General features: G+C 36.3%; 1 protein-coding gene across 1 annotated transcript; it reads right to left on the reverse strand.

The window, feature by feature from the left end:
- Window positions 1–16,448: 16,448 nt before the first annotated feature.
- On the reverse strand, window positions 16,449–44,758 carry LOC131062722 (uncharacterized). Its single transcript, XM_057996438.2, has 5 exons — window positions 43,593–44,758; window positions 42,622–42,704; window positions 42,289–42,501; window positions 41,433–41,536; window positions 16,449–16,973 (listed from the first exon to the last, which is right to left on the reverse strand). The coding sequence occupies exons 1-5, from the start codon at window positions 43,759–43,761 to the stop codon at window positions 16,775–16,777; spliced, it is 768 nt and encodes a 255-aa protein (XP_057852421.2). The 5' UTR covers window positions 43,762–44,758; the 3' UTR covers window positions 16,449–16,774.
- Between the last annotated feature and the right edge of the window lie 27,331 nt (window positions 44,759–72,089).

Here is a 72,089-nt window from a genome sequence, read left to right on the forward strand (position 1 = left end):
CTTATCACTCCCTGATTAGACACTTTACTTGGCAGCCAACAGGATCTAGTGAGTGTGATGGGTAAGGCTATACCCTCAGATCTCAAAGGCATAGAAATACATGCCTACATGTTCAATGATTTGATAAATATTTTGGATTGTTTTCTAAGAGGATAGAATGAGTATCTGAAGTCCCTGGAGACAACTTATGCAAACATTTTCAAATTTTTATAAGTCATTGTACATATTCTTCATAAGTTTTGGCGAATTCCTACCTTTGTCATTGATGTCAAAAGGAGAGAGAGTGCGGTGAAAAATGATGCATATTCTTAGGGAGTTTTGTAGTATTGAGTGTATAGTTTATTTTTCACAATATTGCCATCAATGCCAAAGGGGGAGATTATTGGCAAGAGACAATATACCGGTGGAATATTCATGCATAGAGATTGCTTAGGGGTTGTCATTGATAGCAACTTAGTCAATAAATCCTATCCGGTCTATGTAGATTTGACCAACCGGAAGTCATATTGTTCATAAGGCACCAAGAACTTGGTATGAGAGGTTACACTCATATCTGCTAAGCATAGAGTTCAAAAGAACCGGTGATAACAGTGACCTGTATCTGAAGAATGGAGCTGAAGGAAAACACCTAATTGATGAGATCTTTGTAGATGACATCATCTTTGGGGGAGATGATGAGATGAGCAGAATCTTTGCAGAACAAATGCAACAAGAATTTGAGATGTCTATGATTGGCGAGATAAAGACCTTTATTGTCCTGCAAGTCTCTCAATTAAAGAATGGCATCTTCATTAGTCAGACTAAGTACATAAGAGAAATTCTAAAAAACTTTTGGAATGGAAGATTGTAAACTTGTTGGAAATCCAATGGTTACAGGTTGCAAGCTATCTAAACATGATGAGGCTGAAGAAGTAAATGAGACACTTTACCGGTCCATGATCGGTAAGTTACAATATGCAGTACATAGCAGACTTGACATAGCACAAGCTATTGGCTTGGTTGCCAGATTTTCTGCAAACCCGAAAGAGACTCACATGATGGCACTCAAAAGAATATTCAAATAGCTAAAGGGGATTGATGAGTATGGTCTCTGGTATCCACACAAGGGAGACTTCAGTTTAAATATCTTCACTGATTCAGATTGGCCTAGAAACATCGATGATAGGAAGAGCACCAGTGGAGGTGCATTTTTTCTCGGAGACAGGATTCTATATTGGACAAGTAAGAAACAAAACTGCATATCTCAATCCACAAATGAGGTTGAGTATGTAGTTGCTGCAATCAACTGCACATAGATAGTTTGGATCAAGAAACTGCTGGAAGGAATACAAGAAAAAGTGGTTGGACTGGTAATGATTCATTGTGTCAACACTAGTGCCATTGACATATCCAAGAACCTGGTGATGCACTCCAAAATGAAGCATATAGCCATCAAATATCACTATCTAAAGGAACAAGTTCAAGAAAAGGAAGTGATGTTGGAGTACATACCAACAAAAGAGTAGGTGGCTAATATCTTCACCAAGCCACTACAGAAGGAAACCTTTGACTATCTCAAAGGTAAGTTGGGGGTTATGCCCCTCCATTCAGTAAAGTAAGCAAACAAGGTTCTACATCAATCTGGTATGATTTCAAGTTTTTTTTTTTTAAACAACTAGAAATTGATGAGTGTGGACTACTCCAGTTAGGGGGAGCAGTCCTGTAAGTGTTCAGAAAGGACTCTTTGGCATTTTTGTCAAAGGGGGAGATATGATTAGAGTGCTTGAGCATTGGCAGATAGTGATTGAGTTGAAGTTGTTGTATCAGAGTATGACCAGTGACAGGGGGAGATATTCACCACTTAGGGTAGAATGACTGGAATGGTATAGAAATGAAGAAACATTCATCTAATTAGCCAGAGTTTGAAGTGTTTGCCATCAATGCCAAAGGGGGAGATTGTTGGATTGTTGGCATTAACAAAACCGGTCAATCTATAAAATTGGTACATGTGCTAAGGTTTGTCATTGATGTCTAACGCTTACCGGTGAAGTGGTATAGGTAGAGTGGTGTTGCTTTTCAGTAAGCAAAAGTGATGACTTACAATACATGAAAACAATATTGGTATTGAATGATCAAAGGTTCAATCAACTCAAGGAAAGATAAACTAAGCCAACCGGTCTATCATTCAGGAAGATTGGTCACTTTGGTGATGGTGAAGTCACAAAAGATGACTCGGGAAAGAATACTTGTTTGTTTAAACAAACCGGTAACTCATTGATAAACAAGGGAAGAGACTTGGTGCTAGCACAACAAATCGGCAATCAAAGAACAAACCGGTAATATAGAATTCCAGTGACATACCGGTACACCGATATGATAGAAGGAAGACATGTGATCACCATAAATCTCAAAGTAGTGATCGGTTGTTCAATTGCGGTGGCAAAGGATGAATTGGTGAGCTTGTGTCTACGCCAGATCATTTGTTGGTAAGGTCAACTTTCAGTTATCATGAAGTCAAGCATGATTACATGCGGATTTTCTGGTTCACACTTATTTGGCTAAACACGACTCAGAAGTTTCTATCTTTGGGAGATGCGGTGGTAGAATTGGTTGAACACTTGGCGAAATTGTTGTAAGGCATGCAGAGAAAGAGTGGGAGATTTTGAATTTGAAATCTTCTAAAATCCATGATTGGTTTGATTGAGGGAATGTCTGAAGGTATCGGCAGAAAATGTATAAAGTGTTCTTGAAGTTCATTTAGGAAGTTTTGATCATGAAACTTGCAACAAGGAGAATTTTTTGAAGGCGATCCAAAGTGCACAGCAGAGAGAGAGGAAGTGCTGAAAGGTATTATCACAGTAGAGTGTGTTTGAGGTAGATCGACTAAGTGTAGAGTCGAGAGATAGTGAACCGACAGAGTGCAAAGCCGAAGATCAGAGGACCGATAGAATGCAGTGTCGAAGGTCAGGGGATTGATAGAGTGCAGAGCCGAAGGTCTGAGGATCGATAGAGTGCAGTGCCGAGAGATAGGTGACTAGCTAAGTGAAGAGACAAAGGTGTAAGAAGGAAACCGGTGTTGTGCAGAGAAGACACAACCGGTGTGTATTGAGTGTGATGCATATTGAGATCTGATCAAGCTATCAGTATCTAATTCAGCAGATCATCCATCTGTTGCTTTCTAACAACTGCAACATAAATCCCTTAACCGGGTGGACTTTATCATGTCCCTAGAATCAAAAAAAGCTTAACCGACTTAGGGAGAGATCCAAGATGATGCGTAAGGAGGGTCCTAAGTTCTCTAAGCAGAATTACACCTTATGGTGTGGAAGAATGAAACTCTATCTAAGATCCCTAGGTGAACACTATTGGAATTGTGTGATCACTGAGTACAATGAACCTTCAGGGACTCTTACTCCGGACCAGATCAAGGAAAGGCAAGATAATACTGTTGCTATGGATCTAATTGTTAGCACTCTTTTAGATAATGAATTTGCTAAGGTACAAGATTTGAAATCAGCTTTTCAGATATGGAATAAGCTGAAGACAGTCTATGGGGGAGATCCCCATGTTCAAAAGGCCAAAGTAGACAGCCTGAGAAGAAAATATGATGAGATGAGAATGCAGGAAAGTGAAAACATAGAGCAGTACAGTAAGAGGATAAATGATGTAGTAAACTCCATTAAAAGTGTAGGAGGAAAGCTCGAGGAGGATGATGTGGTTAGCAAAATCCTGGGAAATCTGCTACCACAATATGCTATAAGGGTCTCTGCTATCCAGGAACTCAGATCCTTGGGAACAGTCAATGTAACTCTTGACTCATTGATCGGTAAGTTGACTTCTTTTGAATTGAGCAATTATGACAACAGTGTACCAAAGATTGATGTTGCTTTCAAAGCATCCATGATGCATGCACCTTGCTATCTAGGAACTCAGATCCTTGGGAACAGTCAATGTAACTCTTGACTCACTGATCGGTAAGTTGACTGCTTTTGAATTGAGCAATTATGACAACAACGTACCAAAGATTGTTGTTGCTTTCAAAGCATCCATGATGCATGCACCTAAAAGGAGAAGGAAAGAAATCGGTAGTAGCTCTACCACTAGAACTGGTCATTCCCATGAGAGTGACAATCTGCTCTCTAAGGAACAGGAGCAAGATGAAATTGAAGCTCTATTGGCAAGAAGATTGCCAAGAGGTAAAGGAAAATACAAAGTTAAACTACCCTTAAAGTGCTTCTTCTGTAATAAGATAGGTCATATTGCTTCAAGATGCCCTACCAATGATAGAGACAAGAAGGATAATTTTAGAAGTTACAGGGATAAGAGCAAGAAGGAATGTTATCTTGTAGAAGGAGTCACTGTAACTTCTGAAATTATCCTTCTCGTCTCTATCATTGTCAGGGCATCTTGAAGCAATATGACCTATCTTATTACAGAAGAAGCACTTTAAGGGTAGTTTAACTTTGTATTTTCCTTTACCTCTTGGCAATCTTCTTGCCAATAGAGCTTCAATTTCATCTTGCTCTTGTTCCTCAAAGAGAAAATTGTCACTCTCATGGGAATGACTGGTTCTGGCAGTAGAGCTACTACCAATTTCTTTCCTTCTCCTTTTAGGTGCATGCATCATGGATGCTTTGAAAGCAACAACAATCTTTGGTAAGTTGTTGTCATAATTGCTCAATTCAAAAGCAGTCAACTTACCGATCAGTGAGTCAAGAGTTACATTGACTGTTCCTAAGGATCTGAGTTCCTGGATAGCAAGGTGCATGCATCATGGATGCTTTGAAAGCAACATCAATCTTTGGTACACTGTTGTCATAATTGCTCAATTCAAAAGAAGTCAACTTACTGATCAATGAGTCAAGAGTTACATTGACTGTTCCCAAGGATCTGAGTTCCTGGATAGCAGAGACCCTTATAGCATATTGTGGTAGCAGATTTCCCAGGATTTTGCTAACCACATCATCCTCCTCGAGCTTTCCTCCTACACTTTTAATGGAGTTTACTACATCATTTATCCTCTTACTGTACTGCTCTATGTTTTCACTTTCCTGCATTCTCATCTCATCATATTTTCTTCTCAAGCTGTCTACTTTGGCCTTTTGAACATGGGGATCTCCCCCATAGACTGTCTTCAGCTTATTCCATATCTGAAAAGCTGATTTCAAATCTTGTACCTTAGCAAATTCATTATCTGAAAGAGTGCTAACAATCAGATCCATAGCAACAGTATTATCTTGCCTTTCCTTGATCTGGTCCGGAGTAAGAGTCCCTGAAGGTTCATTGTACTCAGTGATCACACAATTCCAATAGTGTTCACCTAGGGATCTTAGATGGAGTTTCATTCTTCCACACCATAAGGTGTAATTCTGCTTAGAGAACTTAGGACCCTCCTTACGCATCATCTTGGATCTCTCCCTAAGTCGGTTAAGCTTTTTTTGATTCTAGGGACATGATAAAGTCCACTCGGTTAAGGGATTTATGTTGCAGTTGTTAGAAAGCAACAGATGGATGATCTGCTGAATTAGATACTGATAGCTTGATCAGATCTCAATATGCATCACACTCAATACACACCGGTTGTGTCTTCTCTGCACAACACTGGTTTCCTTCTTACACCTTCGTCTCTTCACTTAGCTAGTCACCTATCTCTCGGCACTGCACTCTATCGATCCTCAGACCTTCGGCTCTGCACTCTATCAATCCCCTGACCTTCGACACTGCACTCTATCGGTCCTCTGATCTTCGGCTTTGCACTCTGTCGGTTCACTATCTCTTGACTCTACACTTAGTCGATCTACCTCAAACACACTCTACTGTGATAATACCTTTTAGCACTTCCTCTCTCTCTGTTGTGCACTTTGGATCGCCTTCAAAAAATTCTCCTTGTTGCAAGTTTCACGATCAAAACTTCCTAAATGAACTTCAAGAACACTTTATACATTTTCTGCCGACACCTTCAGACATTCCCTCAATCAAACCAATCATGGATTTTAGAAGATTTCAAATTCAAAATCTCCCACTCTTTCTTTGCATGCCTTACAACAATTTCGCCAAGTGTTCAACCAATTCTACCACCGCATCTCCCAAAGATAGAAACTTCTGAGTCGTGTTTAGCCAAATTAAGTGTGAACCAGAAAATCCGCATGTAATCATGCTTGACTTCATGATAACTGAAAGTTGACCTTACCAACAAATGATCTGGCGTAGACACAAGCTCACCAATTCATCCTTTGCTACCGCAACTAAACAACCGATCACTACTTTGAGATTTATGGTGATCACATTTTTTCCTTCTATCATATCGGTGTACCGGTATGTCACTGGAATTCTATATTACCGGTTCGTCCTTTGATTGCCGATTTGTTGTGCTAGCACCAAGTCTCTTCCCTTGTTTATCAATGAGTTACCGGTTTGTTTAAACAAACAAGTATTCTTTCCCGAGTCATCTTTTGTGACTTCACCATCACCAAAGTGACCAATCTTCCTGAATGATAGACCGGTTGGCTTAGTTTATCTTTCCTTGAGTTGATTGAACCTTTGATCATTCAATACCAATATTGTTTCCATGTATTGTAAGTCATCACTTTTTCTTACTGAAAAGAAACACCACTCTACCTATACCACTTCACCGGTAAGTGTTGGACATCAATGACAAACCTTAGCACATATACCAGTTCTCTAGATTGACTGGTTTTGTCAATGCCAACAATCCAACAGAGATCATTGTGCATATCTTGATTTTAGTGATGTAATTTTAGTTGTGATGTTAAAGGCAGTTGACTCGTGATTCAAGGCAACTTACTTCGCATTTTTAGCCTCCGGTATTGATTAATGAGCGAGATCTAAGGTCTGGTATCTGGTGATTCTGTAAGAACAGAGCTATCTTTGGGTTTGATGGTGTAACGTGTGTTGCGGAATTGTTGGGATGATTTTGGTGATTGTTGGTGAGTTTGAGGAGTTTGTGTCGACATGTATGAATCTTGTTATCATATTGTTTAGGTCTGTATATGCATTTGTGGATAGATTGAGCCAACAAAACACTACACATTTCATACTTTGTAGTTTTGTGAAGCCGACTTGGTTGAGATCTATTTTGTTGGTGCGAATATACAATGTTGATCCAGATGATCATTTTAGGGATGGAATATGTGAATGTAGATGTGTTGTATGTGAAAGAGCATCAAAATGTAGAATTGGTGCTCAGGTAGATGATTGTGTTGCAGAACAGGGTAGAAAGGCAGAGTAGCATTTGACAGTTAGATTGTGCTTAACTGAATCTGACCTTTGGCATTTGTAGATGCTATATTCCAATTCAGACATTGTAATTACTCTTATATCTCATTTGTAGGACAGTGAGTCCTCCGAGGTTGTTGCCCTCTTATGTAATTGAGTAGTGAGCTCTAGGCAGTGTGTCTGAATGCAAGTGCATTCCATTTTGTAATATCATCATACTCCTGATCAAAGTATAATAATATTGTGGGTACTCGATCCCACCGTGGTTTTTCTCTTTCTGAGTTTCCACGTAAAATTCTAGTGTTATGGTTGTGTGGTTGATTTGTTTATGTTTATGTACTTTGCTTTCATTTATTTCTATCTTGTGGTTGAAGAATCAGTTTATTAAGTTTGTAAACTGCAGAACACTGATTCACCCCCCCGTCCACCCCTCTCAGTGCTCATTGATTCCAACAAAAGAAACCCTTGAACTAACTACAAAAGATAGACTGAAAAGGTACCTGATTTCCACGGCTAAACAGATTTACCTCCCTTTCACAGAAACAAGTGTTTAATCCAAACACACCCAATAACCAACGTTTGAACAAAACCCACGAAAAGCCTCAAGAAGGCCAAACACCATGAAAACAAAGAAGTATCCAAACAATGAAAACCCAAAATTAATTGTTGATGTCATGGAAATGGGAACGAGGCAACAACAAAGTTCAATGTTAAAAAAATAGTTTGAACCATAAAACCAAAACAAAGAACTAAAAGCCATTCCAAACATATCAAAAGAGATTTCAAAAAAGCATGAAAGAAGTTTAACAAAACAAAAGAAAGGAGAAGAGCCTCCCTAAAATGCTTCCATGATGCCTTTTGATGCTTCTCCCTTGTTTCTCCCTTGTTTCTCCAAGTCCCAAATGAGTGTAGCTCTCAGCTTTTAGCACTAGCCATGGATGCCATATAGAGATTCAAGATGGTTGGATGTGATAAACAAATGCTATGCAAGTGTAGATAGTGATGCTATGAAAAAGCTCTATGCTAATACCAGTATAGCAACAATACTCTAACGGTTCATTCTTTGCTTGAGGAGAAGGGTTCTATTTGTAGAAAAAATGGGGAAATGAAGTGTTAAGATTGAGTAATCTTAACAAGGGTTAGGATTGAAAGATATTCAATCCATGTGAGACTTTCAACCCAAACCCATGTTGACAAGTGTCACCATGAGGAGGCTTGAGAGGAGAGATAAGGAGCATTAAATGCTTGAGGGGACATGATGGTTACCCTAGGGGGTTGGGTTAGGGTTAGGTTAATGGACATTCCTTTTATCCAAGGGATAAATGAATATGCAAGGGTTAAATGGTTACCTTAGTCAAAGAAATAAATTTTTTGAAGAGACCCATGAGTCAAAAGGATGGTTAAGTTAGAGGACAGTCTCTAACCAAAGGTAAAAGGTGAGTTAACCATAAATGGTTATGTAAGAGCCTTTAATGGTTTGGAAGACTTTAGAGGTTAACCATTTGAAGACATAAAGCCTTTAATGGTTATTGAAGACTTTGAGGGGTTTTTGAGAAGTGACTTCCTTTTATTTAGGAATGTGACAATGATTAGGATAGGATTAGGCTAATTAAAAGGAGTTAGAAGAATCTAGAAGGGATTTAGGCATGCAAGAGGATTTTGTAGGAGAATGCAAGTGGGAGGAATTTTGGGACTTTTAATTGAAATAAAATCATTTATTTCAATTAAATGGTATAATTTGCATTTGGATAGATATTTAAATAAATGTGAATGTGAATTTTGGATTTTATTTAAATAAATCTTAATTTATTTACATGAGAAAAATAAAGATAAAGCATTAAATGCTTGAAGACTTTGAGGGAAACCATTAAAGGCTTGAGAAGACTCTAAAAGGAAGCCATTAAGTTTGAAGACTTTAAGAGAAACCATTAAAGGCTTGAAAAGACTCTAGAAAGAAGCCATTAAGTTTGAAGACTTTAAGGGAAACCATTAAAGGTTTCAAGTGGGTGAGGATAAATAGGATTTTAAATAAATAATTTATTTATTTAAAATAGTTGTGCAACTTGCATTTTAGTGGGTGGAGGATAAAGGTGATTTAAATAAATGTAAATGTTAATTTATTTAAATGTAAGAGATGGGATTTTGGGGGATTTAAATAAATATTAATTTATTTAAATGTGAGAGAAGATTTAATTAAACAAATATGATTTATTTATTTAATTAATGGTCTGGATTTGGTTAAGTGAATTAAATCAAATAAATTGAATAATTTATTTAATTAATAGGAGAAGAGGTTTAAGATAAATTAATTAAATATTAATTTAATTAATTATTGATTGATGGTTAAATAATCAAATAAATACTAAATATTCATTTAATTAAGTGGGCAGATTTATGTGACTACAATTGTGAACTACGAATGAATGCAAAGAATGTAAACCCAAAATTAATGATAGTATGGCATTCAAAATGATAGAAAAGACACACACGTTGCCCAAGTACACAAAACATCCCTCACAACAGCCAAGTTTTCAACCACATTTAAGGCAGGCTCCTTGCGTGACTGTCGAAGCCATCAATACAGGATGTGGTGGGTGATATATGACCTCACCACCATGTTCTTCTCGAAAAAAAGCAGAAGACGACATGGTTATAGTAGTCTTGTCATTGGGTATCAATCGGACGACGTGGCAGAATGTGTCTACTTATTGCCCAGGAAACAAGGATTCGTTGGAAACATGCCGAAAAACGCAACTCGCTGGAAGGCTTACACTTTGGGGAGCAAAAGCCCGCACTAAGGCTAGGTCCCCATGGAGGGGGGCTTCCTAAAAAATAGAGCGGGTGTTGTAGAGATTTTTTAGGAATTTTTTAAAGCGAGTGGTCCCAAGAAATTTGTAGCACACTTCTCTGCTTAAAAATTTAAGCTCTTAAATTTAAGGAAGTTGGTGGTCTCATAGATACATAGCTTTGTCTTCTATTCTTTTTCCAATGAGAAAAACAAGTTAAAATTTTTTATTTTCCTTCCAAAATTATTTTTTACAGCATTCTAAACTTAAATATGTGACAAGTGGCAGATATCATCCCTAAGCTGGTGGGACAATTTCTAGCCCCACCCCAATTTCACTTGCTGAAATATGCAATCCTAAAAAGTAGGGGCTATTACTTTTTAGGAATAGATTCTAAATAAACCTAAAAAAATTTGTTTCATGAGACCTCCAGTGCCTGAAAATAGAAGCTTAAGCCCTCACATAAGACCACACCCTAAGAACCTAATCGACTAATTAAAAAACAAATAATTTATTTTACCAAATTTCACACAAAATTTCTCATTTTAGAGTGTACAATTTTCATCATATGCGAATCCAACAAACTATCCCAATTTCGTTAGCCGGTCAATCCACGTTCTTCCCAATCCAAAATTCTTCAGTTTCCAAGAAAAATCGACCTTCTCGCATGAAAGAAATGTATTTTACATTATCACTTCCAAATTACACTGATCCATAAAAGGATTATTTTACTCAGGTACTTTTTTTTTATCTTTTAAAACAAACGTCCAGAATCCTTCTATGAAAGATTCTCCGTCTAAATCATGTGCAACCCAGTATTAAATATGACAACTGTAGAAGGTGTGGTTATCTGTTCCATCTTTGACTCGAGTGTTTTTACAGATATTAAATTTGGTAATATATTAGAGAAGTACCCATCTGATTTCTTATTTGTTGTATTTTTAAAAAAATTGAATTTTGGTGGTGCCGTATTGAAAAAAAATACGTTTTTTTCTTTAAATCAGATTGATATAGAATATAGAATCATCAACTTTCTTTAATTTAATGAAAAAATTTCTAAAAACATAAGCAATCTGTTTTGTTTTCAGTTTTCCTTTTAGAAAGATCATAAATCACTATCTAGATCAGATTGACAACATGCACCAGTTACTGGAGGAAGATAACAACTTCCTAGTCGAAACTAATAATTTTGACTAGTTTGAGATTCCACATCCAAAAGAATCTGAAAATAAATTAAATATATTTTCTTTCTGTCCCATAAAATATTAAATTTCATAAACATCATTTCCTGTCTCACACCACCCCAATTCACTGAAACAGTGTAGATGAATCCTTCAACAAATAAATCTTATCCTGAGTGTATGCATATACCAAGTTCATAGTATTGTACACCCCAATATAAGTTTTGGGGAAAAGAACAAACTATATAATATTCACAGGATGGAGGGAATCCTGGCTGGTCTGAAAATCAGCTCCTAGTTGTGCCATCACTCAACCGTCAACTCTTCGGACTCTTCCACTCAATTTTCGATTCTCTAAATTCAGCTCGCAGTCAACTTCCAGTTAATGCAAAAATCACATGGGACTACTCGCTCCTCTTAAAATCTTCCAAATTAATCTGTATTCCATTTTCGGAGTTGTTTTTTTAGTTATTCAAGACATGGTAAATATGATAATGGTTCTGCTAAATGCCAAGGATTGAAGAATATTTATTCAGTTTCAATGTAGATTATAAGTGCCCATCATTTCATAACTTGAATAGGTTCTTTGTGAACTAATTTTTTCCACCAGTGAAAGCTTGGTCAATCCATACGACCTTAAAAGCCATCAGAAAGAACTTGGCATGGAGAATCACCCTGACTTGCTTTGGAGGAAACTGCTTGCATTGATTTTTCTCTACATTATGCTCATGTTGCCTTGTGGGCAGGCCTTACATAGCCTAAAAAATGATTCCAATGTGAAGGATCGCAGCTTTAGCAAAGCCCAGATGAAAATGGATCCAAATGATCTCAGTTGTAGGGCAAGTAGAAGAAATTTGTATGACCAGAATCATCCATCTATCAGTTATGGGGCTTTAAAGTCAGACAATGTTCCGTGCGGTATAACTGGACAATCGTATTACTACTGCAATCATGCAGATGATCAAGCTAATCCTTACACAAGAGCTTGCACTTCAATAACTCGCTGTCATAGAGATATGAATTAAGCTTTGTTCAATCTCTTATATTTCCCTTGTATTGTTCCATATAATAAAAGTGCATGATAAAACTTTTTCTGATAAATATGGTTGGTGGTTGTGTCTGTTCACTGAAAATGTCAATATTTAGCTTGTTAAATTAGAATGGTCATCTGTTTCAATATTTATCTGGCTGAATCACGTTTTCTTAGAGAGCTTCATATCTTAATGCTATGGTATAGTAGAGAAGATTTAACATTACACACTTTCGAATGATCTTTCTCATTGATGGTGTAGGGGGTCTGAGTTCGGTATTTATCGATTCAACCCCTGGTGAGAATGCAGAAGCTGGCATTGGCATATATTTTATGGAATATATAGCTTACACGTATTTGCATGTAAGAGTGCATCCCTTATGATAGTCAAAATTTTGTGAAAATATAGAGAATGAACACTTGTGTCCATCGTCATCATCTTAGGTATCTAAAGAGTTTTCAAATTTCCGTTGACGGAAAGGCTTCCAATTGATGGGAAAATAGGAAAAATTTTGCTAGATTTCGCAGTAGTTGAACGAGCTTTCTTGTCTAACAAAAATGGAAAGACAAGGAACAACATGTAGAAGGCAAAGATAATAAAGAACCTTAAAGCGTGGATCAAAAAATAGTGGAAAAGAGATCTTGAGTGTTTTTTATCCAAACAAGGAAGCTTCATGGTGTAGGTTCATCGATGGATTCAAAAGGAGAAGGCCAATGTATCCATCAACTATAGGCTATAGTAGCAGTTTTAACTACATCAACATTGATTTGGCTAGGCATTTACATGTTCAATCAAAGAATATCAAACACACGAGCGAAATCATAAGAAAGCTCAGGTTTTTGAAAATTTAAAGCACAATACGGGCAAATATGAAATATGTTTTTCATTCTAATTTCTATGTTTAAGTCTATGGGTGGTTTCAATGCAGTTCTTATATATTCTTGGATAGAGACTTCGGTAGTTGAAACATTCATTTACAAAATAAGTTCTTAAAACTTTAGTAAAATATAAAGAAGAAACTTTGTATAAATTACGTAATAGTGGGGGGGTGAGGGAAATAAAGGTGATGAAAGACATTACTGAGAATAAGGAAGAATTAGAAAAGTTCAAGGATGAACTCGGGGAAGGGTCGAGGAGTAAGATGTTTGTGAAGGAATCTCAAACCTTTACTAACTGAAGGACCAAAAGCAACTCGGAATATAAAGTTGAAGGGGCAAAGGAAGAGGAATAAGAAAAGAAATCTACAAAGGTTGTGGCATGCCCGCATCGTAAATGGGAGGCAACAATCATGGAGGCACAATGTGGAACACCATGGAAGCAACAACTATGCTCAAAATCAAAGAAGTCACAAATATGGATATACAGCGTCTGAGGAAAATCAAGTAAAAGCATATGTGGGATAAAAGTAATGAAGTGGAATATGAGAACAGCTATGGAGCAGGGCACCATTAAGGACAATCAGCTCTTTTAAATATTCATTTAGATAATTAATGGTCAAGCATTGTGCCTAGTGCATACAGATTTAACAAGTCCCTGCCTTCAGATTTACTAGAGGGTACCTTGGTGAAGGAATTATCCGGAGGAAATTATCCCTTTAGATAAATCTCTAGAGAAGAAACAGAGAGTTACACTTGATTCTGATCATTAATGACCAAACTTTGATGAAGGTTTTAGTTTTGATACTGCTGAGTTTACCTGTTATCCTGCTATGAAAGTCCAAGTGAGCTTTGTGCCTACAGTATGGTGGAACTGGGAGGGTCCTCTCTTTAACCTTTCGCCCTGATTTTGGATGGTTTGGGGGAGCTTCGTGTGAGAAATCATCTATGTTATATGTGTCTGGCCCTTAGCTTGCTCCATCGTACTTCCCTTCTACCATTGAATAATCCTTGGCAGAAAAATATTCACTGGGTAAATTTTAAATAATATGGCCTGTATGTCTGGAGCTTGAGGAGATGTGCCAAAAGTGAGATGGGAGACTATGGTGGAATCAGGGTTAATCCAATTAAAGTCTATGAGGAAAAGAAACAAAAGATAAGAAGCTACTTGGGCTACTCAGACTTAAAGGAAAGGTGAAAAAGAATGAGCATACAAATGTCCAAGGTCCAAGGGTCATGTCCTCTAACAGACTTGCTAACAGTTTCCATAATGTTCTACAATAATTGATAAAAAATCCATATATAGGAAGCTGGCTAAGCACTACTGTTGATATTGGAAGATATCTTGACAGAGATGGGAGAGAGAAAAATTAAGCAATCACCAGAAACCTAGCTATAAACGATCCATGAACAACAAGAGGCAGGAGGCAAAAGGAATGTGCATGAGATTTCCACAGGCATATTCACTGCTACTTTGTTGGCTGAATCAGCAAGCTCCTAAGGATTACATAGAGACATTGATGAGTATGACAAACATATAAGCGAATAAAAATTGATTTCTCATCGTTGCAGGGCAGAAATTTGAGATCTAATAAATTATACACTTGTTACATAGAGACATTGATGAGTATGACAAACATATAGGAGAATAAAAATTGATTTCTCATTGTTGCAGGGCAAAAATTTGAGATCTAATAAATTATACACTTGTTACATAGAGACATTGATGAGTATGACAAACATATAGGAGAATAAAAATTGATTTCTCATTGTTGCAGGGCAGAAATTTGAGATCTAATAAACTATACACTTGTTACATAGAGACATTGATAGCTAGACAGATCATGGTTAAGCTCTCCAAATAGTTAATACAGCATTTTGCACCCTCAGTGAACCACCAAAATTAGAGGATCAGGGGAATGCAAGCAGATGATGTTGAAGATGTGGTTGTCTTTGATGCAGTCAACTACGATCAGCAGAACTAATCCTAGCTTTTGACATGCTGTTGTATTTTTTACTTTAAATTTGCCTAAAAGGGTTCGTATAATTTTTTCTTTTTATAGTGCTCGTTTCTTCTAGTGTTGGCAGCGATGTATAATAGGTGAAGCAACTTCTTACTTCATTTCAATGAAAAGATTGACTCCAAATTAATGCAACTGCTTCCTATAAAATGATGCTGCATGCATATAGTAGTCAAGGTGCTGACTGATTGTTGGTCATTTGCTCAATTTATTCGGGCACTTGTGGATTCAGTTTTTTGGAATAGCAATCTACACATAAATGTAGATTGCCTTAACCCATGTTTTTTGGGCATAAGCCTGGTTATGTTCCAGGTATATTCAACAAAAGTACATGGGCATAGTTCTGTTGTGAATCTTTTCCTTAGACAAGGGTTCATATCTTATTTTAAAGGATAGCATTGTTTTCTTACAAAAAAGTCTTCTACATAGAAGCAGGACTCAGCAGAGTATCCATTTGCAACTTGTATAGGCCAAAAAATGCAAGTGCTAGCTCACACCTCAGCTTAACTGTCAAAAATCACTAAAAAATTGGTCAAAATGATTGAAATACAATAACTTCATAAGTCTATAAGATGCTGAAGAAAATAACCTCCCTTCGGCTGATTTGTTTCAAAGAAAATCTTTTCAATTACTTATATTTTTCCCTTGCACTTAATACTCTAATTTCAACCACTCTGTGTTGATGGCAAATATGAATCTGGCTACTTTAGGTTGTTAAAAATATTGGCCATTGTGTAATCCTTGTTCTATAGGTGATAACGATTTTCTGAACTTTTCCTGCTAGTTATAACCTCCTCATATTCTCCATAAGTTCAAATCCAAATTATATTATTATCCTTAGGTTACTTCAGATTCTTGAAATACTCTTCTATGCTAAAGACAAAAATTGTTATGAACATTGCATCGGAAAAACAACAAAAATACAAAAACACAAAACTACATCAAAATCTTACGTAAAGTATGGCCAAATAAATAGCTTCGGTAATAGAAAAATCCAAATTTTTATATCAGCTAAAGCATAACATACTTTATCATAAATGACAGAATTTATAGTGTGTATATAGATCCTTCTGACTAAAGATCCACCACAAATCCAGGCATATTTCTTTACAACTTGTCTCAATAATCATAAACCGATTATTGTAACTGTAAGTTCATAGGAATATCATGTGTAACATATATTGCCTTCACATTAAACACAGAGCCATGTGCTGTAGTTGTGAGTCTCATAGCCTTTCTCAAATAGGAGGATGCACTAAACAACATCAATTCAAAGATCCAACTTACAAATATAATATCAAGACTCAATTCATGCCTAAGAATTGTTACGAATAAGATATTTATCATGTATATTGGTAGCTTCCATAACTAAATTCTCTTAAGAAACCAGTTACTAATCCATATACAGTTTTTGTCAGCTATAAAAAATAATATTTGCAGATACAAGTCTATGATACATGATATATTGATTCTCAAATAGCCCAAAATTCAAAACATTTAATACCATAACATTAAATGTTTGTCTCTCTTCCCAAAATCTATTTGCAAAAATTTCAGCACACAAGATATTCTTTACATTTTAATTTTATGAAAACTCTACAGACGCCAAGGAACACACATATTGGAACCAGATGATATAGGGTGAGAAATCGTTATTTTTGCTTGCTATCTTTGTCTCATAGTCCTTTCATCTGACATTTGTGATGGAGCGGTGGGAACTGGGACAATATTCATTTGTTTTTCCCTTTCTTTTTTCAATAATTCTTCTGCTTCTTTCACGGCTTTCTGCCTTCTAATTTCAGCTTCACTTGAGCAGGTTTTTATTTCTTCTGCAAAGATATACATAGCCTTTGCAGCCTTTTCCCTGACCAGAAAAAGAAAATAGTACCCATAAATTAGCTGCAAAGAAAACAGGTCTGTCATTTACAGCACGTGGTGGAATTTTTAAGATATAAATTAGAACACTTCTATTGCAAATTTTTGAATCATGGAGCATCGGGAAGATAAAAGAATTATTCTGCACATTGTTCAGGAAGAATCATGGAATGTGATCTGAAGCATTGATTCAAAATTTGCAGAGTTCTTCCAGAAGCATTCTAAATTATTGTCATGGACTGTATAATTATAATGTTGATAATTTTAAGCTAAACAATTGATGACTGTAACATAACCACTTCCTCAAACAAAATTACAACAGCTCTCTGATAATCTTAAATCAAAATCTCTGTGAAACTGGTATAAACAGTAAGGGTAGAAACTGATATTTTGGAGGATGTGCATATGTGACTTGCTACTGAATGCCTAACTCAGATAGATGGACTGATGCTAATAGCCAAGTTCTATCAGATCAGGCTCGTGAACCCATTTACAAAATGTAGGAAGATGCCATTCCCTTTTCACTCATATGACTAGTCAAATTCATCATTGCTTTGAGGGCAATTACTAATGTGAAGGTGATATAAAAAGTGAGCGTAGAAACAGATATTTTGAAGGCTGTGCAAATGTGAGTCACTATTGAACATCAAAGAACTCAGATAGATGGACTGATGCCTATAAGATTATAAAAATGTTCTATACGATCATGCTAATGCACATATTTACAAAATGTGGGAAAATGCCAGATCCTTTTTAGAACCAGCCATATAAGTAGTCAAGTTCATCATAAACATTAAGGGTAGAAACAGCTTCTTTGAAGGCTGTGCAGATGAGAATCTTTATTGATTGTCTAAGAGCTCGAATAGATGGAGTGATGGTTATAAACTTGTATGAGATCATGCTCATGCACATATTAAGAAAATGTAGGAAGATGACAGATCCTTTTACGTGTCAGTCATATGACTAGTCAAGTTCATCATCACTTCAAGTACCTACTAAACAGGGTGACTATTGTGAATACAAAATATCTCAAACAAAAGGTGTGTCGTTTTTTTCAAATTGATGTAAACCAGGTAAAAATTAAAAAACATAAAAGATAAAGAATACCTCAAAAGGGGACATTACACCTCTCCAACTAACTTGGGTCCACGGGCATCTTTCACCCAAGGACTATCTACATATCCACTTCCAAACAAGATCAAAGTCACATGTAGTTATAAAATTTCAACTATTTTTTTCACATTCATCAATAAGGCATAACTCTCTAAGAATCCTAGCCTTGATAGATGGCTTCCCTCAACAAGCCAAGGACTAGCATAACCAAGGAAGATCATGAAGATGATACAAAACACAACTATATATGATTTTTTTCAATGAACTGGTTCAATATGCTAATATGGCTAATTAATAAGAACGAGACTTGTAAACTAACTCTACATACAAGGGTTAGGACCATCAACCATCTTTATACATATTTAAGCATTACAATTTCCTCCATCTCAACAAGACGCCTTAAACAATAGTGCATTGTAAGGAGAGATGGTCAAATTGGAATACATACATGAAAATTATACATAACATCATAAATATAAGATAAATTTCATCATATTAGATAATAGGACATCAATTGCCAAAACATCTCCACAATGCAATAATAATGCAAGCCCCAATATGGTTCCATGTGATGTCTTACTATAATATAATTTAATGATATCAAGCATCATAAACTTATGACATCCCAATTAACCAGAACACATCATGCATCAACAAAGCCATATAAAAGCTATCCAAACTTCAAAAGACTAATGACTATAAAATAAACTCACATTAAGCATGAACAATATCTGAGTCGTGCCAAATACAATTGGCAACATTGAGTCCATCAGATCACTATATGAAGATATACATCGAATAATAATCTTGAACTTCTAATTTCATTTGCCTTATCTGCAATTCAATAATTCTTAAAATAGTCCAGTTCATGAACCAGATCGTATTTGCATGTGCCACTTATACTAAATAAGACATTAATGATCATCAGCTAGTGATTTCATATGGCACTAATATGTGTGTGTATTAACCCATATTCTCATATTTCAATGGTCATAAGATATAGAAACATCACACACTCACTGCACATCAATCAACATCAAACATCATGCAACTAGAAAGCAACTAGACACAACAATAATATAAATGCAATGTCTTTAAACTCAATAAACAGTACTTATAATTTAGTACCCAATAATGGTATGAAGTTTTCTTAGTTCAAGCATTTTAGAAGTATAAAGAACACAAGGTTTGTAGGCCGCAGATCAATCAACAATTCAGATTGGGTTAAATCCAAAACAAAGTTTCCCCAAATTCCCACAGTTACAAGTTACCCTATCAGCCCCTGTATAACACAGCTTATCACTCAGTGATTCATACACCTCTATCATGCCCCACAATTGTTATTACTGATATAACAACCTCTTTTCCAACTATAATGATATTAACAAGATTGATCTCAGGAAGTTCTATATAGAGAGTGAAAGGATATAAATTTTGTCACAATCCTTTTCAGACAAAATTGACCTTCATAATCCTAACCCTTCATGCGTAAGGTGGAAGTAGAATACTATAGAGGGAGAGAATAAGTCTAGTATCAAGGAATACCAAGTCAATCATGTATCCTAAATAGTAAATACATATAACTGGTCAATTTCACCAAAGTCAACCCTGGACAGGGTTTAGGAAACAAGACATAATCATTCCATATTTAATCCAATCAATTCAAATAGATAATGCTATTGTTATGTCTAACTCCTGTTTTCCTACAACTCACCTACACATGTAACTACATTACAACTCTGCAATGGAACAATAGCACAACTCAGCTAAACTCTGAGTTCTTTGACAAGACTACCTCTTGACCTCAAGCTCAAAACTCTCCCTATACATATATCAAGGATGATGGCAAAGCTATCAAGTTATAACAATTTCATGATCCTCATATGGTGTATGAATTTACGAATTCCACCTGTTAGTCCACCAATATTCATAAATTTACTGCTCAAAGCCTTATTTAGGGTTCTCAAAAAGATACACATTCATTTTGTCTCTTTCACATTCACACCATAGTAATAGTGCACCTAGAATAAAAATAAACAGTAATTCTAATTTACAACCATAGTATATTATGTACATAGTACTACGTACATCTGTCCAATTATTCTTAAATCACAGAGATCTATAATGGCCTATTAGTTGTTACCGTCCCCCATTTATAATGACTGCAACATTATTCACATGCAATCAGAACAAAGCTCTACTCATAATCCAAATGAAAGTCATGCAAATCTTGCATATTCATATAACTAGAATCAACTATCGTTAGCTCAATAATGCCATCCATAAATAACCATAACCTAAACTATTGCTCATAAAATGTGGAGACGTCATGAATCACATACTTGATACAAATTAAAAACAATGTAATGTCCACATTTTTGGCCCAGACATTCGGAGAAAATATAATTTAATTAATTAAATTAAGTAGTCTAATTTAATGTTTTCCAGCAACTTGCATTTTATTAAATTATATTTATAAATTGCATATTTTATTTTAATTAAATGACTTTGCCTGATGCCAAAATAAAATAAGATATTGTAAAGTCATTTTATGAGCAAAAATAAATTAATATTTAAAAAGTGAATTTATATCCTAGAAAGTTCCATTGGGTTATAAGGAGGCTGGGGAGAAGAAAGAAGATACATTCTGAAATTTGATTATTTCTCTTTCAAGATTTGTGCTAGTGGCCATATTTCTACCAGAGGGTCGAAAACCCCAATGGTTCCCTGATGGATGAAAACTTGGAAGGCAATGCGTTCCCAACCAAAAATCGACAAGTGTGCTAAAGATTTGGGATTTAGGGAAGAAAACCCTAAAATTTTGTTTGAGCGATTTCATCCAAAAGTCATCATTGTACTTGTTGGTGCCCCAAAATGGGGTTTACACTGCAAGCAAACAGAAACCAAGCCGGTTCTTAAGATTTATCAAAGGAGGAGCCATCTCCGACTATTTAAAATCTTCAAGGACTTGGACCAACATATGACAAGGATTTTGCTAATCCTTCTACACTTCGAGCTCTGCAAAACCATGGAGGGTGATCCTTTGATGAATTTATAATCTTTGTGCCATACTTATACTTTCATCAAATTTAAGCAGAAAATCTCAAACACATGCTCAACAACAGGGAGAATTCTCAAGGATGGCTAATCCTCTAGTGATCCTCAACCCAGATGGAACTTTGAGATGGACAAAACATACAACAATACATATAAGATATCATGCCTTTTTATTGTAATTAACTATGCAGCAAACATAGGTGAGCAGATCACATAAATGATTATAAGGATTTATAACAGACTATGATCAGTGCCTCCTTCCATTGGGCGATTGATTTCGGTATAGATAAATGAACTATAACAGAACTTAGTCTAATAGCATTTAGGTTTTGAGAAAACATTGCCTTACAACATTTTCCCTCGGCAACCCTGATTTAAACTACTTATCAAATCCACGCACAAGTTCTATTATTCTGTAATTTTGTTCGAGCATTTTAATTGATCCCTTAGATCAAAGCAAGAATAGAAAATACATACACCATAACAGTGCACTGAATGAAAGAAATCCTTGACCACATTTCATTCAAAAGACAATAAAATTGCACAATGGAGAGAACTAAATCATAATTATATTTCCTTTCAATTCGTTATGTTTTTTTTTCTGTCACAAAGATCATATACATATAATTCTTTCAAGCACCTGCAAGAATACACAGACCTAAGACTCTTATCTATTTTTGTCCGAAAATCCTTACACTTGTTCACTTTCTATTAATACTTGCTACAGGAACCACCTGACTTTGAAAGATTTAAAAAAAATACTAAGTACAGAGATCAAATTCGGAACCCTATCTCTTGGCCTTGAATTCCCTTTTATAGAAAATAAGGGAGCAAACAAGCTACAGGCCAAAGGGACATCTGCCATTCAGAAAATGACCGGTTACCTACAAACTTGTTACAAAAGATTCCATTTAAGGAATGCCATAACCAGGATCAAAATATCTGTAACTGATTCATCATATCACTTTAAGCTTCTCCTTTTGCTACTGCCGATGAAGATTTGAGGGGGGGGCACTTCTTCAGTTGCTCACGTCCCAAAAAGTAACCACTGCGTAGAGCCAAAACCATCTGCTAGGCTTCCACATCAAATAGTTAGTTAACTAACAAGTTGATGTCCTCATTCATTCCTTCAAGTACATGTTTCCCCACTCAGCATATTCTTCTTCTGACGGCCATTTGAAAAGCATGACCTCATCAACCTTGGTCCTGTAAGGAGTATATTTGACCGCCACTTGGTTTGCCTCCCTTTCAAAAGTTTCAAAAAATGATCCGACATGTATTATTTTATCCATGTTGTCTTCCAGCATGCCAGTATCTAAATCATCGCAGATCATATCCACCTGAGTTCTTTCTGGGCAGAAATGTCTCATTCATTTCACTGAAAGCTCTCATCAGCTCTCTTATCCTCTCTATATTATCTGGCAACATTTGGGCCTCTTACATTTACTTTACCAACAGGTAGCAGGGTTGAAGTGTTGGTGACTTCTCAGCATGGTATTTTGAGGCCATGGACATTATTCTGAGCTCATTTCCCCTCTGTAACCGCTTTGTGAATAACGGGATTGCTACCTCTTTGTCTCTATCAAAACTCTGAACATCATTAAATAATAAAGAATATAAAGAATGCACACTATTCAACCTTCTATTTACTTTCTCATTTAAGTGAATCAAAACAGAGCTAACTATTTCCCTCTGCTTACTGGCAAATTGATCCTCTGACTCCTTCAGCTTTTTCTCCAACTCATCAATCCTTTCTAAAATTTGAGCTCTAGTTGGGTCAGTAGATCGTATGGGTTCAGGCTCATCATCAACATAAGGAACTAGCGATATTATAGGAGCATCAGTCTCACTATCTAACTGAGCTGTTGTACCTATATGTGAGACTGGTGGGGACTTGGATTTTGATGGGACCGATGCAATGGCAAGGGCTAAAGAAGATGCTCCTGGCTGTCTCTGCTCAAGAAGTTGTTCTTTTGTCTGTAGTTCCACATATTTATGTTGAACTATATTATAATCATGAGAAATCTTTTCAAACTTATTCATTAACTCTTGCTTCTCCTTAGCCTCTCTCTTTGCAGTTTCATGAGCTATCTTGGCTGTATCAACAGCCAACTTTGTAGTTTCGACACTTGATGTACTAGAAGCTCTCTTTATGATGAGGCCTCCTATCAAATTTGGATTTATATCACTGACATCAGGCCTCCCATGCCCTTGTCGTAGTGACCATATTGCTAAAAGGTTGCATGATCGTCTATAAAGTCTGATCCCTTGAATGCTAACCTCGCTTCCTCTTCTGAGTTGAATTGTTGGCCTCTTTCTTTTCTGATTTTATCAAATGCCACTGCATCAGCTATATCTCATTCAGGCAGAATCAAGATACCGATTTGGTTTACAATCTTTCTGCCTTCATCTATCGCGATTGCCTTGAATTCTTCCATCATCTCAGTCTTGACCTCTTCCTAATTTTCATGGTCAGACCTATCCGGCCTCTAGGCCATTCTCTCGGCACTTTCACTTTCCACATCATTTGAAGGAAAGTCGGACTCTTAACAAAAGCTTCATCTTCAAGAAATTTCTCACATGCCTCCTTTCTAGCATCCCTGAATGCTCTTCCTTGAATGTCTAGAGGCGTGATGTCAAATTCTTGAGTAGGTGTTACAGGAGGGATACCAATCTGCATTTTTGCATTTGTAATTTCCACAGTGTCTACATCATGTGGTTCTTCAATTCGTTGATCTTCTCCTTGTTCTTCAAATTGTACCAAAGGTGAAAAGGGGATATGTGGTGGTGAGGGGCTTCTATCTGAACCCTCTAGATCAATGATCTGGATTCCTTTCAAAGGTCTAACCTACATCCATGAGGCCAGTTCTTCTCTCATTATTTCCTTTCCTTTCCTCCTCACCAACTTTCCACTGTCACTACCACTATCCTGTTCACTAATTTCCTCATCCCTCACTCTTTTTATTACGATACTTCCCTTTGGAGGAGGCTCATAACTAGGTCGAGTCTCCTCTAATCCATCGGTTCTGTGAGGTAAAGGAGGAGGGGGGCCAGGTTGTTTCATCCTCATTTGTTGAATCAAAGTTGTATCGTCAGGTGGAAAGGGTGTAAGTTGTTGTACACTCCTCTTCTCAATCTGTTTGCCATGAATTTCCTCAAGCTTTGTTCTCTTCTCTTTCAAAGCAAAAATTAACTCATCAAAATTATTCACAACAAAATCAACTTTAGCAGAGAAAGGGTTGAAGGCTCTCAATGGATCATAATTTTTTGTATAATCACCCATAGTTTCCTAAAAGCTATCCACTTCTCCTTCCAATCCTGAGTAGAAAAATCAAACTCGTTTCTGATTACATCTTCAAGGAAGTGGTGTTCATGGGGCAGTGCAGTTCCTTTTATTATTTGTGTAAAAAATGTTATAGAACCCCTCTGGGTCACTGTGCCTTGCTACACTAACTCCCAAGTAATATGGTGCGAAAAGTCTGTCAAAATGCACATGCCCTCCTTTCTGGATTCCAAAGTAGGGGATAGCAGTGTAATCAGTGAAGATAGTTCCTTTGCCCCTGCCCTTCAAATCCTTATCTTGGATACAACCAATTTGCCAAATTACTTCAGCAAATCTAAGTCTCAATGGGACATTGAATGGTAATACATGAGGCTGCCCTTGGAAGCCATAAACTCTAATGACAATGCTGACTAGGTAAGGAATGATATCACCCCAATTATGATCAATTCTCAAGATTGGCAGCCTTTCTTTTGGTCTCACGAAATCATGTAACTATGTAGGGATTCTAGGTGGATTAACTGTCAATCACTGCCTTAATTTGGAAGCAAAACCATTATCAAATCTTACAAAACTAGCTTCTAGCCTGTCCCATGACACGTCCATACTCCACAACCGTACCGATATCTCAACATTATTAATTGTCTTTCTAAGATCCATGGTACCTTCAAAATAATCTGAATTCTTGAATAAGAACATATGCATTAGCAATGAGTACCAATAAAAATTAGTGCTCAATTCATTGTTCTTAATATCCAATATTCCCTGATGAACCTTATCTTCAAGATAAGGAGCAAAATAAAAAATCACTGAAAAGTCTAGGTTTTTGAATCTGAATAGCCATAAACATGAAATCGGGTGGCATAATTGTGGAAGGATCAAAACCTAAAACCTGACACAGAGAGAAAAAGGTAGCCTGTAAATACTTAGCAAAAGCACCGATTGGAAAAGGCTCGACTGAATTTGGGCCGATATGGGAAGGTGTGCTTCCTGCTTTTGCCAAGTGGGCAGGGAGAAGATTTGATCTGACAAAACCCTTTGTTTTGTGATATTCCTCCTTTATTTCATTCAGACTGGAATCAGTGCAACAGAAGGTTCATACAGGTCAAAAACTTCACATAATTCCTCTCTTCGGATTGTCAATAAGACCTCCCCATCATTTCCCCTTATTACCCTAGAAACAAGGTCATATCTATCTACCACTGCCCTGAGAAGGTCGACATCCATGAAGACGTTAAGCACCACCAGCTTGCCTAGGTCATATTGGCCATGCACTCGAGAGTGGAGAATGCAAATTTCTCTGCCCATACCATAATTTAAACATATTTACCCCAGTCATAGGTACCCTAGCATTTGAAATTGCATATGCTTTATCAACTAACCCATCTCCTAGGGTTCTTCCTTGAATAAGTTTTATCCCCTTAAATTTGTCATTTGTTGATGGTTTCAACTGGTCTAGAAAATCATCATACAAATTTCTCTTCAAATATTCGGTCTGCCTAGAGTGGTTTCGTGAGAGAGCCATTTTATCAAACTAGGCCTTTCTCAACAATTGTCAACAAACGGGGAAAGGGAAACCAGAGTTTAACCAAGAACCGACAATTCCAATGTAAAATATGGAAAATTCACAAACTCCCTAAGCTAAGACTGCAAAACCTCACAACAATATTCAATTCCTTTACCAGAAAATTCACACAGCTTATACTATCCATCTTTAAAACACAGAGAGGAAGATAATCAACTTACGGATTTGAAAACACTAGAAAAAGCTTAATTTTGCACTGAGATAGCTCGCTCAAAACTCCTTCGGCTCTAAAATCACCGCCTTCTTTCTCTGGATTGCTTCATGAATCAAAAATGATTCTGAAAAGGCATTTATTTCTATTCTTGAATCAGGCGTCACCGTATCATTGACCATTATTGCTCGCGTGAATGGACAACGGCTCGAATTCATATTTGAACCAAGTTTGAAACTAGACTGTTGATTCCATCCATGGTGCCACATCACGCGATCTATATTAGTCGATCCGACATTGACCATCCCTCGTGGCAGATAGTGACATCAAAAGTATGACGCAACACTTCCATCTCATCATCCTTCTCATTTCTGTCAACTGCCCCACCATCTGGCTTCTCTTTGGCCCGCCCAAGACACGTGGTATCATCTCGCAATAACACGATCATTAACTTCCATGCATTTTCTATTGCAGGGTAGCGAGAACCATTAGATCTATCTGAACTTTATACTACTAACCCCAGTGTGCACTCCCTTCAGTCACTTAATGACCGAGCATGTTCCCTGATTATGATTAAAAGATCTTCACTAATTACAGCATGTGCGGACAATGGGAACATTAGTAACCTGGCAGTTAATACAAATATATCGGCTAGAACAAGAAAAAGGACCCACCTAGGAAAATAAAAACGAATACTTCAGGAAAAGTAAGACCCGCTCACTTAATAAACACCTAGGACATAGAAAAAAAGCCCCACCAATGTACTAAAACACTCAAGCTAAAACAAAAAGGTAATGCGAGTTTAAAACAAGTTTAGGGGATCTTATCAAGACTTTAGACAAAATCAAAATAAACCCTAAACCCAAAGTCTGAAACGCAAGGGAAAAAGAGCAAGATAAGACACAGAAAACCCACCTATCAGCTAAGGCACAAAATTTTGCTAGGTCATTTCTACTGACCATCAAAACTGAAGTTGATAATTGAAAAATTGATTTTTTATTGAGGAATTCATCTTCCTAGAAACAAAAGTTATTGTCTCTCCTAGTTTGAAGAGTTATCATATTAATGGTATTTCAGAAACCATTTTAGAAAATTGTCAAGGTATGAAGGTGAGACTTCCTTTATGAAGACTTGATTTGAAGGTTTAAAAAACCTTTGGAACATTTAGTGCAGCCTATGTACTCTTATTAAAATCTATTGTTGCTACATATGAAGGAATTCACAGCCTTACGAATTTTGTACCATTTTATTTGCAGTGTACAATTGTAATAAATAGCTGAAAGGAGTGGAATGTTGTTTTGAAAGTTTTGAAAGCCTTTTTCCAAGATCACGTGGCCTTCCAAGGGACCCACCAAGTTGGGCAATACCCCTTTACAACTTGCCATCCCATTTTCTATTCATCACAAGGTGATGCAATGAGTTAAGAAGAGGCCTGAATTTAATTGAATTGAAGGAATTTCAATGACGTCCATGAAATCCAGCGGTCTAAGTCATCAAGAGACATCAAATTAATCTATTCTCGAATTACTTTCCATGTTGGTTCTTTAGTTATAAATCTTGAATAAGAAACTCGCTGTTTTGTGAAGCCTTGCCTCCTCTAAAAGCTTATTCAAACTGTCCACCTTTAAGTTATTATCAAACTGAATACGGATATTCTTCATATACTGCACATTGCTTGATGAAATGCCATTCAGTTTCCACCACCCCCTTGCTGCAATATTGCAAGTCCTTTCTTCCCAATCTTCTTTAGGCACCGTCCATCTACCTGTTTCACATCTCAAATGATGAGAGCTAGTCTTCAACTATGCAATTAAAATTTTAGCCTTTCCCTTAATTGTAGATCTCGAATAAACTTTTTCATCGTGCTTTCACTTAATTGAGGCCATATCATAGTCCAACACAGCCACCAAGTCTAACAAGAGTCAACGCATCTCTTACAAGGTACTTTGAAAATTAAAAGGACTGCCATATATTTCTAAAATGCCTACCGTACATCTTTAGCTGGTATCGTACCATCTTATAGAGGTACCCCACCATCAAAGATGGCCAAACTCTTTGAGTGTTGATGCTCTACAAGTCAGCAAAGGAGCTTAATGTGCCATATGAATTGCTGATGAGGATTATTGACTTCTACAAGATCAGCAATTTATTTATTGATTTTGTAATATCAGAAATAGTGTTGGAATTTCTAAATATAACTTTGCATGTCAGCGGTCCATATAATTTGTTTTGGTGCAAGTATCATTCAGAAAATTTACGTTATGAGCATCTACATTAGAAAAGAATGACTATGTTTGACAAGATGTCAATGTTTGATTTGATGCATAATATTTGTTTGTAAAAATGTCTATGGACATTAATGATAACAGCAATTGTTCTTGAGCATAAAAAATCTCAGGTTCGATGTTTAGACTATTGTTCTACCAATAGTTTGACAAAACGCCTATGTATTAAATTTCCAAAATTTCAAGTTAGAACCAAAAATCTTGGTAGGGGTTCTTATAGTGGTATCAGAGCCTGTTTCCTGCCAGCCTGTTTGGGGTTGTGTGATTCAAAAAGTTTCAGAGTTATTCAACAGTGGTTCAGATTGGTAGACTTGCTTTTCTTAAGAAAAGCAAATTGAGAAGATTAAAACTCTCCAAAAATTCTTACAAAGATGAGGAGGTGGTAATGAAAAGAGAGGCCACTAAAATTGTTGTTGAGTACCAAGGATTACCAAATAATTTTAAGAATCAAGTGTCCTTTAATGATATTCTGGGAATACTTGAAAAAGGAAATCCAAGCAAGATGAAGCTATATAACTATATTAGAAAATTGAGAAAGGAAGAAAGAAAATCAGAAGTAATCAAAGAGATCATTGAGAAAGAAGAGTCAAAGGTACAAGAAGAATCACATGATGAATTTACAAGTGAACATGAAGATGATGAGTTAATTTTGAAATGTTTTGAAGTCGATGGAACACCTAAAGAACTCACCTATGAAGAAGAAAATGCCTTAATCAAAAGGTATGCATGACCAAGATCCAAAGTGATTTTATTGAAGGATTTGCAGCTATAAATGAGGGGATTGAGCTAGATGGTACTTTCATAACAGCAGACCTGGCTACAATTTCAGATCAATCCAATGAAATATATGAAACTAATGGCTAATATGATAACAACATTGGAAGATATGAGGAAATTTTTTATTTTAATTTGTCTAGCAGTAGCACTTCATTATTTATGGATAAGTCTTGCGTTCATGAGGAAGGAAAAGAATTGATCACATTACAGACAAGCACAGAAGATGTAGTGAGGAACCAAGAAATGTGTGATGAATGGCTAAGGAGGGCCAAGAAAGCCAAGTTGATAGCTACTCAAGCGAAACAACACCTACAAAAAATTAAGGAAAAAGTTGCTCACATGGGCCATGAAAAGAAAGTTTTTAGGCAACAAGATTCCAAACTTCAAGGGAAAGAAATTGTGATGATAGAGAGTGAAGGAAAATCAAAATGGCATGAAGTTGAGTATGTTGAAGTTTTTAAATCAGCATATAGTGAAGAATTCTTACATCACGTCAGTAATGATAAATCAGTTGTTGAGAAAGAGTTTCCAATGCCAAATTTATATCGGTTTGACTTGCAAACAGAACATATGGAGAAGAGCCTTCCTAATAGCTTCAGTTTATTTGATATAGAAAGTGATTTGTTTACGGAAACAACCATTCATGGGGAATAAAATGAACATAAATTTTCGAATCAAGGCCATTAGTGTTAGTTTTCGTGATCAGATTATCCACAATAAACAGAAAACTAAAGTTGCACAGTAAAGCATACAAATAGAGGATCACACAACACAAGACTACCCTAGGAAAACCTCCCTCTTGGAGGAAAAAACCAACAACAAATCAGATCTAGATCCTTTTATTAATTGTAGAATACAATGGCAATAAAGATCAGATTACTTATCTGATATAACTGTCAACCTAGGGAAGAATTAGAGTTACAGTCGTAACCCATCTAGGGCACAATGTAACAGCAGAAGATAACAGACTTATCAGCATACAACTTCCAGCTCTTCGTAGTTCTTCACTGAAGATTGCAGACCTAATGATGTTTGTGGACCTTCAAGAGGAACTCGCTATCCTCTTCAATGTATTCACTGTCCAAGATCGCATGTATGGCAAATGCTGATGGCAGAAGTAATTCGCTGATCTTCAGAGGTGGTTCACTTGCCTTCGATGAATATTCGCTAACCTCCAGATCTTGCAGAGCTAACTTCACTTTGATGATGATAAAACTGAAATGATGAATACATACAAATGAATCTCTATTTGTATGTGGCGTGGAGACCAATTCAAGTCGGCTTTACCTTAAGTTTTGTGCCAAGATTTAATTGCAATTATAAGGCTTACACGTTGCCTTAAGTCTTGCCCTATTTTGGCATCTTAATAATGATTAAGTTATATTGCAAGGGGAGCGCACCTATTTAGGACCACACGTTACATGAAGTGATATAGGGTTGGCCCTATAATATGATGAACATGTTTCATGTTGCTTGGCGTGTAGGAGATAAAGGGCCCAGCCCTATTCGAGTTTGTGCACATAGAGATAGGGCCCAGCCCTAGTTACATGCTTCCTTAATGGAGCAGGGCCCAGCCCATATAAGGATTCGGATGATGACTTAAGGCAATCTGAATCCTATTTATTTTCCTAACCTAGTTACAAAATCAACAATTAGTTCATAATACCATGTGATCCAAGGGTTTTGACACCAAAATACATTGAAGAGAAAGCTTCTGATGATTCTGCGAACTGTTTGATTCTGCCAACTGCTTACTTCGCTGTCATGGATTGTGGAAATCTAATAGAATTGATGCCTACGTATATTAAATTTGGAAAATTTCAAGTTAGAACCTAAAATCCTGGTAGGGGTTCTTACAAACAACATTATATATAAGGATATAGAGTATTTACTAGCTTAGAATGTATGTACTATACCAACATACCTTATGGACAATACCTAAAATCCAGTTTAAAGATCCAACACAAAATATTCACCTTCACTTAATGAGTGAAAAGTAATTTCTCAAATCAAACGTTTTCAATATCATTCTCAACAGCATACCATGGCCCTCCAATTAGATGTTGTCCTTAGCACTGCTCAATTGTGAAAAAACAGAATCCTTGCGTTTCCCAGGAAAACCTACCGCTCATGTCATATATACAAAACCAAATAGGAGAATGTGGCATGACTTCCTGCAATCCCTTCCTAGATTTTCTGCTATGCTGTCTTGTTTTCAAAGAAAAGACGATGGAGAGAAATATGACTTCACTGTGAAATTTGAACCCAAGCTGGAAGTGAATAGCAGGAAGAAGATGTGGACGAATAAATGGGTGACTTAAGCCATAAATGGATGATACAATTTCTATGTCGCGACAAACACATAAAAACTAATAAATTAACATCTCAAGTATGACTCTATATGACCCTAAACCTATCAGTCTCACAACCCCAAAGAACACACAATCTTTGTGAGAGCACAACCACACGCATTATACAAAGGACAGATGACATTGAGCTCATATCTTACCAACTTACAATTCGTTGCTGCTTGAGATCAATGGTCAAGCCCCCAAATACCCCTATTGCTGCAAACCATGAGCTACCACCTGAACTTTCACACATACCATTACAACAAATATTGCTACAGCACATGTAAGCCCCAGAGGAGTTGCCACAGCTCTGTGTGTTCTCGGACACCTCTCCTCACTTAGTCAAATGCCATCCTTAGTACCTACAATCCCATGCCCCAAAGAACTGAACCAACTTCTCATGTGATGAAATTCCTCATGCTTTGATGGATTTCCATACCCTACGCCTGCTTCCAGCAAACTCGTGTCAATCCAATTTAATGGTTAAGGTCTGCCTATACTTTGCTGCACATGGGTGCTATATTTCCTTAACTCTCCAGCTGCCTCTTTTAATTCTATGTACCCCTAAAACTTACCATCCAAAAATCTTGTTTGATTCATTGTACTTATTTCTGTATGCATATCTTAAGGATATAACATTTCTTAGCTTAGGAAAGTGAAATGCAATATTACTTTTGAGAGATTTCAGAAGATGTATATTGCATCAGTTAGTTCTTGCTATATAGAAAGTACGTTGTGTCTTGTAAAATTGGAAAGCCAAGCTTGCCCTTCTTATTTGGGTTGGAAGGGGAAGCAATGAGCTATAATTGCCCGTAGTAATTCATATTTTATCTGCAACATAAAGCAGTTTTCCTGTGAGATGAAATAGAAACTATTTCTCTCTGTTCTTGACATATGTTTCAAAGAAGATGCAAAGCTTATCCATAAGAAAAAACATTAGAATGGAACTCTTCAGCTATCTAGGATTCACGAACACTTTTGTAAGAAGCTTTATGGCTTTCTTAATTTTTGATTGAGATATTCTTGATAGAATTATTCAGTGAAGTATATGTCCAAACTCAAGACTGAAGAAAAATGTATGTTAGCCACAGCCCAATTAACCAAAATTTATTTTGGTAAAAAAAAGGACCTAATCTTCCCATGGCTCTGTCATATTCCCATGTAGACAGCAGGCAATGATTAGAAACATAAAACAATACATGTACAGAAATATATATATATTAAATACATAAATTATTTTTACCACTTAAAATACATTTTATCTTAAATAGTAATGAAAGGATGCATCCATTCCCAAGCCATCTCCGGAATAGACACCACGTTTCAAAGGGAATCGCGTGGTTTCAAAGAGGTATAAAACCGCACCCCAAGGAAACACAAGAGAGGGACTGACAAGGAGAGAAGGACAAGGAGAAGCATCCAACAGGTAACTTCGTTACTCAGTAATAATATTTATTTCAGTTTTCATAATTTATGATGCCTAGACAACCATGAAGATTGCTCGGGGAATGCATTAGTCAGCAGACGATGTAAAAGGGCTAGTTGCTGGTTCTTCCCAGCGATGAAGAACCCGCGCCTAGTAAGCATTCCTTCCCATCACCAGTAGCCTGGTACGTCCCCAAGCCAATCCGCTTAAATGTCGAAATGTTTAAGTATGTTTTGTGCCAGTTGTATTAAATCTGTTTTCATTCCTCAGATAACAATAATTAATATAATTTAACTAGTGACCCAGATTAATTGCTAAATCGGTTCCATGCCTAAAAATGTCTTACCAAATGAACTAAGCACATCTATAATGTACAAAAGGGTAAAATGAACTTAATCTTCACGCTAGGTAGGTAACCTACAATATCAGGTTTAGAATGTTGCATTAAAATACACTTTAGTGATAGACAAAAGAATAAAAATAATTCATTCATTCTCAGACACAACTAATATGTAGAGAAAAGGAATACTAATTAATGATAGTCATGTTTTTGCAACTAGGCACAAATATAATGAATTAGTCCCTACAAATTTATATATAATGGATATATGTTAACCAAGTAATATGGTAATGAATCTATGTTTTATGTATGCATTTGTTATCTTCCTGATATTCTCTGTTTGTTAGTACATTCAAGATAATGAGTGCAAGCCAGGGGTATGCTGGGCCCATCCTCAGGTGGCCCTATTAGCCCTAAGAGATGGGATGGGTTTGGATGGGTAGCCCAGCCAACCTGGAAAATCCTCAAAATCTAGAATGGGTCGTGTATGTATTTAGTGCTGCAATAATTATGCCACCGATCTAATATTACTGCTGACATAAAATAAAATATCTAAATGTTGCAGGAAACCATAATTTCCCAGTGTTCCACGGGGATGTGTCCCCCCCCTTTTTGGGTGCGTCCCCCCGTCAGAAACGTCTCGGGGACGGGGGGATGGGGACACGACGTCCCCCGCCGTCCCGCCACCGCCACCCAAGCGCCGCCGGGACGCGGAGACGTCCCCGCGTCTCCCAGGGAGACGGGGAGACGTGGAGACGTCTCCTTGGGAGACGTCTGGGCATCTCCCAGAGAGACATGGAGATGCCTCCACGTCTCCTTGGGAGACGTTTGGGCGTCTCCCCGTCCTTGGAGAGACGTGCAAACGTCTCTCCAAGGACGGGGAGACGCCCAGACGTCTCCTGTCGTCCCCACGTATATGCAATATTTAATATTAAAATTTTAAAAAAAAGTGACTTTTTAAGTTTTTTGAGGGTTAAGGGGTAACACTAATTGGACGTGGGCCAAAAGAAAAATAACACCCGACGCCTTTAGAAAATAATAAAAGTATTTTTGGCCTCGCGGGGCGCTGCCCCTCGACCCTGCCCTGTATCGCGACAGGGAACGCGCAAGGGGCGCTGCCCCTTGACCCCAACTTGGGGGCGCTGCCCCCAAACCCCCGTTGAAAAATATAGGGGGAAACCGCGCCGATAGAAGTAGGGAAAATCTAACCTCCGAGTCTGATTAGGCTCCATATAACAACACAACTTAGAAATCTTGGTATTTAGATTTAGTATTTCAAATTTCCTATAGTCTCATTTAAAATATAATTCTTACACTGTAATACTGTCATACATCTTTTCAAAACTAGTTTTTCAAGTACTATATGTATATGTATAACTATATCAGCACCACCACCCCGCCACCCCACCGCCGCCGTCCCCCCGCCGTCCCCAAACTTAGGCCCTTGGTCCCCCCGTCCCGGAAACGCGTCCCCGTGTGCCCGCGTCCCCCCGTCCCCAACGCCCGTGGAACACTGTAATTTCTTTTTGTGGCCCTAAATCCAACCTTCGGTGGATAGATCAGGCCCTAATTATCAGAAAGGCAAGGCAGGTACAACAAAGGTTCATTACAGTGGTATCAGAGCCTCCTTCCTGCCACCCTGTGGAAATAGTTAATGCAACAAAGCCAAAGATCCCGTAGGGCCTTAGAAAGAGAGAGAAAAAAAGGAGCCAACGACATGAGTGAACAAGCTAGTAATGAACTTAGGGCCTTCATGGAGCAAACCGCTCAAGCACTAAGGGAACAAACTGAAAGAACCATGTAGGCCTTCATTGAACAGAATGAGAGGAATAACCAACTAGTCCTTCAGGCCCTCCAAAACATAAGCAACCATAACACCAAAGAAGCCCAATCCAATCATTCTGAAAACCACCACCCCACCCCGTCAAAGGACACCAGCTCAAGGCCCACTCGACCTTCATTCCTACCTGAGGAAGCGCCAATAAGTGATGATAACCATGACATGCCCATGGGAAATGTAGATCAAATCCTTGCAGACTACCGCGGGTTGGATCCCGAACTACGAGATCTTGTAACCTTCAAAGACTATTGTGCTGCCAAACTAAAGACACTAGGCCAAAATGAAAGACATCCTCCAACCCACAAAGAGCTTCAAAACAAGCTCAATAAGGTGACTATCCCCAACTATGATGGGGAAGGCAAGGTATCAGCTAGGTCATGGGTCCAAAAATTGGATACCTATTTATCCCTCAGCCCCATGACTCAATCCAATGCCATTAAATTTGCTATACTTCATCTATCCGGAGTTGCCCATGAGTGGTGGCACCATGGCCTTATCACTCAAGGACATCAACTTATAAACACATATGAGGAGTTCACCCAAAAGCTCATAAAAAGATTTGACCAAAAGCATCCTGAGTGGTACTTTCGAGAGCTCACCCAACTAAGGCAGCAAGGGACTATTGAAAACTATGCCACAGAATTCCAGAAATTAGCAGTGATGGTACCGGGTCTAACACAAGAAAGGCTTACTTACCTATTCATAGAAGGCCTAAGGGGATCAATCAAAAGCACAGTGAGTGCCCATGAACCCCAAACATTAGATGAGGCTATACAGAAAGCTATGAAATTTGAAGAAAGCTCACCCAAGGACAAGACCAAGCCCTTTGGCAACTCCTCCAAACCTTCGCCCAAGGACAGTAAACACAATCAAGAAGGGATTGTAAGGTCTTGCACCTATTGCAAGGGAAAGAGAGAAAAGGGACATATGTGTTCAGCCTTGGAGGACCTTAAAAAGAAGGGACTTTGTTTCACGTCTAAAATCCTATGAAGGAAGGAGCCATAAATGTCAAGGTCGGGCTCACAAAATAGAAGCCTCACCATATGAGGATGAGAAAGAGCCACCTAGCAAAAGGATGAGACTGGGGGAGGAAGATCAGGCCATAGTTGCCACTAACACCCATGCTACTAAACACAATCTGTTTAGAATCAAGAGTTCGCTTAAAGGGAAGAAAGTAGTCACACTTGTGGACAGCGGAGCCTCCCATAACTTCATTGATGAAAGGGTTGTCAAGCAGCATAAATTACCCACACAAACTTTTAAGGGGTTCGAAGCAGCAACAGCCATAGGGGCAAGGGTCCAATGCACTAAGTTGGTACCTAAGTTGGAGTTCATAATAGGTAGCCATCCGGTAAGGGAAGATCTCTACGTGGTACCATTGGACACAGATATCATATTGGGGACTCCATGGATTTATTCACTGGGATGTTTTATGTTTGATCTCCCAAACCAAATAATCAGATTTCAGAATGAAGGGAAGGAAGTTACTCTCAAGGGCTTACCTAATGGTAGCCCTAAAGTGGTTTCTTGTAAGAAATTGGAGCAAATTTTTAGAAAAGGACGAGGAGAATGGGTGGCCCAATGCATGATACTAGATAAGAGCAATACTCATGAGAAATCCATGCATATGGACATCAAACCCATCATGGAGAAATATAAAGGGGTGTTTGGGGAAATTCCCCAAGGTTTGCCTCCCAAACGGGGGTTTGAACACACTATAGAATTGGAAGAGGGTGCAAAACCAGTCATCACTACCCCTTATCGCCACCCTCACAAATATAAGGAAGAAATTGAGAAAACCATTAAGGAACTACTTGCTATGGGACACATTCAACCTAGTTCCAGCCCTTTCGCATCATCGGTGGTACTTGTTAAAAAGAAAGATGGCACTCTAAGAATGTGTATTGACTACAGAGCACTGAATATGAAAACCATCAAAAATAGGTACCCAATCCCAAGGATAGATGAGCTGATTGATGAACTACACAGAGCCAGATATTTCTCCAAGATCGACCTTCGATCAGGATATCATCAAATCAGGATGAGGGAAGAGGACATCCACAAAACAGCTTTTCGATGTCACTATGGACATTTTGAATTCTTGGTTCTACCTTTCGGTCTAACCAATGCACCAGCAACATTTCAGTCATGTATGAATCATACTTTCCGCAAGTAGCTAAGGCAATTTCTACTAGTTTTTTTTGACGACATTTTGATCTATAGCAAAACTTGGGAGGAGCACCTCAAACACATTGAGGACACATTAAGGATCCTAGAGCAAGAGTCACTTTATGATAAGGCATCCAAATGTGAGTTTGGAATGGAGGAAATCCTATATGTAGGGCATAAGATTAATGCGGAGGGGGTTAGCGTGGACGAGGAAAAGATAGCCACTATCAGAGAATGGCCTAGACCTAAGTCCCTCACACAATTAAGGGGGTTCTTGGGGTTATGCAATTACTATAGAATGTTTGTACGGGGTTTCTCCAAAGTGGTAGCCCCTCTCACCGATCTAACTAAGAAAGGGGCTTTCACTTGGAGCGAAGCAGCCCAAAGAGCTTTTGAAAGTCTGAAGGAAGCTATGAGCTCATGCCCCGTCCTAGCTATCCCTGATTTTTCCCTTCCTTTTGAACTACAATGTGATGTCTTTGGAGAAGGGATTGGAGCTGTCCTCATGCAAAAGAAACACCCCATAGCCTTTGAAAGCCGTAAGCTGACAGAAACAGAAAAGCATTACCCCGTTTATGATAAAGAGATGTTAGCCATCATGCATGCCCTAGCCAAATTCCGCCAATACCTAGTTCGCACCAAATTCCATGTAAAGACAGACCATAACAGCCTAAGATTCTTTTTAAACCAAAGGGATCTAAATGATAGGCAACAAAAATGGGTCAGCAGGATACAAGCTTATGACCTTGATATTGAATACGTTAAAGGAACAACCAATGTGGTAGCGGATGCCTTATCAAGGAAGCAACAAATAAATACCATAACTTCTATAAATGCTGATTGGAAATATGATCTTTTGGCAGAATACGCCAAGGACACTTTTGCTAGCGAGATCTTGAGGGACCCATCAAGTCATGCAGAATACAAAGTTGTGGAGGAGCTTATCCTATATAAGGACAGGTTGTACTTGGTGCCCAACTCTAAACTCAAGGAAGTAATAGTTAAAGAGTACCATGATAATCCATTGGCAGGACACCCAGGGTTCTATAAGACATATAAACAAATCAGAGAACGGTATTCTTGGAAAGGACTTAAGAAAGAAGTCCAAAAATACGTACAAGAATGTACACAGTGCCAGAAGAACAAAGCAGAACTCAACCACCCAGCCGGGTTGCTACAACCATTGCCCATTCCCGACCAGAAGTGGGAAAGCATTTCGATGGATTTTATCACCGGTCTACCCAAGGCCAAAGGAAAAGATTGTATATATGTGGTTGTGGACCGTCTCACCAAATATGCACACTTCTTTGCTATAACAAACAAAATCCAAGCATCTCAAGTAGCAGAAATGTTTTTTAAGGGAGTTTTCAGACTTCATGGGCTTCCCCAAAATATCATAAGTGACCGAGACAGCCAGTTTATGGGGCAATTTTGGCAAGAAATCTTCAGGATGGCGGGGACTAGTCTCACTCCGAGTACTAGCTATCATCCCCAAACCGATGGACAAACTGAAATCGTCAACAAATGGATTGAAGGATATCTAAGAAATTATGTCACTGGGCAGCAAAAAGCTTGGATCAAATGGTTACATTTAGGAGAATACTATTATAACACTACACATCATATGTCTATCCAAATGAGCGCATTCAAAGCACTTTATGGTTATGAACCCACCTCTTTTGGATCACTAATTACTCCAGAAAGTCAAGTACCACGAGCCAAGGATTTTATTCAGGAAAGCATGGACATCCTAAGGGCTCTAAAAGATCACATACATCAAGCCTAAAATCAGCAAAAGATATACGCTGATCGTAATCGTATTGAAAGATCATTTGAGATAGGGGACTTAGTCTTCCTACGGTTGCAGCCTTACAAGCAGTCTTTGCTGAAATCTAGTGGGGCAGAGAAGCTGAAGCCACGGTTCTACGGACCCTACCCAATATCAAGGAAGGTAGGAGAGGTAGCAAATAACTTGAGCTTCCTCCAGGCAGCCGCATCCACAATGTATTCCATGTGTCTAGATTAAAAAGAGCATTAGGGCAGCAGATATCCCCATGCAAGGAGTTACCTCCAATAGATGACGAGGGAAAATTAACACTCGAGCCAGAAGCCCTTTTAGACGTAAGAGAAAGGAGAATAAAGAGTAAAAACATTGTAGAATACTTGATCTTATGGAAAGGGTTGCCGGAGGAGGATGCAACCTGGGAGGGTGAAGAGATCTTCAACCACCCAAATCTCCACATCGCTTGAGGACAAGCAATGTAAGGGGGGAGGACTGTCATATTCCCATGTAGACAACAGGCAATGATTAGAAACATTAAACAATACATGTACATAAATATATATATATTCAATACATAAATTATTTTTACCACTTAAAATACATTTTATCTTAAATAGTAATGAAAGGATGCGTCCATTCCCAAGCCATCTCTGGAATAGACACCATGTTTCAAAGGGAATCGCGTGGTTTCAAAGAGGTATAAAACCGCACCCCAAGGAAACACAAGAGAGGGACTGACAAGGAGAGAAGGACAAGGAGAAGCATCCAACAGGTAACTTCGTTACTCAGTAATAATATTTATTTCAGTTTTCATAATTTATCATGCCTAGACAACCATGAGGATTGCCCGGGGAATGCATCAGTCAGCAGACGATGTAAAAGGGCTAGTTGCTGGTTCTTCCCAGCGATGAAGAACCCACGCCTAGTAAGCATTCCTTCCCATCACCAGTAGCCTGGTACGTCCCTAGGCCAATCCACTTGAATGTCGAAATGTTGAAGTATGTTTTGTGCCAGTTGTATTAAATCTGTTTTCATTCCTCAGATAACAGTAATTAATATAATTTAACTAGTGACCTAGATTAATTGCTAAATCGGTTCCATTCCTAAAAATGTCTTACCAAATGAACTAAGCACATCTATAATGTACAAAAGGGTAAAATGAACTTAATCTTCACGCTAGATAGGTAACCTGCAATATCAGGTTTAGAATGCTGCATTAAAATACACTTTAGTGATAGACAAAAGAATAAAAATAATTCATTCATTCTCAGACACAACTAATATGTAGAGAAAAGGAATACTAATTAATGATAGTCATGTTTTTGCAACTAGGCACAAATATAATGAATTAGTCCCTACAAATTTATATATAATGGATAAATGTTAACCAAGTAATATAGTCATGAATCTATGTTTTATGTATGCATTTGTTATCTTCCTGATATTCTCTGTTTGTTAGTACATTCAAGATAATGAGTGCAAGCCAGGGGTATGCTCGGCCCATCCTCAGGTGGCCCTACTAGCCCTAAGAGACGGGATGGGTTTGGATGGGTAGCCCAGCCAACCTGGAAAATCCTCAAAATCTAGAATGGGTCGTGTATGTATTTTGTGCTGCAATAATTATGCCACCGATCTAATATTACTGCTGACATAAATAAAATATCTAAATGTTGCAGGAAACCGTAATTTCCTTTTGTGGCCCTAAATCCAACCTTCGGTGGATAGATCAGGCCCTAATTATCAGAAAGGCAAGGCAGGTACAACAAAGGTTCATTACAGGCTCAGATCCCAAGATATTTTCAAAAATATAAAATATATAAATGTTGGTTTCTCGGTTACCAGCCAGCCAGACACCAACTTAGTGTATGAGGAGGTTACCATTGTGGAAACCCACAAGAGGATAATTTTTCCAATCACCTATGTCCTTTAGGATTCTAATCTAAATGGTTTTTTACTTTTTAAGCTTTTAGACTTTTTAGAATAGACAGACTATAGAGCTAAAGGATTACAGGTTTTACTGAGGTGACATTGTGAACTAAATACACTGAGAAAGATTAATATGTTAGCAACATGAACTACAAAATAAATATAAGAATGGTTTTACAAAGAATGCACATTAGCAAAAGAGAATGTAAATGAAAACTATAAATATGTTGATGTTCTGAAGATGTAGACATTACATGCATTCATGTGCGCAACCTTAAATTTCTATGAAATTGAATAAAGCTTTAAATCGCAAAATCCATTATTGCAAACCTCAAGTTTATGCAATGAAAATTTTTGAACATTACCTGGGATCACTTTTACGATCAGTCACATGCACTGCAGCTGCAATTACTTGAGATGCACTATCCCTGAATGTCTTTTCTAAGGACTGCCAATGAGATCCATAGTTCTGACAAACACATCATAAATTTCCATAAGAACATTCCATAAATTACCAGAAAATATCTACAGATATATTTAGCACCTGGAATTTACTAGCAACAACATGACGTATTCTTTGAGCACTTAAGTTATTCTCTTGGTATTAGTTACTTGACATGCAGGTGAATTGGGGTAAATCAACCTATTTTGTTTGTCCAGAATGACGAAATATGTAACAAGGTTATCTTTTCAGAACTTCTTGTTGCAAGATATCATTTTGTTAGAAGATTTTAAGTGCTTGTTTTTAACAGATTCTCAAAAGCCCAAATCAAATATTATGAGTGCAAATCCTGATGACAATAGCTATTCATGATCTCTCAGCTGTGGATGAAACAACACATATTTTAAACTGACAATTCAAAGTTTTGACTTTTGAAAGGTTTTAATATTCACAATTGACTAAGCCAATATAAATCAAAATCTAAATAAACACAATTCTACATAATCGTTACAAACAATGACATGATTAGCACCTGAATGTATTAGTGAATAAACTAGCAGCAAGGTGGTGCACCTATTGCTATAATCAACCAGGTTTAACACACTGGACATAATGTGGCTTGTGTAAAATGATAGAGTTATCTTTATATAATTCAGCGTTCAAGAAAATATTTGAAGAGTTAGCTTCGTAGCTAAAGGAATATTGCATCAAAGTAGGCATGCTCTTAGATGAAACATTTAATCTTTCAGCCAACCTGAAATAAAGAAAAGTCTTACTACCTCAACAGTAAACAGGACTGCATAATAAATATCGTGAGCAATGGAATCCCTGTCAAAGTGGTCTTTTGAAACACGGGACTTGTTAAGAATATCTTGCATACTCTGATAAAATTTCCCTTTCTCAAAATCTCCATATTTCTTGCATTCATTGGACACTGAGTTTCCCAGCAGTGAAACCACGTCCAAAGGTGCAGTACTCTTCTCACTGTCTGTCTGCAAAAAGTTTCAAACAAAAGATTCCCCTCTTGAAACATTCAGGACCAACCATTATTTTCTGTTCTTGAAATATAAGGATGTTCAAAACATATAAGTACAAAAATTCAGATCACTTACCAGGCGCTTACCAGCCAACTGAGACGCAGCAACTAACTCATGCTTGTATCCAGCCAAGTACAAAAAGTATAATCTCTGGAGTGCTGTATGTAAACCAAAGTAGATATCTTGGTGATTAGCTATTTTACCAATAATGAGAAACAAGAAATGAAAGGGAAACATAAAAAATTATAGAACAGTAAAACCAAAGTTACACACAATATTTCCTAGATATTCAAGAATTATTATTGATACAGATCTATATATAGAAAGAATTCAACATTCGACAATTATAAAGATATATCATTATTCAGATTGATTGTTGGGCTAACAGAAAACAAACAGTGCTTTCACAGGACAATTACCTTAATTGGCAACACACTTTGAGTTGCCCCATATCCCTTTAGTCAAAACATTAAGTATAAAAATGTACAACAGAGAAATTAACACTCGAAGAGGAGACTAATTACACATTATTAAATATCAATGGAGATCTCTCAGGGTATCGGATCAAAAGGAAAAAATATTTTGGACAGACGTTGCAAATAGAGATGGTTGGTGAATAATGGAAAGAATTAGTTTTCTGATCACTTTTTAATGTTTTCTGCAAGTTTGCTTGACCATTTTTCTTAGGCCAAAACTGGCCTGAGAAATGCGGATTTCTCAAGAAAAAGGTTTCAGGATATGGAAACCCCTGGCAATTCTGTTTCTGCCGTTCTGGTCAAAGAAGTAATAAGAAATCATTTGTTTCCTCAACTCAAACAAATTTCTAAAGGCTTCTATAATATGCTCGAATAAATACAGTCCTGGTGTATGTTAACTTTTGGTTTTAACCATGGATATTTGCAATTGACGTTTCCGATCGCACTCAATAATGCAATTACTCCAACAGTTTAAGGCTCATGAATCAAAACTTCAACAATGATTAAAGAAGAGAATTGAGTGAACCTAATTTCAAAATTCTAATGTTAAAAAGGAATTGAACAGCCCACCTTGGAAAATAAGATCAGAAGGGCTGAGACCCTTTTGCCTAAGCTCTGCTAGCACAGAAACCTCGTGACTGCTTGCATACTCTTTCTTGGCTTTATTAAATCCACTAGAAAGAACTGCAAAGCTGCTCTTCAATAGTCCAACCCCTTTTTTGGCGGCTGCTGCACTCATTTTAACCGATGTTTAAATACTCGACTGCCCTAATTAACCCTTTAATTCAACTCTGGACCTTCAGATACTCTGATCAGCCGTTACAATCAGCTCTGATATTTCATTTGTACACCGTCTCTGATCAGCAACAATAGTCAAACCCAACAATTTGGCAGTGCAAATTCAGCCACCCAGAAGCTCTAATTAGCTCTAATGTCCAATTCAAAATTTTCAGATTACCAACTGATCTATGAGTCCTGTAATTCAAGACTGAAATTTCAGATGCCCAATACGACAGATCCAACAAATTGTGATAATTCAACCTCAAAATGCGTAGTCTTACTAGAACTTTCTTTCTGTTATTTATTTAAAATTAGCGCCCTTTGACTCAATTTATATAAAAACCTATTAAAAAGGTATCTCTGCTAGGCTTTTGACAGGTGTATATTGGATTTCCAGCTAACAGAAACTATACCCAACAATTTGACTGCAAACTCAGATACCCAGTAAATAATTTCATTAATGCTGGGGCATCCACGGTATTTTTCCAAAACAAATTATGATCAGATATGCATCTACTACCAGAATGTCTCACTGGGTATTTCTCAGTCAATATTCATCTGAATCAAGAAAATTTTCAACTCTAGATCTTCGTAACCTATCTTCCAATATCATAACAGACGCATGACAAACAAAACGACCTCTACAATTGTTTTTTTCTTCTTGTCGATTCCAGTTCCTCGAATTTGAGGCAAAAGATACAAAACAAAATGTTTGGTATTAAAAAATTCTAAACGAGCATTTCCTTTCTGTGTTTTAACGGTTTTTCTCCAAACAATTGCCTTTACGTTTGACCAGGAATAATAATTAACTATAAAATTCAGAAACTCTGGAACGCGGATATCTTTTTTTCTTTAACTAACTTGTTCAGTATGAAATTGTGGAACGCGGAAATCCTCCGTTTTTAACTAATTTGTTAAAGTATCGAGTTTATCTTGAATGGTGACATCAGACATGGGAAGAGTGGAAGTTGGTTTAAATTGCAGTTGAAAATTGGGGAAGGAAAAGAATGAAAGCGTAGATGGTCAGTTTCAAATAACTTTTTATTAATATAAGCTGTCGGAAAAAAAAAATGTTTAATTATTTTAAAAATAGATTGAGTATAAATCTTTAATACATCTATGTCAATATTTAACTCATTTTAATAAATTTAAATTTAATTTACATTAATAAATATGTTTATATATATAAATTTAATTTTCATTAATAATTTTTTTTGTTTTTTATAAATTATTAATTGCAAATTTAATTATATAATTATTTTTTAAAAACATTTATTTTTAATAAATTTATATGCTTTATTTTATTTGAACTATGAGAATGATATTTTCAATGTGTTTAAATCTGGATGTTAATTTAGTTAAATGTATTTAATATAAAAAATTAATATTAAATATATTAAATCTATTTTATGAGTAAATTACAAATCAAGATTAATCAAGTAAAAAAAATTACATTTTGTCAAAGAAAGATTAATAATAAGTTTTCAATTTTTAGATATTTAAAATGATATGTTTAAACATTATTTAAGAATTATTTTAACATTAGTATAAAAAAATCTTATTTTTTTTAATACATTCTTTGATTACTATTTTATATATTGAATACTATTTTAACAAGTGCCACATAATGGCTAGTACTTGCCTTGTTTTTAGTATAGTTTTGATAATAATTATAATTTAATTTATTAACCAGAAAAAATTTAAAAAATAAATTAAATTAATAAGGAAAAAGAATAAGTAACTCTTGAAATGAAATGTCTTTATATTTTTTAGATTTTTTTAAAGAATAAGTGATATATTTTTATATTTAATTTTTTCTAAAATAGTAATATAATAATAATAATTTTATACTAATTTTAAAATATTATAATAATAATAAAAATATGTGATATATTAAAAATAATTTAATATTAATAGAAATATAATATAAGATGGTATAATAATATTGTAATTTTAATTATTATATTATTTTTTTATTATTATATTATCTTACATAATGTAAATTTGTTATTATTTTGAAATAATTTATAATTTAAATTTTAAAAACAGTATTATAATTCTATTTAATATTTTTTTAAGGAATGCTCAATTTTAATTTTTGGGACAGAGGAAAGCATAATATATAAATTAAAATAAAAGATTATATATGATAAAATGTTTTAGATTCATGTGATAAAATTAAAAAATATTTTATTAATAATTTTTTTTTAAGAAAATAAAATAAAATAATTTTTAAGTCAGTAAAATAACTATAAATAATAGTAATTTTTTAGTAAACAATGTATATAAATTAAAAATATTTTTCGAATATTGTAAAGTAAAAAAATAAAATCGAAGTAAAGTAAAATATATCTATTCTATAATTAAATGAACTTTCAATGAATAAATAATGTTAATATGGACAAAGTTAGAATTTGGATTACATTTAGAATTACATTTTGAACCTTTGAATTCAAAATAACAGGGAAAAAAGTATTAGCCAATCGTTTACAAGAGAAATTTTTTTTTTTAATTATAAAGTTAACAAATATGCATGTATACTTTAAAATAAATTTAAAAATTTAAAAGAAAGAAAAATATTTGTTTATAATTGGTCAAAATAATTTTTTTTAATAACTATTTAAGCATAACAAAAAAAATTTCATTAGAAGAGTATTGCCTACGGCAAGTACTAATAATGAATATGATATATTACAATCTATAGTAGATTATTGCAAAACTCTGCAATAATTGAATATGATATATTTATGTGAACATATATTGTGTATTAAAATGTATTTAAAATTTTAAATAATATTTAATTTAATTTAAAATAAATTGGTTATTAAAAGAGAGAGTTATTAAACTTTTTTATGAAGATCATATATATTATTTATTATTTATTTTTTATTTGCATTCTTCTTCATATGTGAGTTTTTCAATTCTTTAATAGTTTTTGTTAAGACATTTATTATTTTTTATTTGTATTCTTTTTATATGTGAGCTCTTCAATTCTGTAATAGTTTTTGTTAAGACCTTCATGGTCCACCCTTGCTACCATTATAGTTAAAAATTATTCTTTTGAATTAAAATTATAATTTTATTTTATTTTATTTATTGAATTGCATAATCATTTAAATAATTTTACTTGTAATGTTTTTTTTGTTTTTTTTTGAAAAATATTAAATCTACTCACTTATATTATGTATTTAATATATTTAAAAGACCAATAAATTCATTTACTATTTTATTTAGTACTTAAAACTAATTTGTTTACTAGCATTAAATTTTGTTTGTTTTTAGGTTTTATATTCTATTTGATTTAATAATTATACAATTGAATTTTACTTAAAGTGTAGGATCATGTGCTACTCATAGATGCTCAACATTAAATATGTTGAAGATGATCTAGGATTACTAACAATTGTTCTCCCCTTAGGAAGAAACAAATGGCATTAGATTACGCAAAATACTTTCTAATTCTAAACAAAATTATGAGAGAACAAAACAAAATAAAAAATAATCATTAAAAATGCCTAGATGTTCCATGTTGATGCCAAAAGGTACCATAATCAAAGAAGGAGTATCATGCCTAACTAAAGAAAATGACCCCTCTCTCTCTCAAAATTAGATGTGGAGATGGATGAAGAACAAGTACCAAAGTTGTGGATGAACTCTCTAACTAATATTGAAGAGAATACAAGTCATTATTAAATATGACAAATATTGTTAAGAGAAATCAAGTACCATGTAAGGACTTGATACAAATGTTTTCACAATCAACATAAGATATATAAATCAATTGTGGTGATAGATTGAAATCTATTAATTCATGAAATACAAATTGTGTACAAGGATAGAAGAATGCATATATGGAGGGAGAACTTGAAGGTTTAAATGTACCATAACGGCTTCTAAAAAATATGATAAGTAGTTTTTAAGAATTATCATCAAAGAGAAATTGCAAGTCCTCATTGGTCTCATCAAGGTCAAAATATGGGATTTTACAAACAATAGATGTCTATATGATAAGTAGACATCCTGATGATCAAGAAGAAAAGAGTGATCATGTTGCACAAAATTGCTAGAAGCCCCCAAGAAAGTGAATCTAAAATCTATATAAGTAGCAAGTAGAGGTATAATGTTAGTGCATCATCAAACTATATTTTTCATTCTAGAATGTAATGTACACACTATATGCTAAGTATGAACAATAATAGAATCTACAATTCTAGAAGAGAATAATCTTTAGCCTCGATTTATTGAATTGGAGTAAGAAAATGAACCCTTTAAATTCTTTTAGCATTTGATAACATCAAAAAAAGGTCCAAGGGGTTGAGCTTAGTTGGTTAAAGCATTGAGTTCTCAATGTGGAGACCCAAGTTCAACTCCCATGAGGGACACCTTTGTGGAATTCTAAGTTGTGACTCTTGGTCTTCCATTGGTTGTATTTGTCACATTGTTTAAAGTGGATTTCTAAGTTGTGACCCTTGGTCTTCCAATTGTTGTTTCTAGTTTGGTGCTCGAAAGGAGCTAGTATTTGTAATAAGTTTGCTCGAAAGGAGTTGGTATTTGTAATAAGTTTGTAACGTGGATGCTTGAATGAGAAAAAAATGAACTTTGTGATTCTATGATACTTAATACAAAACATCAAAAAAAGTTACAATATCCAATTTTTCTACCAAATGTTAAACTCACTTGCAAAAACAACAATAAATACTCAATGATACATAATGATACTAGGGGATACTCAATGATACATAAATAAAAAATAATAATATGATCCATGAATTCAATGAAATGGAAAAGAAAATAACAAGAAAGAGGTGAGAGGATGAAAACTACATGAAATGAAAATAAATATAACAAGAAAAAGAGGAGAGGATGCACACCACCATGTGAGTTCATCCTTGAGAAACTTGTAAAATGAGAAGAGGAATAATTTTGGGGGTTGCAAAGGAGTTAACCTGAATAGTCAAGCCCTTGATTGTATTTTTCAACCTCAACAAATAGCTAGATGAAGAAAATGAGAAATAAAGTGTGTGCCCCTATCCTAAGCATGTATAACAATCCAAAGAGTAGTGACAATACAAATAGTATAAACTAGAATGTAAATGAGTGTGATAATAATATGGAGATGATATTCTGAAGTGCTATGGGAATTACAAAAGGATACTACATTAATAATAAAGTAGAAGAGGAAAGATTAAACAAATAATAATAATGTCACATCTAGAATCTTGATGAAGCAAAAAGATGACAAGGATACTATCAAATGCCAAAATAATTTCAAGATGATTCTTTAGTATTAATGGTTGTTATTTTTTGTCAAGAGTTCCTATAGATCTATCTCCCAAAACTATATGCCAAAATAGTAGGATAGGAGCGTTGGGTGCCTTATTTTAGATGTTTTTATCTATTCAAGATCTATTGCAGCCTATAATAGTCTATTTTGCACCCCTATACCACTTTTACTATCAGATTTATACCTATGGACATAAAAAATTGAGAAGAATGATTATGTTTGTTGCAAGGTGTTCACCCTTGGTCTCCTTGTGTTGTGTAATGCAACACTTGGGTTTGTGACATGGATTAACCACCTCCTGTGGATTCTATAATTCTATGTATTGGGCATTAACAAGTTGATCTTTTGGTACAACAACAACCATACTTCTAACCCCCTTGCTTGCGATGTGGGAGGGTTGTTGCAAGGTGTGCACCCTTGGTCTCCTTGTATTGTGTAGGGCAGTTCTTGAGTTTGTGACATGGCATAACTGCCTCCTATGGGTTCTATAAGTATAGTGGTTGTATTGGGCATTAACAGGTTGATCTTTTGGTGCAATGGAAACCGTACTTCTAACAATGTTGTGTAGGGGCTCACCTAAGTAAAACATTGTGTTGGTGTTCCCACCTTCATAGCAACTAATGATGATGAAAAAGAGTGTATGCCCTAGGGAGGATAGAGGAAAAATAGTAATGAATTGCTGAAATGAAATGATTATATGTTAGGTATGAAACCCTCTCATGGAATTTCACATAAAGGTGGTGATGCAATGCTCTTTAGACAAGTCATGCAAGTGTTAAATGCAATAACATGACAAACATAAATCACAAACATGATATCATACTTTAATATTGAATAATTTAGTTTGTCACTCAATATGTAGGTATCTCAAATCTATAGTGCTTTCTTGATAATACTAGACCAATTGAGTTTCTTTGTAGTTAGACCTTTTGAATGATAGAAAGTATACCTTATATAGGGATCACAAGGTATTTTTGAATGTAGGCCGACAACCAACAATCAAATTCAAATATTGAGATTGGAACACAAATGATGGAGGTCAACACTCAAACATTATGAATTTGAGCACTTTTTGGAGGGACTAAGGTGTTGGGTGCCTGAGTCCACTCAAAAAGGGACCATCAAAAGACAAATCAAGTGTTAGAGTCCAAAAATAGGACCTAATCTTGGAATTAACATTTGACAACAATCAATTTGCAAGTTTAACTATTAATGTATAGGGTAGGATACGAAACAAATAAGCTTAAAATGATCTAGGAGAAATCAAACTAAAGTAGGTATCAAATAGAGTGTAAAATTGTAAAGGGTATATAATTCATGACACTACATTTAGCTTTGAATTTTGTAGGAGTATGAACTTACGCTCATACTCATAGTAAAATAAAGAAAGCGGTCAATAGAAAGACGTACTAGGGATAAGATGTCACTAAGTTGATAAAAGCAATTCCCTAAGCTTAGGATCCTATCAACTCACAGAGGAACATACAAAATAGAATACATTAAAAAAATACGAGACACACGAAACAAAAAAAATCAAAGGAAACAAAGAAGAATAAAAGGACACCAAAAATGTTAGTACCAAAACAAAGGCTCCAATTCAACTAGTTGAAGAGATCTTGACATCAAGAAGTATCGTCCTCAAAATGCTAAATTGCAAAAGAACAAGCATAATTTTAGAAAGATACAAGAGTATACACCATTTAGAAGAGATGAAGAAGAGGATCCATGGTCCATCAACTAGCAAGTTGTGTTATTCTAGGGGTCCACAGAAAAGCCATGAATTTCACTAGCCAACAATTTGTGTTATGTTGGGTGATTAATGTATACGACATCATGGATTCCATTGGCCAACAAAGTTGTGTTATGTTGGGTGATCCATGTAATAAAGGGATTGTACTACCCAACAAGTTGTTTTATGTTTTTTTATTTATGTATTTGGAGAAAATAATTACACTAGCAAGCCACACAACACTAGGTAATCAATGGTTCATGGAGCATAAACAACAACAAAAATCAAACTAGTAAGGCTCTCTATACTAGATTATCAATGCCTTAGAGAGAATAAATATTTTCAACAAAGGATCAATCTAGCAAGTTGTGTTATTCTAGATGATCAAAACTGGCCATATGGATGTCATTAGTTAGGAAGATATGTTAGGTTGTGTGATCCATAGACCATCAATGACCAAGGAGTGCAAGTGAGGATCAATATAGCAAGTTGTGTTATGCTAAATGATGAAGGAAAATTTCATATACTAAGAAAGTTTCTAGAAATATATTGATAACATTGTCTTAGGGGGCATTATGCAACACAACAACACTACTTTAGGGGTACACTAATGAACACAAAAAGGAAAAAGGAGGCATCTAATCCCCCTTAAGATGTTAGCATATATCTATGTTGATATCTTAAGGATAAGAGATAGATCCCTATCAATGATACACACCTTCAACACCAAACAAATATCCTTAACAAAAATGCATGTGTCCAAGCTAGGAAGAGATCCTTGTAAAGGATACACACCTCCAAGTAAGGAAGAGGCCATTGTAAATAGATCATCTTGCAATAAAGCTAAAGGTATCCTTATCAAGGATAGATAGCTATTGAAAAGGCAAAGAGAGAGAGGGTATTTTTCTAAGGATATCTATAACCTCAATAAAGAAAGGAGATCCTCAAACAAAGATAAAATTCATATAGTACGATGGGAAGGGGATCTTTTTTAAGAATACTCAACTTCCCAAAAGCAAGGAAAGGGGATAATTGAAGAAGGATGTACACTTTAAACTCCAAGGAGAGATCATCATAAAAGATATACACTTGAAAGCAATGAAGAGGTCCTAAATAACATGGCACACCTCCAAGCAAGGGGGAAATCCTCATGAAGGACATAAAATTCTATGCAAGGAAGGAAATATTTATGAAAGATACATCTCCAACAAAAGGAAAAGGATCCTTTCTAAGAATACATGTTTCTAAATTACTCCCACCCCCCGATGTATAAGCAAGAGTAATTACACCATAGACTATTATGTTTCTACCAATATATGGTTTCCCATGAAATTGTATCACCATGAATGGAAATGAGCCCTCAAAAGGTAAGCTACAAATGTCACATAGTGAGGAACAACATAATAGCTAAAATACTATTCAATCACATGAGAAACCAAATAAAAGAGGAATTGAATGTCACTTGTTAAAGGGATAGTACTATTTTAAAGGATTTTTCTAACTTCTCTCTTAAAGGCTCTACAATCAGTAGTGGTATGACCATACATACGATGATAAGTCTAAAAGAAGATTTTTGTGTGGCCACCTTCTCAAGATTCATAATATTTAAAAGGTGGAAGAGTAATCAAGTGGTATTTTAAGAGTCTTAACAAGATTTAGTCTTCACTTGATAAAAGAAATGGTTTAGGTAGTGATGCAGCCACCAGCAAGGAGGGACCTCAAAGAGATATGTCTGACCAGCCAACAAGAGTAAACTCAACGGAAACATAGAGATGTGATGGAGGCAATGCAGAACTAATGGAATTATATCAATAATTGTCAATACAATCAACCGATAATCATCCAAGTTACATAGATCGGCACACAGGCCTGCAAGAACATACGGAATAGGTCACAACTAGGACCTTGAATCAAGAGATCTATCTTCTAAGTTCTATCTCCTATCTTCTACTATTCCCTATCTACTATCTCCTAATGCTCAATTACATTGATATATATACACAATCCAAGGAAAATAGGTCGGCCCAAAGGATCAAAGCCCAAAGAACAAGACCTAACGTGTACAACCAACAAGGTCAGCCTCCACCAAGAGATTCTTCTGGAAAATCCAAAGGATGAAGCATGGAAGGTCGGCCACATGCCAGAAATATCAAGATCAACGTCCAAGGCTCTGCAAGCTTCGGAATGGGTTCCGGTAGATCACTAGAATAGGTCTTAGCAACCAGTAACAAAGGAGCAACTGGTAGCAAGAAACTGTCATGGGAACCGGTAGCAATATCTTGCTAGAAAGTGATCCAAATGTGATGTGGTTTGGAAGCAAGAAAGATGATCAAGTCTTCGAGTAGAATCCAACTCCATAGGTTCCAGTGAGCCAAAACCGGTACACAGAAAGAAACACTGAAACTACAAACAAAAAGGAAAATGTTTTTGGTTGAAGCAAGATTGTCATGAACCTAGGATGCTCCTGGATCAGACATCTGGGGTTGTTGAAAAGTGAGACTCTCACTTTGTTGGGGTCAGAGGAAAACTAATGTGGTCTACCTCTTCCCGAGAAATCCAAGATGAATCTTCAACTGGTTTGCCTTTCCACTTTACCAATTACTCTTGATACTGGTTGCTTTGGGTACTACGCCCAATCCTACTATCCAAAATGTCTTCAATTTGATCTGGTTCCTTCTAGGGCAACTGTTTCTCCCAGTCTGCTACACTGTCTTCACTGAATTTTGGTTCATGATACTGATGAAGGTTTGCAATATTGAACACTGATGAAATACTCAAACTATCTAGTAACTCCACTTCATATGCATTTCCAGAACTAAATTTCCTTAAGATCTCACAAGGTTCAAACTTCTGCATTTGCAACTTATTATAGGTTCCAACTGGGAATCTCTCTTTTCTCAAGTATACCATCACCTCATCACCAACTTCAAATTATTTATGTCTCCTCTTCTCATCCACCTTTTCCTTATACTTACTATTCATGTCCTCCAAATGTTGTTTAACCTAACTATGTAAGGCTGCCATGTGATCTACAAAATCCTCTGCTTCTAAACTTCTCTGGTCATCATTGCTAATATCCCTTAATTTTGATATACCTCTAGGATGCATTCCAATAACTATCTCAAAAGGTGTTTTTTCGATAGTCCTACTCACTGAATTGTTATAGGCAAACTATGCTTAAGAAAGGATTAAATCCCAACTTCCGGTTTTGTCTCCCACTAAACATCTCAACAGGTTTCCTAAGCTCTGGTTAACTACTTCTGAGTGTCCATCTGTCTGTGGGTAAAAAGTAGAACTGAATTCCAAATTTGTCTTCATCTTCTTCCAAAGTGTTCTCCAAAAATAGCCAACAAACTTAGTGTCTCTATTTGAAACTATGTTTTTAGGTAATCCATGCAATCTCACTACTTCCTTGAAAAATAGGTCTGCTACATGAACTGCATCTGATGTCTTCTTACAAGGTATGAAATGAGCCATCTTAGAGAATCTATCCACCACCATAAATATTGAATCATTACCTCTTTGTGTCTTAGGCGATCCCAGTATGAAATCCATGATTATATCCTCCCAAGGTTTAACCAGTATTGTCAAAGGTTTGTACAATCCCGCATTCTAACTGCTACCTTTTGCAACTTGACAAACTCTACAACTTTGCACATATCTCTTACCATCCTTATGAATCTAGGACCAAAAGTACTGCTCACTCACCAAGGCTACTGTTTTGTCAATACCATAGTGTTCAGCTAAACCTCCATTATGTTTCTCCTTAATTAGATTCTCCCTCATAGAACTCTTAGGTATGCACAATTGAACTCCTCTGAACAACATTCCATCCTACATGAAATAGTCCAACCACTTACTCCTATCTACCATAACCGGTTCTCTACATGTTTTCCAAGGTTCTCCAAAATCCGGGTCATCATCATACAAGGTCTTCAATTCTTCAAAACCTAATACTGTCACTCTCATCTCTGTCAGCAAATTCCTTCTCCTACTTAATGCATCAGCAACTTTGTTAGATTTCCCATTTCTATGCTTCAACACAAAGGTGTAACTTTGCAAAAATTCTACCCATCTCATATGTCTCTGATTCAACTTACTCTGACTATTCAAATACTGCAAAGCTTGATGATATGTATACAACACAAACTCCTTAGGCAACAAGTAATGTCTCCACTTCTTCAAGGCTTGAATTATGGCATAAAATTCTTGATCATACACTGAATATCTTCTCCTAGAATCATTCAATTTCTCACTGAAATAGGCTACTGCTCTTTCTTCTTGGCTCAAGACTGCTCCTATTGTTGTTCCACTTGCATCACAATCAACTTGAAATACTTTGTTGAAATCCGGTAAAACCAACACAGGTTGCTCTGTCACTTTTTGCTTCAATAACTCAAAACTTTTGTTTGCTTCGATGGTCCATCTGAATTCCTTCTTGTCTCTTCTCATGGTCTCAGTCATAGGGTTACATACTGAACTGAAATTTCTAATGAATGTCTAGTAGAAACTAGCCAATCCATGAAATGATCTTACCTCTCCAATTCTTTTCGGTGTAGGCCACTCAACGATTGCTTTCACTTTCGCAGGGTCCATCTTCAATCCATCGATAGATATCACAAATCCCAAATAGACTAACTCTTCCTTCATGAAAGTACACTTCTTAAGGTTTATCAACAACTTTTCTTCTCTCAACCTCTGCAAAACTTGTCTCCAATGCAACAAATGTTCCTCTTTTGTCTTACTGAAAATCAGAATGTCATCCAAGTAAACAATAACAAACTTACCCAAGAATTCCTTGAATACCTCATTCATCAACCTCATGAAAGTACTAGGTGCATTAGTCAACCCAAAAGGCATCACCAACCATTCATACATACAGTCCTTCATTTGTCTTGAATGTTGTCTTCCACTCATCTCCTTCTCTGATCCTAATTTGATGATATCCACTCTTCAAATATATCTTTGTAAAGTATCTTGCTCCACTCAAACAGTCCATTATGTCATCCATTCTAGGTAAGGGAAACCAGTATTTCACTGTGATCTTGTTTATTGCTCTAGAATCAGTACACATTCTCCATTCTCCATTCTTCTTTGGTGCTAATACTACTGGTACTGCACAAGGACTCAAACTTTCTTTGATCAAACCTTTCTTCAACAGTTCTTGCACTTGTCGGTTCAACTCCTCATTCTCTGTCGGTGTCAACCGATGTGCAGATTTGTTAGGCAAACTAGCTCCAGGAATCAAATCCATGCAATGACTGATACTTCTTACCAGTGGTAATCCATTAGGCACATTATCTGAAATGATGTCTTCATACTCTGTCAACAAATATTTTATCTCCTCTGGTTGTTCTTCTTCTGGTTCCAGTCTCTTAGTCTTCCTAGGAATCATAGAAAAACACACATTCTCATGTCTCATTCCATCTAGGAACTTCCTTCCATCCACCAAACAAATCCTAGCATTCGTATAGACTTCACTCTTCAAAGGTTCCTCCAAAGGTAACAAGGTTTGCTTCATCCCATTTGCCACAATGGTGTATATGCTCTTCCTTCCATCATGTATTGTCTGTCTATCAAACTGCCAAGGTCTACCCAACAAAAGGTGACAAATATCCAGAGGCATAATATCACACAAGACTTCATCATGATAATTCCCAAATTTTAATTTCACCAAACGTTTCTCACTTACCAACAACTTGTGTTCATCCTGAATCGATGCTATCTGATAAGGCTTAGGGTGTTTCATTCTTTCTAAGTACAACTTATTCACCATCTCTTCTAAAACAAGATTGTCTGAACTACCACTATCAATGACAACTTTACAACACTTACCGGATACCTTACATCTGATCTTGAACAAATTTCTCCTCTGCAAGGGTTCCTCATCTTCTCTGGCATGACACAAAATTCTCCTCATCGTCAACAGTTCTCCATCTTTCGATTTGTTAGCTGATCTAGTGGGGATTTATTCCACCACTGTTGCTCTTCTGGTACTCCTTATCTTCTTACATTCAAATTCATGATGTCCTTCTCCTCCACACTTAAAACAAGTTCCTCTAAATGCTCTCTTATCTTGTCTTATATCATATTTTCCAAAATTCTCATTTCGATAGCCATCTGGTTCTCTTCCCTGGTAGAAATTTCTATCATCCTTCCGATATGAATTACCTTCCCTTCTTACTTCTTTGTCATCGCTCTGATCTATACAGGTACCTCTTCCTCTAGTATATCTTCTTGCTCCTTTAAATCTACCTCCGGTAAACCTTCCACCTCTAACTCTCTGCCTCTACTCATGTCTCTTATTTAACTTCTCTTATGCTTTTAAGGCATACTAGTAAGCTTCTTCAACACTCTCCAATTTGATCAAACTAAGTTCATCTTGTATAGACATCCACAATCCATTCAAATGTCTAGCAACTTGTTCAACTTCATCATCAACATGTCCAGATCTGATATTCAACTTATAAAATGCTTCGGTGTACCCTTCACACTAGATTCCTTCTGTCTCAAATTATGCAACTTTGGAAATAGGTTTACTTGATAATCAACCAGTATAAACTTTGATTTCAACTTCGCAACCATCCAATCCCAAGTCTTAATTTTCTCTTTACCTCTCCTTTGTCTATCAACTTGCAAATCCTCCCACTAAAGAGATGCATGACTTTTCAACCGGGTACAAGCATATTTCACCTTCCTTTCCTCTGCAGTGTTTTCAAAATCAAAATACTTCTCCATTTCTAATCTATCTAATCCATCAATTCGTCAGAATCCAGCTTTCCATAATATTCTGGTTGGGTAAAATGAGGTTTAGTATTATCCCTACTCAAAACCCTCAAAAACCTTTCCTCATCTGGATCAACCGCCGATGGGTTTGCTTGTTTCGTCGGGGCTTCTTCTGCCTCATCTTCACTTAGATCCTCAATATGTCGACCTCTTCTTTGTGTTGTCTCCACGGCTTCCAACCGGGCTGCTATACCTGGCAACATTTCCATCACTGCTGGGTCTGCATTCCCACACACTCCACCATTCCTAGTTCCTCTTCGCACCATCGATTCATGCTAGTCCTCTACAATTGCAGATTGGATCCACAATCCGCCACCCTACAACAAAATTCAGGACACGCAACCTCCAAGATGAAACTTCGCTCTGATACCACTTGATGCAACCATCGACAAGGAGGTACCTCAAAGAGATCTGTCCTACCAGCCAGTAAGAGTAAACACAACAGAAACACAGAGATATGATGGAGGCAATGCAGAACTAATGGAATTATATCATGAATTGTCAATACAATCAACCGGTAATCATCTGGGTTACATAGATTGGCACACAGGCCTACAAGAACATACAAAATAGCTCACAATCAAGAGATCTATCTTCTAAGTTCTATCTCCTATCTTCTACTATTCCCTATCTACTGTCTCTTAATGCTCAATTACACTAATATATATACACAATCCAAGGAAAATAGGTCGGCCCAAAGGATCAAAGCCTGAAGAACAAGACCTAACGTGTACAACCAACAAGGTGGGCTTCCACCAAGAGATTCTTCTGGAAAATCTAAAGGATGAAACATGGAAGGTCGGCCACACGCCAAAAAAATTGAGATCAACGTCCAAGGCTCCGCAAGCTTTGGAATGGGTCTGGTAGATCACCAAAATAGGTCTTAGGCAATCGGTAACAAAGGAGCAATCGGTAGCAAGAAACTGTCATGGGAACTGGTAGCAATATCTTGCCAGAAAGTGATCCAAATGCGATGCGGTTTGGAAGAAAGAAAGATGATCAAGTCTTCGAGTAGAATCCAACTCCATAGGTTCCAGTGAGCCAAAACCGATACATAGAAAGAAACACTCCAACTGCAAACAGAAAGCAAAACAACAAAGAAAAATGTTTTTGGTTGATGCAAGATTGCCATGAACCGAGGATGTTCCTGCATCAGGTAGGATTCCTATGTCATGTGGAGGAGAGTGTTTTTGAATGTTAGCAGGTAATGAAGGAAAAGGTGGAGGTAAAGGAGAAGTAGGTAATCCCATGCTTTTTTTGTAATAATAAGGTGTGAGATCTATATGGACCTTAATTCCTTGTTTCACACATATAATACCTTGTCCATTATATCCTTGTTTAGAAATCATTTTAAAATGAACATTATAATGTACATGCAACTCTAATGAGAAAGGGCTTTCATCATAAACCTCATTAAATTTAGTTGTATAGTCATATTTTCAAGCACTAAAAGAATGAATGGATGAATAAGGGTTGATCCTTTTTTAAGGATGGAAATCCTTATTGGCATCTTTCATGTATTGCTAGTAAGAGAGTCCTCTTTCATTGAGTACAAGTTGTTATGAGTATAACAATTGTTTTTATGGGAGCAAGTGTTTTCACCATTCAATATTTCTTCTCTACTTAATGTAATATTAGGTGATCTATGTCATTAAGGAGGTGGATAACATCTTATTGCATTAAAATAGCTTGATAAGTAAGATAGTCTCTAAGAGAGGAATGGGCATCTTTTTCCATTAATATGCTAAGATTTGGGTTATCAATATCTAAATATGTTCCTCTTGCACCAAAGTATCCTTATGAAGGAGGTAATTTTAATTCGGAGAAGAATCATTGTCACTCTTTAATTCTTTGTCTTTAGGAGAGATATCATTAAGAAACGTATTAGTGATTTCATCTTCTTGTGCCAAAATACACTCATGAATAAGGGAAACTATAAGAGAGGGACAACCATGGCTCATCTCATCATCTATGGGAGGAGTAGAAAAGGTAAAACATGAGACATCTACCATTTTTTTTAGAAAATAAAATCATGCATAAACATATTTGAAATTATCATTAAGAAATAAATAAAGATGCAATAGATAAATATAAAACATCTACCAAAGCCTTTAGAAAAGAAAAGCATGCCATAAACATCTTTAAGATTCTCACAATATATAAATGAAGATGCAATGGATCAGTGCAAATAACATAAAATGAAATATTATATGTTGTTTAACAAATGGTTCTGGTAAATGTAACTAATTAATAATGTAATCATATGCAAGAATGCAAACCAATAAGATTATGCAAGATTCATGAATAAAATCAAAAGACATGCAACTATAAGACACATAAAGTTCACCAAAATTATGTGTATGTAAATGAGATCATAGGCCTATGATCTCATTTACATACACATAATTTATGATGCAAAATAAGATCTCAATAGTCCATAACATATCATCCATCAAAACACGAATAAGTTTAGGTACTATACTGATAGGAGAGTTGAACACTAGGATTGTGTTCCTTTATTGAAATAGAATTGAGATTATGAACTGTGTCTATGAGATCTCGGGTTGATGATAGAAAAATGAGTGATTTTAGTAATAAAAGTAAATTACAGAAAGGAAAATAGACACAATAAGCCATAATTGGAAAGGACATACAAACAGGAACTTGGATTTAAAAAATAGAGCCAAAAGTTTAAGACACAAGTGTTGGGTGCCCTAGTCTAAAGTTGTCTATGACTAACATAAATGAGAAGGAATGCATTAAAGATGTCTTGTAGATCTGTCCCCTAGAAATATAGCCCAAAATAGTAGGACAGGGGCACTAGGTGCCCTAGTCAATGTCTTTTCATTCATTCAAAATCTATCACAACCTAAAAAAATCTACTTTATACTCATATGCCACTTTCGTTGTTGGATATGAACCTACATGCATAGAAAATGGAGATTAAGAATTGTGTTTTATAAACACTTTCCTAAGTCAAACCTCATGTCAGTGTCATACCTTCATAATAGCTAATGATGATGAAAAACGATGAATGTTTTAGGGAGGATAGAGGCAAAACAAAGATTAAATGAAATGAAATGATTATACCTTAGGTATGAAACTCTCTCATGGAGTTTCACATAAAGGTGGTGATAGAATACTCTTTAGATATATCTTTCAAGTTTAATACAATAACATAAAACATAAAATCATATTTGAGTGTTGAATTCTTGTAGTCTAGGGCTCAATATGCTAATAACTTAGATCTATAGTGCTTTCTTGATAATACTAGAAGAATTTAATTCCTTAGTAGTTAGGTGTTATGAATAATAGAAAGTGTACTTTATATAGGGATCAAAATTTATTTTTAAATGTAGGCCGACAACCAATGATCTATTGGATATTGTTGCTACTAGGATCTGTTGTTGTCATTGATGTCAACATATTCCTGTGTTTGGTGTTCTGGTGATTGTATTGAGTTGATTTGGTTGGTTTGATAGTTTTTTGTTCAATAATGAAGTATCTCTAGTATCTCTACTTCATTCTTTATTGATCCCATGATGCTATGTGGTGATTTGGCCAAGTTGTGGATTTTGGTATGAAGATTGTTCTTCTATGCTCTATAGTTGGCAGATTTTGGTATTTGATTTGTTGTGCTCTTATATGATCATATCTTTGGTTGTGGATTTGGGAGAGTGTTTTGGATGTTCATGTGTATCTACATTTCAGATGGTTCATGATTTGGTGCTCTGCAAGTTATCTTTCTAATCCAAATTGTTGTTGTTAAGTGTTCTTGAGAGTTAGCGTGTTGATCGATGAAGATTTGAATAAGTGGTGTTGATGTAACTATTGTGGATGGTTCTAGCATGCTTGTTGGTGTTTCATGATCGTGTCCTATTTGTTTTGTTGGTCCACATTGATTCTTGTGCACGGTATTGGTGATTTGATTGATCTGGTGATATTCTTCGTGTTATGCAGTATTTCTGGTGGTGTAGCATCTTGCGGTTGATCTTGGCGAGATTTACGATAGTGATGTGTGTTTGAAGATTTTATTTAGGCCCATTGTATATCATCTATGGAATTATATTGGTTCGGTGGTTTATTTATGTATCGTGTGATGTAATTTTATAAATAAGGGTTGAAGGTTTGGTTGACCTTGTAGTCAAGGTTGATGAATTGTATAAATAGGTGTTAGATTAATGTAATTTGGTATTTGATGTCGTGTCTACATTATCAGAGAGGTGTATGTGCACATAAGAAAAATTATCCTTTGGTATGGTGTATTGAGAAGAGATTGTTGCAGAGCAGACAAATGTGCTTAACTGGAACCGTCATCAAGCATTAGCGGATGCTATTTTTGCAATTCATGTAATCTAGATTGTAGTTCGATCATTATTGTAAGGTAGTAAACCTTCCCTAAGGGTTGGAGCCTTCTAGGCTATTAAATTTTGAGCAGTTAGCTCTAGGAAGTGTGCCTGAATGCATGTGCATTCCCCATTGTAATATTTACACATGTACTGCTATAGAGTATCATCTTATTATGGGTAGGTTCCCACCATGGTTTTTCCCTTAACCGAGTTTTTCACATCAAAATCTTGGTGTTATGTGTGTTGTTATTACTATTTTTATCTTTATTCTTGCTACAATTGATTTAAATATAAGATTGTGCTTAATTGGATTGATCGGGTGAAAACTGATTCACCATCCCCCCTCTCAGTTTTCCTTCATTGTTGTTGCCAACAATTGGTATCAGAGATAGATCCTTTGGAAGAAGCTTAACTGCTTGAGGAGATCCAAGATGGTATCGTATGTGTTCAAGAAGGAAAGTCCGAGATTCAGTGGAAGCAATTATATTGTATGGAAGGACCAGATGGAAGTTCATTTGAAGTGTCTTGGAGATGAGTATTGGAAGATTACAAAGAATGTCTACAATGTTCCTCAAAATGAACCGGTTACTACTGTTGAGATCAAGGATGTTGAACATAACATAAGAGCTAAGGAATCATTGTTGAGTGCCTTGACCGATTTAGAGATGACAAATGTGATGGGTTTGAAGATTGAAAATGAGATTTGGAAGAAGTTAGAGACCTTGTATGAAGGAGATGCACAAGTCAAAGTAGCTAAGTTGTAGAGTTTGAAAGGAAAGTATGAAGCATTGAATATGGGAGAAGATGGAAACATAACATCCTTTATGGATAAGGTGAATGAGATTTTCATGAATATTAGATGTGTTGGTGGAACTCTTGAAGAAGATGAGATTGTTGCTAAGGTGTTGAGATCATTGCCTCCTTCTTACAAACATAAGGTAGCTTCTATTGATGAAATCCAAAGTGTGATTACAGTGACTAGAGATATGTTGGTTGGAAAGCTTGTTGCATTTGAATTGAGCGAATTTGGAGAATCACATGGTAAATCTAAAACTGCATTCAAAGCCTCTGCATCTAGGAAGCAGAAGTATGATCCCGGAGAAAGTTCATGTTGGGTATCCAGTTATGAAAGAGAAAAGAGAGATATGGAAGATCAAGAAAGAGAATTGGATGATCTTGAAGCTCTTATTTCTCAAAGATTTCCTAAGGAGCCGATAAGTATGATGGAAATTTACCTTTGAAATGTTTCTCATGTAATAAGATAGTATTTTTTTATTCTAGGTGCCCTGAGAGAATATCTAGATATGATAAGCATGAAAGGCATGATATATTTGATAAGTATGATATATATGAGAAGCATGATAAGAATGATAAGCCCTACCAAAAGTTCATAAATCAAAAGAGATGCTATTATGTTGTTGATGAAGGTGTGACAAATGAAGAATCTATGTCTTTAATATACAAAACAACTTGCACAAGTAAATTTACAATATGACTATAATGATATCCTCAAATTAATAGAGCCACATACAATGTGTAGAGATGCTGCATGCATATGGAAGAAAAGGGGACACATGGTTTGTATGCAATATAAATTTAATCATTCTAATTATTATATATTTAACATAACATGTATGATAAGAACTAATAATGTGTTATTTCATGATAGATGCTTGAATTATAGTGGCTCTAATGGTTAACAATGGTGGAAGCATAGATGCAACAATAAAAGGTTTGTTGAAAGGAGGTAGAAGGATGATAGCCTAGTAGAGGCTGGGAGATACCAGGGTGACTAGTAGGAATAAAATAAGAGACACTAGTAGAAGGACCATTGGTTACATAGTTATTGTTGAAGGAAACATTGAGACCTTATGAATAGAAGCCCCTGATATCAACAAGGTTAATTGAGAATCAATAAGTGGTCCTACAATTGATGTAGGTAGAGGCATGACTCTAAATTATATGTGCTAGTGTCCTTAAAATTTCAAGGCTCTTGTGATCTAATATAATCAAGTCCCTTAGATTTCCAATAACAAGGGCCACTTGAGTTTAAATGGAATCTTTAAATAAAAAGTCTTTAAAATTTTAAAGGCTCTCCTCTAAGGTCTGAATTTTCTCAAAGAAGATCCTAAGAGAAACCTCGTGATCAATTTGAGGATGGGATTCAGGTGATTTATAAGAGGTCAACTTAGAGTATGAAAAAAAGTTATCAAGGTTATGATGCAGAGTAAACATGTCCAATATATACATGGGTCCCAATCTAGGACAATGAGAATGATTAGATTTTGACATGTTTAAATTTCTCAAACTCCTTCTAACTATGTACTTGGAAGTAGAAGATTGAATTGTGAATCTCATAAGAGGGACACAATGTACAATCCAATAGAATTCTAAAGAGAAAGAGAAAGAGATGGTGGTTTTGTTGGTTTAGAGATTTATTTTCAATTTTTTGCAAGGTTTTAGAAAGAAGTGTAGAATGTCAAGTTGACCAAAACCAAAAATAATACCACTTCTAAGTTTATCTATTTTAAGTGTAAACTATAATTTGAAAGATAGGAGAGTTTTACAATGTTCTTTTATATATAATCCTCAGTTATAGAATATGAATTACAATATATGTTTGTTTGCAGAATTTGAACAATATAGCTTTAAGGGAAAAAATACAAATGATGATGAACATTGATGGAAGTGTTGCACATGGACTATAGCATGGTGCAATGCCATCTCATTGTAGCGTCCTAAAATTGCGACACTTGCAATTTCGACTGCATTTGGGTCTTCACGATGGTGACACAACACTAAACCTGAATGGAGACCCTGAAACTTGCTCACGACACCAAAAACTGCATTTTTCCAGCACCCTGCCTGATCCCTCCTTGCACCCTGCTGTCCCGGGAGGTGGGACCAGAGCGCCCAGCGCCCTGGTCCCTGGCCCTATTTTTGGGCCCAGTCTCCTATGGGACTTCGGGCCTTTTTGTTTGCAATTTGGAAAATAACACTTCCTGGTCGGCCTAAGGTCGGGAAAATCAGTCTTTCAACCCTAATTGGCAAGTATATAAACTACATTTCCTCTCCCATTTGAGGGAGGAAGGAGATATGTGTACAAGACACGAAAACGATATTCAAGCATTCAAGGATTCCTTCAAGCAATTGATCATTCTAAGTCTCCATTCAAGGCTAAGTGTTGCATTCAAGACAAGGATTCAACCATTGAAGAGGAGATCACTCACAGCACATTACATACTACAACATACAACATACAACATACAACAACATCTATACCTTCGCATATAAGGATACAAACATCCTTACAACAAGGTATTAGTACTTGTTTTACATTACATTTACAAGCATTTCTCATTTCTTGGTTAATTCCAAAACCGGGGTTTGACCTAAGGGCAAACCCCTAATCCCTAACCCCCCAATCGTCTTCGATTTTCTATGTGTAGGTTGCAGGTACGCGGCTGAAATTGAAGATCTGGAATCCTTGTGCAGAGACGAACAGATCCCCCTTCATTTCGCGGATTTTTCGGAGGACCGTGTGCACGCCGGGCGCCATCGTCCCGTCAACTTTTGCTCAAATTTGCAGGACAACGCCGTCTCGATATTTTACTGCTAATTCCAGGTCCGCAGCTTCATATCATATCCCTATCTCTATTTATAAGTGAATCTTTCTTGCTTCTACATGCATTCATAGTTCAATCTTTCTATCTACATTCTTTACAAAAGAGGGTATCCTTGCTATCACAACCCTTGAAACTCATATAGAATCCAATCTTGCATTGCATGGGATTGGATCTTGTGGGTTTCAACCCCTCTTTTGAATGTAAAGTCCCTCCTAAGTGAAAACCATCAACCCTAGTGACTCTCCCTTCTCTCTCCTCGGAGTTGGGGAGGGGAGAACGACTAGGGTTCGATTTTTCCGCTTTACACTCATATGGACAGATCAACAAATGCTAAAAATATTAGTGAGGTTCACCTTGCACAAATTACAAGAATGTGAAAGTGCAAAGTGTGATGAAAATAAAATAGGACTACAACAATAACTTAAAGATTAATAAAATAGAAGGAAAAGGATCACCAAATATTGAAAATTCATGAGGGACTCCACAAAGGGATTTAACAAAACCTACACACACAAAAAAATGAGGAAAGGTTGGAGGTGGTTGTTTAAGGGCTTGCATAAGTCAAACCCCCATGTTGGTATTTCTACATCCATAGATTAAATGATCGTAGACAAGAAATGAAAAGATAGTAAAGTAGTATGCTATAAAAAAAGATAATAAATTATGTCATGAACAGATTTGAAACTACAATACCAAGATCTCATAGCAAAGGAGAGACAATCCAACCAACACCAAAAGCTCACCCAAAACGGCCACTATCTCTTGAAGATGACCCTTCAGATATTGTGTAGTTTTTCTACACCAACTCTATGAGAGAAATATGTGCATAAGAGCTTCAAAATAGAAAAGACCACTAAAATTTATATCTAAATCTTCAAGTTAAGTGAAAGAGATTATTGTGAGTGAATGATTCAAGTCTTCTTGTATTTTTTTAAATGAAGGTGTTTTTAACCAAGAAGTAGGTTTTGATTCACCTATGGAGTCTGACCTAATTGATAGGAGGATTACTTTAGTGGATTCTTGGAATAATGCTCCAATGGTTAGTTAAATTATATATTTTTGTGGGACGCTAATGTATCGTTCATGTGTTCATGTATGGCACATACATCTATGAAATTTGGACTAAAAATTTGAGAAATATTGTAATTTCACTAGAAAGAGGGGTTTTTGACAAGATGATAGCATATTCACAAAAAGAAAATTGTCTAAAGGGAGGTTTTGTGTAGTTTGAAATTGCAAGGGTATACAATTTATGACACTACATCACCAACAACCACTAGAGTCTTCTATGATATTGAAGACATGCCTAAATTTGTAATATTTGTAATTGTTGGTTTTTTCTTGTATTTTTATTTTTGAGCAATTCTCAAAGCCACTGGGAACAACATGCTCTTAAAACTCAAATAAATAAGGGAGACTTAAAAATCTAAAGAGAGAATGAGCATTTATATTGTAGAATCCACTTTTTTGGAGTGGAATTGGTTATCATTTTGCACATATGGCATAAATGTTTTCTCATTTCGTGACTACTTGTGTTTGTGGACCATCGCCAAGCATAGGGTTCTTAACACCCAAATCCATCAAATACAAGGATGATGCCTACAAATTTGAAGGAGAATTGGGAAAAAGGGTCTATAACCTTCTTATAGTACATAGGGGAAGCATCCATAGTGTAATGGTGTAGAAGAGCAACTTTCTACTAAGACACTAGATAGTTAGCATTAGGCTTGGGCTTGGAACAAATAGTTGTCCTGTGTCCTAGATTTCATAACATATTTTATGGTGGAAGGGAAAACCTTCATAATCCAAATGACCATGTCGAAAAGTGGTCAACAACCTTGAAAGTGATATTACCTAGGATATCTTGCAAAATATCCATAACCACAAGGATAGGGGTAAAGGTTATGTGGGTGAAATTATAAATGTTAGTATATGTTGCCAAAAAATCATTGAATGAGTTTCTAATAACTTCAAAGCAATAATTGAATCAAAATTATAATGGCATGTTTTAGAGACAAACCAAAATGGATTTCACTCTAAACTATTTATTAAAAGGAATGAATGCAAGTGTGAAGCATAAAAATGGAACCAAGTAGATAAGACATAATTCAACTCTCATGTACACATTGGAATATGAAAGATCCTAAGGAGATGATTCACTTTGACCACTTCTTGTGAGAGAGAGAGGGGGTCAAGGAATATCTTTAGGGTTTCTATTCTTTTTCTACAAATAAAGAGATGTACAAAATATGATGCAATGATCAACTATGCGAAGAGATGAACAAGGAAGTAAGTATAAAATAAAAATGTAGAAACTGACTGAACTAGAAATGAGAAACTGAGTACAGAGCGAGGAGGGAAATCCAAATGTGCACTTATGACTGAAATTTGGAGCTGACTGGGTAGGACCAAGGTGCCACACCCTAGTCCCTGATGTTACAGAGAGCTGAACTTTTGGATCTAAGATTCTGAGACACAGAAATGCAGAACTACCCAAAAATGTTGTAAAATAGGGAGGATCAGGGTGCCATGCCTTGGTCCCTAGAAACTAGGATTTGCCTCTAAAGTTGAGTCTGTACCTATGTCTTCCATCGGTCTTGAAATTCGTGTGTTCGTCGGATTCCTGTACTTGCACGTGCAACTTGAAAATGGTGTCTGGGTGGCTATATAGGGTTTTTCCTTAGTCAAATCCCTTATTTTGGCGGTTTCCACCTCCACAAATTATCGATACTGTATTGAAAATGTGTGTGCAAGAATCTTGTGTGTATGCAAGATCCTAAATAAACAAGAAAGTAGATGTAGAGTTCTAACCTACGCTTTGGAGAGTAAACCCTAAATGAGTGTAAATGTAAATGTAAATTCTCCAAATCACAAATACAATAATGGGATCTAAAGCATGAATATAAATCTGAAAATTAATCTCATGCAAAGACATGAAAATAACATGAAACCATACCCAACCCTAAGGGAGAGGTACAAGTTAATCATCAGTCAGTGATCTCCTATTATTCTTCAATGTCTTCAAAGCTCCTTGATGCTCTGCAAAAAGGATGGTTAGGATGACAAACACAAACACAAACACACAAGCAAGAAACCAATTGTTAGTGTTAGAAAATCAAAGATCAAACACTATCCTAAGCAAGCATATCAAGAGAGACACTAAAAGAAAAATAGAACATTTAACAAAGAAAATAAATGAAACAAGGCATCTCCAAATGCCATCCACCATGCTTGTAGCTTCTCCTCCCTTGTTCCTCTCCTCTCCAAGTTCCCAAATGAGTCTACCTCTCAGTAGCTTTTTGCACTATTCTGGATGTCTTATGGAGGTTCAAGGTTGTGAATGCTTTAAACTATGCAAATGCAAGTGTAAAACAAACTAAATATGAGATATTATGTAATTAACTAAGATTAATTTTAGCCCAAAATGACAAATATAGATGATTAAGCTAAATGCTCTCTAAAATTCACTATAAGTTAGATGCATACAAGTTTTTAGGATTATAGATGTGCTTGAGAATGCTTGAGGCTTGAGGATTTGAAAATGAGGAATATGAGCTCTATTTATAGGAAAAATGGAGCAATGGATGGTTGAGATTGAGTAACCTCAACAAGGGTCAAGATTGATGGGTTTATGATCCATGTGAAGGCTTTCAATCCAATACCAGGATGACAAATGTCAACAAGAGATGGGTTGAGAGGAGAGGGAATAAGTATTAAATGCTTGACATGACTTGAGGGTTAACTTGGGAGGTAAGGTTAATGTTGAGTTGAATGGATAAAAGCCATTATCCAATAAATAATGCCTTTATCCAATGGATAAACTCTTGTGCAAGAGTTAGTGAGGATAACCATGGTCAAAGCAATAAATGCTTGAAGAGACCCATGGGTTGAATGAGGGTTGAGTTAGAGGTAAAGTCTCTAACCATGGGAGCAAGTGGATTTAATCATAAATGGTTATGTAAGAGCCATTAATGGTCATGTAAGAGCTATTGGTGGTTTGGAAGAGTTTAGGGGTTAGCTTGTTGAATACATAAAGCATTAAATGTTTTTCAAAGACTTTGGAGTCTTTGAGAAGTGACTTCAAGTTGCTTAGGAATGTGACAATATTTAGGGGACGGATTAGGCTAATTAGGAATGGTTAGAAAGTGGTTAGAAGAGTCTAGAAGGGGATTCAGGATTGCAAGTGGATTTGGTGGGTGAAGGAAAATAGGATTATAAATTAAAATAAACTTAATTTATTTCAACTTGTGGTTGCGAAACATAGAAGAATTGATGCTCTGCAACTCGGTCTTGACCTAAGGTTTGGACCTCAGATGTAGAGCCGTAGATGTTGATGTTTGGTTGTACACGGGCCTCCCATGTAGATAAGACCATTAATTGTCTTGTGTGCAGGGCCTCCTACTTGCTGTCGCTTCTCTCTCCCTTCCCTTGTGTGGGCGATTAATGCAAGTTAATGGAGAGCTCCCCCAGAGGCGATGCAAAACTTAACAACAATACCCCATTTAAACCTAAGTCATTCAAGGATGCGGTTACTTCATCTTCTCCCTCTATCAGTGAAGGCGCGAGGTTTGTCTCAAACTCTAATGGTAGCCCCTATGGAGAAGGTAAGGACCCTCACTCGGCCCAGGAATCTATCTCCATCTCTCCTAATGAATTAATGTGTAAATAAATCAATATGGAAAAGGATAGACTTAGAGATACTGCAATTTTTTTTGTTACTGTGGATGTGGATAAATGCCCTGCTCGTAAATTCATTGATGATTAGATTAGGAATGTCTGAAATACTAAATTAGGTTATTTGGTATCATTCTATAGACTCATTCAAAAAGGATTGTTTGTTATTTTTTTTAAAGATCATAAAATGCAGAAAGAAGTGCTTAACAAACAATACTGGTATGTTGGAAAATGTACATTTCGTGCCCTAGAATGGACTCCGGAAGCGGTTAATGAAGAAATTATTGCACTCTCGTGCCCTAGATGGGTTCTAATCCGAGAGGTGGCCCCGCTTTTATGGAAATTCATACCCCAAATTCTAGAATCGATAGGCAAAGCTATTCGGGTTGATAACTCATCCTCACTTATTCCTCATTTAGATGCTAGGGTTTTGATATCACTTAATCCTGGGTTTGATTTCCCCAAAATGGTTAATATTAATCTTGAAAAAGAACTCGTGGTTTTCCCTATTGAAATCCTTGGTGGGGTGAATGCGTTCTTTTTATGCAGGAAAGAAGGGCATATCTGCAGGAATTGCCCGATTATTAATAAAACTAAGGGCTTAGATAGACCTCGCAATCAATCTGACAACCCGTCACCTGTTAATGAAATGATCCTGAATATAGATAAGATCAAAGGTATTAGTCAAAAAATTAATAACCTGTTAAAAGGGGAAAATTCTAAACCCCCGGAAGAAGGAAGAGTGTTCAATTCTGGTAGCTCTGGTGTTCCCCACACCCCCCATTCTGCAATCTCAAATGTGTTAAAGAAGATAAATGAGTATCCGCAGGAGGAATCTCTAACTATAGGGAAAAACCCTAAGAAAAGAAGGAGAAAAAATGCACAACAATTAGCATTGGAAAAAATTAGGACAAATGGTCCTAGTGAGTTAACTAATAAGACTAATCTGGACAACAACTTAACATCTCCTATGGAAGATGATGGTCTTGAGGTCCCCCCGCAAATGAAATTCTCTAACCTAACCTCTAGTGGTGATAACCCTGTGTTCATAACCCTAAGGATAGAATCGGTGTGAGTAGTGAGCTGAGTTCGGGAGGGAGCCAAGTTGGGTTGATGAAGGTACTTTCTCACAGAAGTTCGGTAGACATGGATGTCTCATTCGAGGAGATTCCATCAAAGGATCCTCCCTTCACCACCAAAGTTGAGCTCCCCTCTCAATCTGAGCCCGTTCCTGACTCGATCTCTGTCATTCCCCCCAAGAAGTTCGTAGAGCTTGAAGAGTCCTGTGTGATTGAGGTCATTGTTGCTGACCCTAAGGCTAATGGCACTTATCCAATATCTAGTGATTTTGCTACTCTAGACCTCCCAGATAGTTTGAAGGCTTTGGAGTCTTGTGCTAAGACCCCGGAGACCCCCAGTCAGGGGATCATTAGGAAGGAGTCTGAAGTAGTTGAGGTAGAACAGGGAGAAGAGTGTCTTGGAGATGAAGGAGAGTGGACTACGAATAATGAAAATCCTGAGGGAATCCCTAGGAGAAGAAGGGGTAGGCCTCTGGGATCCAAAAATAGGGGCTCCTGTAACAAAAGGATTAATGAGGAGAAGAAAGACCTCCCGAGATGCTTTAACAAGTTTAAAGCATCCAAGGAATAAATCAATGCTCAGATCCTAGATGAAGTGCATCTCTTGGAACATTAGGGGTCTGGAATCTCCAGATAGGAAACAATTGGTCAGAAGGTTTGTCAATCAGCATAAGAGTGTAGACTTCATTATGCTACAAGAACTCAAGGCTGTAAAATTTACCCTGGATGTCAACCTAGATTTTATATGGAAAGACTCTAT

Source organism: Cryptomeria japonica, chromosome 5 (genome assembly GCF_030272615.1).
Source record: "Cryptomeria japonica chromosome 5, Sugi_1.0, whole genome shotgun sequence".
Taxonomy (NCBI): domain Eukaryota; kingdom Viridiplantae; phylum Streptophyta; class Pinopsida; order Cupressales; family Cupressaceae; genus Cryptomeria; species Cryptomeria japonica.

Bases quoted from the DNA above. Each gene is read 5' to 3' on its own strand.
- LOC131062722 (XM_057996438.2), bottom strand. From the start codon at position 43,761: ATGAGTGCAGCAGCCGCCAAAAAAGGGGTTGGACTATTGAAGAGCAGC. The intron at 42,705-43,592 runs GTGGGCTGTTCA...GTTTACATACAG, and splicing joins TTCTGATCTTATTTTCCAAG to CACTCCAGAGATTATACTTT. The intron at 16,974-41,432 runs GTAATGTTCAAA...TTTTCTGGTCAG, and splicing joins GATCGTAAAAGTGATCCCAG to GGAAAAGGCTGCAAAGGCTA.